This window comes from Barbus barbus, assembly GCF_936440315.1.
Source record: "Barbus barbus genome assembly, chromosome: 39".
Classification (NCBI taxonomy): Eukaryota; Metazoa; Chordata; class Actinopteri; order Cypriniformes; family Cyprinidae; genus Barbus; species Barbus barbus.
Window position 1 is genome coordinate 5,115,667 of NC_136717.1, and position 72,089 is coordinate 5,187,755.

At 40.8% G+C, this 72,089-nt stretch overlaps 2 protein-coding genes across 4 annotated transcripts; both read left to right on the forward strand.

Moving 5' to 3' along the window:
* The first annotated feature begins 29,760 nt into the window (after positions 1-29,760).
* On the forward strand, positions 29,761-41,636 carry LOC306858931 (pancreatic secretory granule membrane major glycoprotein GP2-like). The gene is made up of 10 exons (XM_079399740.1): positions 29,761-29,886; positions 30,022-30,225; positions 33,982-34,113; positions 34,250-34,441; positions 35,385-35,483; positions 39,516-39,700; positions 39,814-39,977; positions 40,181-40,426; positions 40,958-41,120; positions 41,282-41,636. The coding sequence occupies exons 6-10, from the start codon at positions 39,551-39,553 to the stop codon at positions 41,360-41,362; spliced, it is 804 nt and encodes a 267-aa protein (XP_079255866.1). The 5' UTR covers positions 29,761-29,886; positions 30,022-30,225; positions 33,982-34,113; positions 34,250-34,441; positions 35,385-35,483; positions 39,516-39,550; the 3' UTR covers positions 41,363-41,636.
* A 3,446-nt stretch (positions 41,637-45,082) lies between these two features.
* LOC306858938 (uncharacterized protein) lies at positions 45,083-53,858 on the forward strand. Of its 3 annotated transcripts, XM_079399751.1 has the most exons (5): positions 45,092-45,137; positions 48,679-49,393; positions 49,634-49,762; positions 50,161-50,265; positions 53,002-53,858. In XM_079399751.1, exons 4-5 carry the CDS (start codon positions 50,181-50,183, stop codon positions 53,673-53,675), a joined length of 759 nt encoding a protein of 252 aa, XP_079255877.1. In that variant the 5' UTR covers positions 45,092-45,137; positions 48,679-49,393; positions 49,634-49,762; positions 50,161-50,180; the 3' UTR covers positions 53,676-53,858. The 3 variants fall into 3 exon arrangements, with proteins under 3 accessions (XP_079255876.1, XP_079255877.1, XP_079255875.1); XM_079399750.1 differs by having other exon boundaries at positions 45,083-45,137; positions 48,679-49,762; XM_079399749.1 differs by lacking the exon at positions 49,634-49,762 and having other exon boundaries at positions 48,679-48,827.
* Positions 53,859-72,089: the final 18,231 nt, after the last annotated feature.

Genomic DNA, 72,089 nt, shown 5'->3' on the forward strand with positions numbered 1-72,089 from the left:
TGGATTCTACCTCGGTCCTTCGACCCATTTTAAAATAAACAAGCATTTTTAATAAAACATGATGTGAGCTTAACGGGAACAGGGGTGTGCTTAAAGGGTACAAAAATGTACCCATTAAGCACAGCCAGACTTTTTGAATTTAATGATGTACATCTTAATTGAAATGCTTTTGACATTTAGAATAAAATTAAATATTTTTGTGCGAGAGATTCATATTTTATTTTAGCATAACTTTTTGTACTAAAAACAATATCCTGTGCACTAAAAATGTCTCAATGTAGATTTTGGTGAGCTTAATAGGTACGTTTACCCTACTCACTGCTGTGTGTGTGTGTGTGCACTTGGATGGGTGAAATGCAGAGCACAAATTCCGAGTATGGGACACCGTACTCGGCCAGATGCCACATCCTTTCCTTTCCTTCCTTTCCTAAGAGTGGTCAAGACCAACCTTACGCAAGTATGAGTTACATAAGGTTGCTTAAAGCTGCAGTCTGTAACGTTTACCTCTTTGTCTCCATCTATGTTTGAAAACCTGGAATTGCGGTTTCTTGCGGAATTATCTTCCGTGCGTGGGGTTGTGATCCGGTCATATGGCACGGCTCCAGCGCGGATGAATCTAATGTTCTGAGGTGAATGTGTAGTTGTCAGTCACTGCACCTGTGTGGATGTTTACTGTACTTCGCAATCACAGATTCTAGCCCATGTCTTGGAAGATATGACCCAAATCAGAATTTTCACCGTATATTGCCATCTGAACAAGTAAGTAACAAGCCTGCCACGTTTGTTCTGCCCAACTGAGGAAAAAAAGCATTACAATAAATTGCGCTACCAATGGTGATTTAAATCTAAAGATCAGTTATCTCATATCACATCGAACTGTGCAAAGTATTATCATTGCTATACTTTGTTCTCAAATGATTAATGTTAACAACATCAGCATTGCATGACTATGGGTATAATATTAGCGTGTAGATTTCAATCAAAAATGATAAATTTAGTTATTCTAGCTGCTGTGAGAAAAGGCTATAAATGAGCCGCCACCTGCAGGATCCTCACATACGATAGCCTACTAGCCGGGGCAACTTCTTTGTTTACAAACGTGACGTAATGACGCGGTGCCGTGCTCGAATTTCTCGCGGAAACCTACCCGTACCACTCAAATTAGAAAACATTATTATAAGCTAACCGTTGTGAATCGGGCTAAAGAAAGGTGATCGTTTTGAACACTGGCTGGTTATGTGCATTCTCAAATATTGATTTTGGATCATTTTTAACCAAAAAAAAGTTACGGACTGCAGCTTTAACTATTACTTAACTAAGAAAATTTCGGGAAGCACGCATTACCGATAAGGTACAGCTTAAGGTATAATTTAAGAATGACGTAGCGTTAAGAAGTTTTGGGGAAACGCAGCCCTGATCATTTTTAGAGGCGCACGCAACTCACGTTCTTTGTTGATGTCTTGTGTCTTTCAGGCCAGTGTTCAGTACCCACATTGCTCTGCTGTCCTGGACATGATAACGGATGCTCCCGTGGGTGTTATTGTGATGAGGCTTGCCTCACAATCGGTGACTGCTGTCCTGACTACAATCAGACATGCTTTCAGCGTAAGACTACATACTCTCAACTCAAATCCTTCATCCAGGAAATCTAAATAAATTGAAAAAGTGTTAAAAAGCCACAACACTTTAATGTCACAGAAGCTAATTCTATATCATCTTCCTCATCTTTACCATCATCAGCGCATTCACCGCCTTCATCTCCATCCCCACCATCTTCATCAACGACCTTACCACCATCAACATGGAGCGCAGCACACTCACCAACTCTGCCATCCTCATCATCTAGATTGCCAGTTACTCTACCTTCACAAACCTCAGCACCATCATCATCCTCACAGCCACCAACCTCTCCAACACCTTCATCGCCAATCGAATCGCTATCAGGTGACTTGTTAAACTATTTTAATAATTCATTTAATTGGCTCTATCCCACATTGTATATGTACTGTAAGCCTGTCAGCACATGCTTTGTTTATGCGAGACCATATATGTTCTAGGTTAGGGACAAACGGAAACGTCATGCTTTAAAAACAGCCTGGTATAACAATTATCCCATGCTAATCTGTCCAACAACAGTAGTGCTGTTTAACCACTAGAGTGCAGACCATTGTGACAAAATGTACAAAGGCATTGGTGTTTGCATTTTGTAGACATAATAACAAAAAGTCTGCAAGAGTAGTAAGGTTGAGGAATTGAGAAAGAGGAAAGAGAACCATTAAAGTGGCACTGTGTAACTTTTTTGTTCTACGCTCTGAATACACCATCGATCCTTCTTCCAAAAATGTGCTTTTCCTGATTCACTAAGGAAAGCCCGTTATAAGCGTTTCTTTTTTAGACGGAGCGGGATGCTTTTTGTGCAAAATTGTACTTATGTCACTCCTCCGTGCATCTCGTCATAGCAGCAAATAGAGAAAAGTTGCTCCGGCTCCTTTGATGTGTGTTGGAGTGGCGTAGGTCAGTTACAACGAGTGAGAAAGGTTGACACGGAGCAGCTACATCTCCAAACTCTGGAGAATCACCTGTAAAAGAAAAACAAATGTTGAACAGAGTACAATACGCTTGCAAAAAAGAACGCGACAGACGTTGTGATAAAACAAGAATCAACGTCGGCTTGGCTTTTCAGAGATGGAGATAACTGGCGGATTTGAAATGCTGTAAAAACTATGCGGAGAAGGCATTTCTGTTGCTCAGTGTGACGAGGAGCCTTGAGAATTAGGAACCAGTTTATTAGTTGCAGACATCCTAATTACACAGAACATGCAAAGAATGGCAGCAGCGCAGTGAAACGGCATCCCGTTGGGAACACAGCGAGACACTCAATGTAACAGTTCCGAACACACTGCAGAGAGGGGAAGGAGTCCAGGCACGAGACCAGTCATTCACACTAAGCGTAAACGGCATATCGCTAAAAAATACCGCAATTTTTGCTTCGTGAAAATTGTCACATTTATGTTCTGTTTTGCTTTAGTTTTCTGTGTTTCCGTTCTCCTGTCCGGTTTGTTGCCTTGGTTTTTGATTAATTGCTCCAAACCCGTTTCTGTTCTCCCTAATTGCGTTCCCTGTGTTTATAAGCCATGTGTTTTCCTCGGTTCCCTTGTCTTGCGTTAATGTTGTTTGGTGGTAGTTTTCTCCTGTATTCTCCAGTGTTTCCTTGGGAATGACCTATTAATGACTCTATTTTGGATTACCCCTTCACCGTGTGCCTCATCCCTACCTACCCGTGACAAAACGCAAGACCAAGATTAGATTAATTTGCGGCGTTTTTCTTTCCTTTTTGTTTTTTTTCTTCTCAATTTTTTCTCTCCTCCCGGATGGATATCCCCGCTGTCCAGCTCCTCCGCCTAGAGCGAGGACCACACGAGAGACTTTATCGCACTGGCAAATCTCCCCACCTTCCTGGGCCGCTCGCTTTGTATTTTTTATGGAGTCAGCCTCTGCGAGCGGTCCAGAGCAAACCTGCCCGTGTCTGGTCCTCGAGGGAGTTTTGCCGCATTTGTGGAGTGGGTGCTGGAGAATAATGGACCGTATTTCTAGCATCTGCCCCGCTAAGGAGGACATTTCCAGCCCAGAGCCCAGCCAGCCTTCGTCTCGCTGCGCGGAACGGATGTCAGAGCCCACCGCAGACGTAGAGTCAGAGCCCGCCGTGATTAAGGTGCGTGAGCCAGCAACACCGTCTATCGCTGTGGGAGTCCTCGTGGAGATCGAGGGAATGGATTTGAACCCCGTCTCCCGAGTCTCCGCCAGTTCCATCCAGCTCTACTGCGTCTCCTGAGCCCCCTGTTATTCTTCTGTTCCCACCCAGCCTCCCTCTCCCGCCTCCTCTCTTAAGACCAACCAGTTCCTCAGCCCTGTCTCGTCTGGTTCCTGTCAGTCCCTCAACTCACCCTCAGTCGGCGCCATCCGGGAGCTCTGATCCGCCTCGGTCCTTCCTGTCTGTGCCTTGGCGTGAGGATCCCCTGTCCCCGCCTCCAGCTTCCGTGGCCTGGATTCTACCTCGGTCCTTCGACCCATTTTAAAATAAACAAGCATTTTTAATAAAACATGATGTGAGCTTAACGGGAACAGGGGTGTGCTTAAAGGGTACAAAAATGTACCCATTAAGCACAGCCAGACTTTTTGAATTTAATGATGTACATCTTAATTGAAATGCTTTTGACATTTAGAATAAAATTTAATATTTTTGTGCGAGAGATTCATATTTTATTTTAGCATAACTTTTTGTACTAAAAACAATATCCTGTGCACTAAAAATGTCTCAATGTAGATTTTGGTGAGCTTAATAGGTACGTTTACCCTACTCACTGCTGTGTGTGTGTGTGTGCACTTGGATGGGTGAAATGCAGAGCACAAATTCCGAGTATGGGACACCGTACTCGGCCAGATGCCACATCCTTTCCTTTCCTTCCTTTCCTAAGAGTGGTCAAGACCAACCTTACGCAAGTATGAGTTACATAAGGTTGCTTAAAGCTGCAGTCTGTAACGTTTACCTCTTTGTCTCCATCTATGTTTGAAAACCTGGAATTGCGGTTTCTTGCGGAATTATCTTCCGTGCGTGGGGTTGTGATCCGGTCATATGGCACGGCTCCAGCGCGGATGAATCTAATGTTCTGAGGTGAATGTGTAGTTGTCAGTCACTGCACCTGTGTGGATGTTTACTGTACTTCGCAATCACAGATTCTAGCCCATGTCTTGGAAGATATGACCCAAATCAGAATTTTCACCGTATATTGCCATCTGAACAAGTAAGTAACAAGCCTGCCACGTTTGTTCTGCCCAACTGAGGAAAAAAAGCATTACAATAAATTGCGCTACCAATGGTGATTTAAATCTAAAGATCAGTTATCTCATATCACATGGAACTGTGCAAAGTATTATCATTGCTATACTTTGTTCTCAAATGATTAATGTTAACAACATCAGCATTGCATGACTATGGGTATAATATTAGCGTGTAGATTTCAATCAAAAATGATAAATTTAGTTATTCTAGCTGCTGTGAGAAAAGGCTATAAATGAGCCGCCACCTGCAGGATCCTCACATACGATAGCCTACTAGCCGGGGCAACTTCTTTGTTTACAAACGTGACGTAATGACGCGGTGCCGTGCTCGAATTTCTCGCGGAAACCTACCCGTACCACTCAAATTAGAAAACATTATTATAAGCTAACCGTTGTGAATCGGGCTAAAGAAAGGTGATCGTTTTGAACACTGGCTGGTTATGTGCATTCTCAAATCTTGATTTTGGATCATTTTTAACCAAAAAAAAGTTACGGACTGCAGCTTTAACTATTACTTAACTAAGAAAATTTCGGGAAACACGCATTACCGATAAGGTACAGCTTAAGGTATAATTTAAGAATGACGTAGCGTTAAGAAGTTTTGGGGAAACGCAGCCCTGATCATTTTTAGAGGCGCACGCAACTCACGTTCTTTGTTGATGTCTTGTGTCTTTCAGGCCAGTGTTCAGTACCCACATTGCTCTGCTGTCCTGGACATGATAACGGATGCTCCCGTGGGTGTTATTGTGATGAGGCTTGCCTCACAATCGGTGACTGCTGTCCTGACTACAATCAGACATGCTTTCAGCGTAAGACTACATACTCTCAACTCAAATCCTTCATCCAGGAAATCTAAATAAATTGAAAAAGTGTTAAAAAGCCACAACACTTTAATGTCACAGAAGCTAATTCTATATCATCTTCCTCATCTTTACCATCATCAGCGCATTCACCGCCTTCATCTCCATCCCCACCATCTTCATCAACGACCTTACCACCATCAACATGGAGCGCAGCACACTCACCAACTCTGCCATCCTCATCATCTAGATTGCCAGTTACTCTACCTTCACAAACCTCAGCACCATCATCATCCTCACAGCCACCAACCTCTCCAACACCTTCATCGCCAATCGAATCGCTATCAGGTGACTTGTTAAACTATTTTAATAATTCATTTAATTGGCTCTATCCCACATTGTATATGTACTGTAAGCCTGTCAGCACATGCTTTGTTTATGCGAGACCATATATGTTCTAGGTTAGGGACAAACGGAAACGTCATGCTTTAAAAACAGCCTGGTATAACAATTATCCCATGCTAATCTGTCCAACAACAGTAGTGCTGTTTAACCACTAGAGTGCAGACCATTGTGACAAAATGTACAAAGGCATTGGTGTTTGCATTTTGTAGACATAATAACAAAAAGTCTGCAAGAGTAGTAAGGTTGAGGAATTGAGAAAGAGGAAAGAGAACCATTAAAGTGGCACTGTGTAACTTTTTTGTTCTACGCTCTGAATACACCATCGATCCTTCTTCCAAAAATGTGCTTTTCCTGATTCACTAAGGAAAGCCCGTTATAAGCGTTTCTTTTTTAGACGGAGCGGGATGCTTTTTGTGCAAAATTGTACTTATGTCACTCCTCCGTGCATCTCGTCATAGCAGCAAATAGAGAAAAGTTGCTCCGGCTCCTTTGATGTGTGTTGGAGTGGCGTAGGTCAGTTACAACGAGTGAGAAAGGTTGACACGGAGCAGCTACATCTCCAAACTCTGGAGAATCACCTGTAAAAGAAAAACAAATGTTGAACAGAGTACAATACGCTTGCAAAAAAGAACGCGACAGACGTTGTGATAAAACAAGAATCAACGTCGGCTTGGCTTTTCAGAGATGGAGATAACTGGCGGATTTGAAATGCTGTAAAAACTATGCGGAGAAGGCATTTCTGTTGCTCAGTGTGACGAGGAGCCTTGAGAATTAGGAACCAGTTTATTAGTTGCAGACATCCTAATTACACAGAACATGCAAAGAATGGCAGCAGCGCAGTGAAACGGCATCCCGTTGGGAACACAGCGAGACACTCAATGTAACAGTTCCGAACACACTGCAGAGAGGGGAAGGAGTCCAGGCACGAGACCAGTCATTCACACTAAGCGTAAACGGCAAATCGCTAAAAAATACCGCAATTTTTGCTTCGTGAAAATTGTCACATTTATGTTCTGTTTTGCTTTAGTTTTCTGTGTTTCCGTTCTCCTGTCCGGTTTGTTGCCTTGGTTTTTGATTAATTGCTCCAAACCTGTTTCTGTTCTCCCTAATTGCGTTCCCTGTGTTTATAAGCCATGTGTTTTCCTCGGTTCCCTTGTCTTGCGTTAATGTTGTTTGGTGGTAGTTTTCTCCTGTATTCTCCAGTGTTTCCTTGGGAATGACCTATTAATGACTCTATTTTGGATTACCCCGTCACCGTGTGCCTCATCCCTACCTACCCGTGACAAAACGCAAGACCAAGATTAGATTAATTTGCGGCGTTTTTCTTTCCTTTTTGTTTTTTTTCTTCTCAATTTTTTCTCTCCTCCCGGATGGATATCCCCGCTGTCCAGCTCCTCCGCCTAGAGCGAGGACCACACGAGAGACTTTATCGCACTGGCAAATCTCCCCACCTTCCTGGGCCGCTCGCTTTGTATTTTTTATGGAGTCAGCCTCTGCGAGCGGTCCAGAGCAAACCTGCCCGTGTCTGGTCCTCGAGGGAGTTTTGCCGCATTTGTGGAGTGGGTGCTGGAGAATAATGGACCGTATTTCTAGCATCTGCCCCGCTAAGGAGGACATTTCCAGCCCAGAGCCCAGCCAGCCTTCGTCTCGCTGCGCGGAACGGATGTCAGAGCCCACCGCAGACGTAGAGTCAGAGCCCGCCGTGATTAAGGTGCGTGAGCCAGCAACACCGTCTATCGCTGTGGGAGTCCTCGTGGAGATCGAGGGAATGGATTTGAACCCCGTCTCCCGAGTCTCCGCCAGTTCCATCCAGCTCTACTGCGTCTCCTGAGCCCCCTGTTATTCTTCTGTTCCCACCCAGCCTCCCTCTCCCGCCTCCTCTCTTAAGACCAACCAGTTCCTCAGCCCTGTCTCGTCTGGTTCCTGTCAGTCCCTCAACTCACCCTCAGTCGGCGCCATCCGGGAGCTCTGATCCGCCTCGGTCCTTCCTGTCTGTGCCTTGGCGTGAGGATCCCCTGTCCCCGCCTCCAGCTTCCGTGGCCTGAATTCTACCTCGGTCCTTCGACCCATTTTAAAATAAACAAGCATTTTTAATAAAACATGATGTGAGCTTAACGGGAACAGGGGTGTGCTTAAAGGGTACAAAAATGTACCCATTAAGCACAGCCAGACTTTTTGAATTTAATGATGTACATCTTAATTGAAATGCTTTTGACATTTAGAATAAAATTAAATATTTTTGTGCGAGAGATTCATATTTTATTTTAGCATAACTTTTTGTACTAAAAACAATATCCTGTGCACTAAAAATGTCTCAATGTAGATTTTGGTGAGCTTAATAGGTACGTTTACCCTACTCACTGCTGTGTGTGTGTGTGTGCACTTGGATGGGTGAAATGCAGAGCACAAATTCCGAGTATGGGACACCGTACTCGGCCAGATGCCACATCCTTTCCTTTCCTTCCTTTCCTAAGAGTGGTCAAGACCAACCTTACGCAAGTATGAGTTACATAAGGTTGCTTAAAGCTGCAGTCTGTAACGTTTACCTCTTTGTCTCCATCTATGTTTGAAAACCTGGAATTGCGGTTTCTTGCGGAATTATCTTCCGTGCGTGGGGTTGTGATCCGGTCATATGGCACGGCTCCAGCGCGGATGAATCTAATGTTCTGAGGTGAATGTGTAGTTGTCAGTCACTGCACCTGTGTGGATGTTTACTGTACTTCGCAATCACAGATTCTAGCCCATGTCTTGGAAGATATGACCCAAATCAGAATTTTCACCGTATATTGCCATCTGAACAAGTAAGTAACAAGCCTGCCACGTTTGTTCTGCCCAACTGAGGAAAAAAAGCATTACAATAAATTGCGCTACCAATGGTGATTTAAATCTAAAGATCAGTTATCTCATATCACATGGAACTGTGCAAAGTATTATCATTGCTATACTTTGTTCTCAAATGATTAATGTTAACAACATCAGCATTGCATGACTATGGGTATAATATTAGCGTGTAGATTTCAATCAAAAATGATAAATTTAGTTATTCTAGCTGCTGTGAGAAAAGGCTATAAATGAGCCGCCACCTGCAGGATCCTCACATACGATAGCCTACTAGCCGGGGCAACTTCTTTGTTTACAAACGTGACGTAATGACGCGGTGCCGTGCTCGAATTTCTCGCGGAAACCTACCCGTACCACTCAAATTAGAAAACATTATTATAAGCTAACCGTTGTGAATCGGGCTAAAGAAAGGTGATAGTTTTGAACACTGGCTGGTTATGTGCATTCTCAAATCTTGATTTTGGATCATTTTTAACCAAAAAAAAGTTACGGACTGCAGCTTTAACTATTACTTAACTAAGAAAATTTCGGGAAACACGCATTACCGATAAGGTACAGCTTAAGGTATAATTTAAGAATGACGTAGCGTTAAGAAGTTTTGGGGAAACGCAGCCCTGATCATTTTTAGAGGCGCACGCAACTCACGTTCTTTGTTGATGTCTTGTGTCTTTCAGGCCAGTGTTCAGTACCCACATTGCTCTGCTGTCCTGGACATGATAACGGATGCTCCCGTGGGTGTTATTGTGATGAGGCTTGCCTCACAATCGGTGACTGCTGTCCTGACTACAATCAGACATGCTTTCAGCGTAAGACTACATACTCTCAACTCAAATCCTTCATCCAGGAAATCTAAATAAATTGAAAAAGTGTTAAAAAGCCACAACACTTTAATGTCACAGAAGCTAATTCTATATCATCTTCCTCATCTTTACCATCATCAGCGCATTCACCGCCTTCATCTCCATCCCCACCATCTTCATCAACGACCTTACCACCATCAACATGGAGCGCAGCACACTCACCAACTCTGCCATCCTCATCATCTAGATTGCCAGTTACTCTACCTTCACAAACCTCAGCACCATCATCATCCTCACAGCCACCAACCTCTCCAACACCTTCATCGCCAATCGAATCGCTATCAGGTGACTTGTTAAACTATTTTAATAATTCATTTAATTGGCTCTATCCCACATTGTATATGTACTGTAAGCCTGTCAGCACATGCTTTGTTTATGCGAGACCATATATGTTCTAGGTTAGGGACAAACGGAAACGTCATGCTTTAAAAACAGCCTGGTATAACAATTATCCCATGCTAATCTGTCCAACAACAGTAGTGCTGTTTAACCACTAGAGTGCAGACCATTGTGACAAAATGTACAAAGGCATTGGTGTTTGCATTTTGTAGACATAATAACAAAAAGTCTGCAAGAGTAGTAAGGTTGAGGAATTGAGAAAGAGGAAAGAGAACCATTAAAGTGGCACTGTGTAACTTTTTTGTTCTACGCTCTGAATACACCATCGATCCTTCTTCCAAAAATGTGCTTTTCCTGATTCACTAAGGAAAGCCCGTTATAAGCGTTTCTTTTTTAGACGGAGCGGGATGCTTTTTGTGCAAAATTGTACTTATGTCACTCCTCCGTGCATCTCGTCATAGCAGCAAATAGAGAAAAGTTGCTCCGGCTCCTTTGATGTGTGTCGGAGTGGCGTAGGTCAGTTACAACGAGTGAGAAAGGTTGACACGGAGCAGCTACATCTCCAAACTCTGGAGAATCACCTGTAAAAGAAAAACAAATGTTGAACAGAGTACAATACGCTTGCAAAAAAGAACGCGACAGACGTTGTGATAAAACAAGAATCAACGTCGGCTTGGCTTTTCAGAGATGGAGATAACTGGCGGATTTGAAATGCTGTAAAAACTATGCGGAGAAGGCATTTCTGTTGCTCAGTGTGACGAGGAGCCTTGAGAATTAGGAACCAGTTTATTAGTTGCAGACATCCTAATTACACAGAACATGCAAAGAATGGCAGCAGCGCAGTGAAACGGCATCCCGTTGGGAACACAGCGAGACACTCAATGTAACAGTTCCGAACACACTGCAGAGAGGGGAAGGAGTCCAGGCACGAGACCAGTCATTCACACTAAGCGTAAACGGCAAATCGCTAAAAAATACCGCAATTTTTGCTTCGTGAAAATTGTCACATTTATGTTCTGTTTTGCTTTAGTTTTCTGTGTTTCCGTTCTCCTGTCCGGTTTGTTGCCTTGGTTTTTGATTAATTGCTCCAAACCTGTTTCTGTTCTCCCTAATTGCGTTCCCTGTGTTTATAAGCCATGTGTTTTCCTCGGTTCCCTTGTCTTGCGTTAATGTTGTTTGGTGGTAGTTTTCTCCTGTATTCTCCAGTGTTTCCTTGGGAATGACCTATTAATGACTCTATTTTGGATTACCCCGTCACCGTGTGCCTCATCCCTACCTACCCGTGACAAAACGCAAGACCAAGATTAGATTAATTTGCGGCGTTTTTCTTTCCTTTTTGTTTTTTTTCTTCTCAATTTTTTCTCTCCTCCCGGATGGATATCCCCGCTGTCCAGCTCCTCCGCCTAGAGCGAGGACCACACGAGAGACTTTATCGCACTGGCAAATCTCCCCACCTTCCTGGGCCGCTCGCTTTGTATTTTTTATGGAGTCAGCCTCTGCGAGCGGTCCAGAGCAAACCTGCCCGTGTCTGGTCCTCGAGGGAGTTTTGCCGCATTTGTGGAGTGGGTGCTGGAGAATAATGGACCGTATTTCTAGCATCTGCCCCGCTAAGGAGGACATTTCCAGCCCAGAGCCCAGCCAGCCTTCGTCTCGCTGCGCGGAACGGATGTCAGAGCCCACCGCAGACGTAGAGTCAGAGCCCGCCGTGATTAAGGTGCGTGAGCCAGCAACACCGTCTATCGCTGTGGGAGTCCTCGTGGAGATCGAGGGAATGGATTTGAACCCCGTCTCCCGAGTCTCCGCCAGTTCCATCCAGCTCTACTGCGTCTCCTGAGCCCCCTGTTATTCTTCTGTTCCCACCCAGCCTCCCTCTCCCGCCTCCTCTCTTAAGACCAACCAGTTCCTCAGCCCTGTCTCGTCTGGTTCCTGTCAGTCCCTCAACTCACCCTCAGTCGGCGCCATCCGGGAGCTCTGATCCGCCTCGGTCCTTCCTGTCTGTGCCTTGGCGTGAGGATCCCCTGTCCCCGCCTCCAGCTTCCGTGGCCTGAATTCTACCTCGGTCCTTCGACCCATTTTAAAATAAACAAGCATTTTTAATAAAACATGATGTGAGTTTAACGGGAACAGGGGTGTGCTTAAAGGGTACAAAAATGTACCCATTAAGCACAGCCAGACTTTTTGAATTTAATGATGTACATCTTAATTGAAATGCTTTTGACATTTAGAATAAAATTTAATATTTTTGTGCGAGAGATTCATATTTTATTTTAGCATAACTTTTTGTACTAAAAACAATATCCTGTGCACTAAAAATGTCTCAATGTAGATTTTGGTGAGCTTAATAGGTACGTTTACCCTACTCACTGCTGTGTGTGTGTGTGTGCACTTGGATGGGTGAAATGCAGAGCACAAATTCCGAGTATGGGACACCGTACTCGGCCAGATGCCACATCCTTTCCTTTCCTTCCTTTCCTAAGAGTGGTCAAGACCAACCTTACGCAAGTATGAGTTACATAAGGTTGCTTAAAGCTGCAGTCTGTAACGTTTACCTCTTTGTCTCCATCTATGTTTGAAAACCTGGAATTGCGGTTTCTTGCGGAATTATCTTCCGTGCGTGGGGTTGTGATCCGGTCATATGGCACGGCTCCAGCGCGGATGAATCTAATGTTCTGAGGTGAATGTGTAGTTGTCAGTCACTGCACCTGTGTGGATGTTTACTGTACTTCGCAATCACAGATTCTAGCCCATGTCTTGGAAGATATGACCCAAATCAGAATTTTCACCGTATATTGCCATCTGAACAAGTAAGTAACAAGCCTGCCACGTTTGTTCTGCCCAACTGAGGAAAAAAAGCATTACAATAAATTGCGCTACCAATGGTGATTTAAATCTAAAGATCAGTTATCTCATATCACATGGAACTGTGCAAAGTATTATCATTGCTATACTTTGTTCTCAAATGATTAATGTTAACAACATCAGCATTGCATGACTATGGGTATAATATTAGCGTGTAGATTTCAATCAAAAATGATAAATTTAGTTATTCTAGCTGCTGTGAGAAAAGGCTATAAATGAGCCGCCACCTGCAGGATCCTCACATACGATAGCCTACTAGCCGGGGCAACTTCTTTGTTTACAAACGTGACGTAATGACGCGGTGCCGTGCTCGAATTTCTCGCGGAAACCTACCCGTACCACTCAAATTAGAAAACATTATTATAAGCTAACCGTTGTGAATCGGGCTAAAGAAAGGTGATAGTTTTGAACACTGGCTGGTTATGTGCATTCTCAAATCTTGATTTTGGATCATTTTTAACCAAAAAAAAGTTACGGACTGCAGCTTTAACTATTACTTAACTAAGAAAATTTCGGGAAACACGCATTACCGATAAGGTACAGCTTAAGGTATAATTTAAGAATGACGTAGCGTTAAGACGTTTTGGGGAAACGCAGCCCTGATCATTTTTAGAGGCGCACGCAACTCACGTTCTTTGTTGATGTCTTGTGTCTTTCAGGCCAGTGTTCAGTACCCACATTGCTCTGCTGTCCTGGACATGATAACGGATGCTCCCGTGGGTGTTATTGTGATGAGGCTTGCCTCACAATCGGTGACTGCTGTCCTGACTACAATCAGACATGCTTTCAGCGTAAGACTACATACTCTCAACTCAAATCCTTCATCCAGGAAATCTAAATAAATTGAAAAAGTGTTAAAAAGCCACAACACTTTAATGTCACAGAAGCTAATTCTATATCATCTTCCTCATCTTTACCATCATCAGCGCATTCACCGCCTTCATCTCCATCCCCACCATCTTCATCAACGACCTTACCACCATCAACATGGAGCGCAGCACACTCACCAACTCTGCCATCCTCATCATCTAGATTGCCAGTTACTCTACCTTCACAAACCTCAGCACCATCATCATCCTCACAGCCACCAACCTCTCCAACACCTTCATCGCCAATCGAATCGCTATCAGGTGACTTGTTAAACTATTTTAATAATTCATTTAATTGGCTCTATCCCACATTGTATATGTACTGTAAGCCTGTCAGCACATGCTTTGTTTATGCGAGACCATATATGTTCTAGGTTAGGGACAAACGGAAACGTCATGCTTTAAAAACAGCCTGGTATAACAATTATCCCATGCTAATCTGTCCAACAACAGTAGTGCTGTTTAACCACTAGAGTGCAGACCATTGTGACAAAATGTACAAAGGCATTGGTGTTTGCATTTTGTAGACATAATAACAAAAAGTCTGCAAGAGTAGTAAGGTTGAGGAATTGAGAAAGAGGAAAGAGAACCATTAAAGTGGCACTGTGTAACTTTTTTGTTCTACGCTCTGAATACACCATCGATCCTTCTTCCAAAAATGTGCTTTTCCTGATTCACTAAGGAAAGCCCGTTATAAGCGTTTCTTTTTTAGACGGAGCGGGATGCTTTTTGTGCAAAATTGTACTTATGTCACTCCTCCGTGCATCTCGTCATAGCAGCAAATAGAGAAAAGTTGCTCCGGCTCCTTTGATGTGTGTCGGAGTGGCGTAGGTCAGTTACAACGAGTGAGAAAGGTTGACACGGAGCAGCTACATCTCCAAACTCTGGAGAATCACCTGTAAAAGAAAAACAAATGTTGAACAGAGTACAATACGCTTGCAAAAAAGAACGCGACAGACGTTGTGATAAAACAAGAATCAACGTCGGCTTGGCTTTTCAGAGATGGAGATAACTGGCGGATTTGAAATGCTGTAAAAACTATGCGGAGAAGGCATTTCTGTTGCTCAGTGTGACGAGGAGCCTTGAGAATTAGGAACCAGTTTATTAGTTGCAGACATCCTAATTACACAGAACATGCAAAGAATGGCAGCAGCGCAGTGAAACGGCATCCCGTTGGGAACACAGCGAGACACTCAATGTAACAGTTCCGAACACACTGCAGAGAGGGGAAGGAGTCCAGGCACGAGACCAGTCATTCACACTAAGCGTAAACGGCATATCGCTAAAAAATACCGCAATTTTTGCTTCGTGAAAATTGTCACATTTATGTTCTGTTTTGCTTTAGTTTTCTGTGTTTCCGTTCTCCTGTCCGGTTTGTTGCCTTGGTTTTTGATTAATTGCTCCAAACCCGTTTCTGTTCTCCCTAATTGCGTTCCCTGTGTTTATAAGCCATGTGTTTTCCTCGGTTCCCTTGTCTTGCGTTAATGTTGTTTGGTGGTAGTTTTCTCCTGTATTCTCCAGTGTTTCCTTGGGAATGACCTATTAATGACTCTATTTTGGATTACCCCTTCACCGTGTGCCTCATCCCTACCTACCCGTGACAAAACGCAAGACCAAGATTAGATTAATTTGCGGCGTTTTTCTTTCCTTTTTGTTTTTTTTCTTCTCAATTTTTTCTCTCCTCCCGGATGGATATCCCCGCTGTCCAGCTCCTCCGCCTAGAGCGAGGACCACACGAGAGACTTTATCGCACTGGCAAATCTCCCCACCTTCCTGGGCCGCTCGCTTTGTATTTTTTATGGAGTCAGCCTCTGCGAGCGGTCCAGAGCAAACCTGCCCGTGTCTGGTCCTCGAGGGAGTTTTGCCGCATTTGTGGAGTGGGTGCTGGAGAATAATGGACCGTATTTCTAGCATCTGCCCCGCTAAGGAGGACATTTCCAGCCCAGAGCCCAGCCAGCCTTCGTCTCGCTGCGCGGAACGGATGTCAGAGCCCACCGCAGACGTAGAGTCAGAGCCCGCCGTGATTAAGGTGCGTGAGCCAGCAACACCGTCTATCGCTGTGGGAGTCCTCGTGGAGATCGAGGGAATGGATTTGAACCCCGTCTCCCGAGTCTCCGCCAGTTCCATCCAGCTCTACTGCGTCTCCTGAGCCCCCTGTTATTCTTCTGTTCCCACCCAGCCTCCCTCTCCCGCCTCCTCTCTTAAGACCAACCAGTTCCTCAGCCCTGTCTCGTCTGGTTCCTGTCAGTCCCTCAACTCACCCTCAGTCGGCGCCATCCGGGAGCTCTGATCCGCCTCGGTCCTTCCTGTCTGTGCCTTGGCGTGAGGATCCCCTGTCCCCGCCTCCAGCTTCCGTGGCCTGGATTCTACCTCGGTCCTTCGACCCATTTTAAAATAAACAAGCATTTTTAATAAAACATGATGTGAGCTTAACGGGAACAGGGGTGTGCTTAAAGGGTACAAAAATGTACCCATTAAGCACAGCCAGACTTTTTGAATTTAATGATGTACATCTTAATTGAAATGCTTTTGACATTTAGAATAAAATTTAATATTTTTGTGCGAGAGATTCATATTTTATTTTAGCATAACTTTTTGTACTAAAAACAATATCCTGTGCACTAAAAATGTCTCAATGTAGATTTTGGTGAGCTTAATAGGTACGTTTACCCTACTCACTGCTGTGTGTGTGTGTGTGCACTTGGATGGGTGAAATGCAGAGCACAAATTCCGAGTATGGGACACCGTACTCGGCCAGATGCCACATCCTTTCCTTTCCTTCCTTTCCTAAGAGTGGTCAAGACCAACCTTACGCAAGTATGAGTTACATAAGGTTGCTTAAAGCTGCAGTCTGTAACGTTTACCTCTTTGTCTCCATCTATGTTTGAAAACCTGGAATTGCGGTTTCTTGCGGAATTATCTTCCGTGCGTGGGGTTGTGATCCGGTCATATGGCACGGCTCCAGCGCGGATGAATCTAATGTTCTGAGGTGAATGTGTAGTTGTCAGTCACTGCACCTGTGTGGATGTTTACTGTACTTCGCAATCACAGATTCTAGCCCATGTCTTGGAAGATATGACCCAAATCAGAATTTTCACCGTATATTGCCATCTGAACAAGTAAGTAACAAGCCTGCCACGTTTGTTCTGCCCAACTGAGGAAAAAAAGCATTACAATAAATTGCGCTACCAATGGTGATTTAAATCTAAAGATCAGTTATCTCATATCACATGGAACTGTGCAAAGTATTATCATTGCTATACTTTGTTCTCAAATGATTAATGTTAACAACATCAGCATTGCATGACTATGGGTATAATATTAGCGTGTAGATTTCAATCAAAAATGATAAATTTAGTTATTCTAGCTGCTGTGAGAAAAGGCTATAAATGAGCCGCCACCTGCAGGATCCTCACATACGATAGCCTACTAGCCGGGGCAACTTCTTTGTTTACAAACGTGACGTAATGACGCGGTGCCGTGCTCGAATTTCTCGCGGAAACCTACCCGTACCACTCAAATTAGAAAACATTATTATAAGCTAACCGTTGTGAATCGGGCTAAAGAAAGGTGATCGTTTTGAACACTGGCTGGTTATGTGCATTCTCAAATCTTGATTTTGGATCATTTTTAACCAAAAAAAAGTTACGGACTGCAGCTTTAACTATTACTTAACTAAGAAAATTTCGGGAAACACGCATTACCGATAAGGTACAGCTTAAGGTATAATTTAAGAATGACGTAGCGTTAAGAAGTTTTGGGGAAACGCAGCCCTGATCATTTTTAGAGGCGCACGCAACTCACGTTCTTTGTTGATGTCTTGTGTCTTTCAGGCCAGTGTTCAGTACCCACATTGCTCTGCTGTCCTGGACATGATAACGGATGCTCCCGTGGGTGTTATTGTGATGAGGCTTGCCTCACAATCGGTGACTGCTGTCCTGACTACAATCAGACATGCTTTCAGCGTAAGACTACATACTCTCAACTCAAATCCTTCATCCAGGAAATCTAAATAAATTGAAAAAGTGTTAAAAAGCCACAACACTTTAATGTCACAGAAGCTAATTCTATATCATCTTCCTCATCTTTACCATCATCAGCGCATTCACCGCCTTCATCTCCATCCCCACCATCTTCATCAACGACCTTACCACCATCAACATGGAGCGCAGCACACTCACCAACTCTGCCATCCTCATCATCTAGATTGCCAGTTACTCTACCTTCACAAACCTCAGCACCATCATCATCCTCACAGCCACCAACCTCTCCAACACCTTCATCGCCAATCGAATCGCTATCAGGTGACTTGTTAAACTATTTTAATAATTCATTTAATTGGCTCTATCCCACATTGTATATGTACTGTAAGCCTGTCAGCACATGCTTTGTTTATGCGAGACCATATATGTTCTAGGTTAGGGACAAACGGAAACGTCATGCTTTAAAAACAGCCTGGTATAACAATTATCCCATGCTAATCTGTCCAACAACAGTAGTGCTGTTTAACCACTAGAGTGCAGACCATTGTGACAAAATGTACAAAGGCATTGGTGTTTGCATTTTGTAGACATAATAACAAAAAGTCTGCAAGAGTAGTAAGGTTGAGGAATTGAGAAAGAGGAAAGAGAACCATTAAAGTGGCACTGTGTAACTTTTTTGTTCTACGCTCTGAATACACCATCGATCCTTCTTCCAAAAATGTGCTTTTCCTGATTCACTAAGGAAAGCCCGTTATAAGCGTTTCTTTTTTAGACGGAGCGGGATGCTTTTTGTGCAAAATTGTACTTATGTCACTCCTCCGTGCATCTCGTCATAGCAGCAAATAGAGAAAAGTTGCTCCGGCTCCTTTGATGTGTGTCGGAGTGGCGTAGGTCAGTTACAACGAGTGAGAAAGGTTGACACGGAGCAGCTACATCTCCAAACTCTGGAGAATCACCTGTAAAAGAAAAACAAATGTTGAACAGAGTACAATACGCTTGCAAAAAAGAACGCGACAGACGTTGTGATAAAACAAGAATCAACGTCGGCTTGGCTTTTCAGAGATGGAGATAACTGGCGGATTTGAAATGCTGTAAAAACTATGCGGAGAAGGCATTTCTGTTGCTCAGTGTGACGAGGAGCCTTGAGAATTAGGAACCAGTTTATTAGTTGCAGACATCCTAATTACACAGAACATGCAAAGAATGGCAGCAGCGCAGTGAAACGGCATCCCGTTGGGAACACAGCGAGACACTCAATGTAACAGTTCCGAACACACTGCAGAGAGGGGAAGGAGTCCAGGCACGAGACCAGTCATTCACACTAAGCGTAAACGGCATATCGCTAAAAAATACCGCAATTTTTGCTTCGTGAAAATTGTCACATTTATGTTCTGTTTTGCTTTAGTTTTCTGTGTTTCCGTTCTCCTGTCCGGTTTGTTGCCTTGGTTTTTGATTAATTGCTCCAAACCCGTTTCTGTTCTCCCTAATTGCGTTCCCTGTGTTTATAAGCCATGTGTTTTCCTCGGTTCCCTTGTCTTGCGTTAATGTTGTTTGGTGGTAGTTTTCTCCTGTATTCTCCAGTGTTTCCTTGGGAATGACCTATTAATGACTCTATTTTGGATTACCCCTTCACCGTGTGCCTCATCCCTACCTACCCGTGACAAAACGCAAGACCAAGATTAGATTAATTTGCGGCGTTTTTCTTTCCTTTTTGTTTTTTTTCTTCTCAATTTTTTCTCTCCTCCCGGATGGATATCCCCGCTGTCCAGCTCCTCCGCCTAGAGCGAGGACCACACGAGAGACTTTATCGCACTGGCAAATCTCCCCACCTTCCTGGGCCGCTCGCTTTGTATTTTTTATGGAGTCAGCCTCTGCGAGCGGTCCAGAGCAAACCTGCCCGTGTCTGGTCCTCGAGGGAGTTTTGCCGCATTTGTGGAGTGGGTGCTGGAGAATAATGGACCGTATTTCTAGCATCTGCCCCGCTAAGGAGGACATTTCCAGCCCAGAGCCCAGCCAGCCTTCGTCTCGCTGCGCGGAACGGATGTCAGAGCCCACCGCAGACGTAGAGTCAGAGCCCGCCGTGATTAAGGTGCGTGAGCCAGCAACACCGTCTATCGCTGTGGGAGTCCTCGTGGAGATCGAGGGAATGGATTTGAACCCCGTCTCCCGAGTCTCCGCCAGTTCCATCCAGCTCTACTGCGTCTCCTGAGCCCCCTGTTATTCTTCTGTTCCCACCCAGCCTCCCTCTCCCGCCTCCTCTCTTAAGACCAACCAGTTCCTCAGCCCTGTCTCGTCTGGTTCCTGTCAGTCCCTCAACTCACCCTCAGTCGGCGCCATCCGGGAGCTCTGATCCGCCTCGGTCCTTCCTGTCTGTGCCTTGGCGTGAGGATCCCCTGTCCCCGCCTCCAGCTTCCGTGGCCTGGATTCTACCTCGGTCCTTCGACCCATTTTAAAATAAACAAGCATTTTTAATAAAACATGATGTGAGCTTAACGGGAACAGGGGTGTGCTTAAAGGGTACAAAAATGTACCCATTAAGCACAGCCAGACTTTTTGAATTTAATGATGTACATCTTAATTGAAATGCTTTTGACATTTAGAATAAAATTTAATATTTTTGTGCGAGAGATTCATATTTTATTTTAGCATAACTTTTTGTACTAAAAACAATATCCTGTGCACTAAAAATGTCTCAATGTAGATTTTGGTGAGCTTAATAGGTACGTTTACCCTACTCACTGCTGTGTGTGTGTGTGTGCACTTGGATGGGTGAAATGCAGAGCACAAATTCCGAGTATGGGACACCGTACTCGGCCAGATGCCACATCCTTTCCTTTCCTTCCTTTCCTAAGAGTGGTCAAGACCAACCTTACGCAAGTATGAGTTACATAAGGTTGCTTAAAGCTGCAGTCTGTAACGTTTACCTCTTTGTCTCCATCTATGTTTGAAAACCTGGAATTGCGGTTTCTTGCGGAATTATCTTCCGTGCGTGGGGTTGTGATCCGGTCATATGGCACGGCTCCAGCGCGGATGAATCTAATGTTCTGAGGTGAATGTGTAGTTGTCAGTCACTGCACCTGTGTGGATGTTTACTGTACTTCGCAATCACAGATTCTAGCCCATGTCTTGGAAGATATGACCCAAATCAGAATTTTCACCGTATATTGCCATCTGAACAAGTAAGTAACAAGCCTGCCACGTTTGTTCTGCCCAACTGAGGAAAAAAAGCATTACAATAAATTGCGCTACCAATGGTGATTTAAATCTAAAGATCAGTTATCTCATATCACATGGAACTGTGCAAAGTATTATCATTGCTATACTTTGTTCTCAAATGATTAATGTTAACAACATCAGCATTGCATGACTATGGGTATAATATTAGCGTGTAGATTTCAATCAAAAATGATAAATTTAGTTATTCTAGCTGCTGTGAGAAAAGGCTATAAATGAGCCGCCACCTGCAGGATCCTCACATACGATAGCCTACTAGCCGGGGCAACTTCTTTGTTTACAAACGTGACGTAATGACGCGGTGCCGTGCTCGAATTTCTCGCGGAAACCTACCCGTACCACTCAAATTAGAAAACATTATTATAAGCTAACCGTTGTGAATCGGGCTAAAGAAAGGTGATCGTTTTGAACACTGGCTGGTTATGTGCATTCTCAAATCTTGATTTTGGATCATTTTTAACCAAAAAAAAGTTACGGACTGCAGCTTTAACTATTACTTAACTAAGAAAATTTCGGGAAACACGCATTACCGATAAGGTACAGCTTAAGGTATAATTTAAGAATGACGTAGCGTTAAGACGTTTTGGGGAAACGCAGCCCTGATCATTTTTAGAGGCGCACGCAACTCACGTTCTTTGTTGATGTCTTGTGTCTTTCAGGCCAGTGTTCAGTACCCACATTGCTCTGCTGTCCTGGACATGATAACGGATGCTCCCGTGGGTGTTATTGTGATGAGGCTTGCCTCACAATCGGTGACTGCTGTCCTGACTACAATCAGACATGCTTTCAGCGTAAGACTACATACTCTCAACTCAAATCCTTCATCCAGGAAATCTAAATAAATTGAAAAAGTGTTAAAAAGCCACAACACTTTAATGTCACAGAAGCTAATTCTATATCATCTTCCTCATCTTTACCATCATCAGCGCATTCACCGCCTTCATCTCCATCCCCACCATCTTCATCAACGACCTTACCACCATCAACATGGAGCGCAGCACACTCACCAACTCTGCCATCCTCATCATCTAGATTGCCAGTTACTCTACCTTCACAAACCTCAGCACCATCATCATCCTCACAGCCACCAACCTCTCCAACACCTTCATCGCCAATCGAATCGCTATCAGGTGACTTGTTAAACTATTTTAATAATTCATTTAATTGGCTCTATCCCACATTGTATATGTACTGTAAGCCTGTCAGCACATGCTTTGTTTATGCGAGACCATATATGTTCTAGGTTAGGGACAAACGGAAACGTCATGCTTTAAAAACAGCCTGGTATAACAATTATCCCATGCTAATCTGTCCAACAACAGTAGTGCTGTTTAACCACTAGAGTGCAGACCATTGTGACAAAATGTACAAAGGCATTGGTGTTTGCATTTTGTAGACATAATAACAAAAAGTCTGCAAGAGTAGTAAGGTTGAGGAATTGAGAAAGAGGAAAGAGAACCATTAAAGTGGCACTGTGTAACTTTTTTGTTCTACGCTCTGAATACACCATCGATCCTTCTTCCAAAAATGTGCTTTTCCTGATTCACTAAGGAAAGCCCGTTATAAGCGTTTATTTTTTAGACGGAGCGGGATGCTTTTTGTGCAAAATTGTACTTATGTCACTCCTCCGTGCATCTCGTCATAGCAGCAAATAGAGAAAAGTTGCTCCGGCTCCTTTGATGTGTGTCGGAGTGGCGTAGGTCAGTTACAACGAGTGAGAAAGGTTGACACGGAGCAGCTACATCTCCAAACTCTGGAGAATCACCTGTAAAAGAAAAACAAATGTTGAACAGAGTACAATACGCTTGCAAAAAAGAACGCGACAGACGTTGTGATAAAACAAGAATCAACGTCGGCTTGGCTTTTCAGAGATGGAGATAACTGGCGGATTTGAAATGCTGTAAAAACTATGCGGAGAAGGCATTTCTGTTGCTCAGTGTGACGAGGAGCCTTGAGAATTAGGAACCAGTTTATTAGTTGCAGACATCCTAATTACACAGAACATGCAAAGAATGGCAGCAGCGCAGTGAAACGGCATCCCGTTGGGAACACAGCGAGACACTCAATGTAACAGTTCCGAACACACTGCAGAGAGGGGAAGGAGTCCAGGCACGAGACCAGTCATTCACACTAAGCGTAAACGGCATATCGCTAAAAAATACCGCAATTTTTGCTTCGTGAAAATTGTCACATTTATGTTCTGTTTTGCTTTAGTTTTCTGTGTTTCCGTTCTCCTGTCCGGTTTGTTGCCTTGGTTTTTGATTAATTGCTCCAAACCCGTTTCTGTTCTCCCTAATTGCGTTCCCTGTGTTTATAAGCCATGTGTTTTCCTCGGTTCCCTTGTCTTGCGTTAATGTTGTTTGGTGGTAGTTTTCTCCTGTATTCTCCAGTGTTTCCTTGGGAATGACCTATTAATGACTCTATTTTGGATTACCCCTTCACCGTGTGCCTCATCCCTACCTACCCGTGACAAAACGCAAGACCAAGATTAGATTAATTTGCGGCGTTTTTCTTTCCTTTTTGTTTTTTTTCTTCTCAATTTTTTCTCTCCTCCCGGATGGATATCCCCGCTGTCCAGCTCCTCCGCCTAGAGCGAGGACCACACGAGAGACTTTATCGCACTGGCAAATCTCCCCACCTTCCTGGGCCGCTCGCTTTGTATTTTTTATGGAGTCAGCCTCTGCGAGCGGTCCAGAGCAAACCTGCCCGTGTCTGGTCCTCGAGGGAGTTTTGCCGCATTTGTGGAGTGGGTGCTGGAGAATAATGGACCGTATTTCTAGCATCTGCCCCGCTAAGGAGGACATTTCCAGCCCAGAGCCCAGCCAGCCTTCGTCTCGCTGCGCGGAACGGATGTCAGAGCCCACCGCAGACGTAGAGTCAGAGCCCGCCGTGATTAAGGTGCGTGAGCCAGCAACACCGTCTATCGCTGTGGGAGTCCTCGTGGAGATCGAGGGAATGGATTTGAACCCCGTCTCCCGAGTCTCCGCCAGTTCCATCCAGCTCTACTGCGTCTCCTGAGCCCCCTGTTATTCTTCTGTTCCCACCCAGCCTCCCTCTCCCGCCTCCTCTCTTAAGACCAACCAGTTCCTCAGCCCTGTCTCGTCTGGTTCCTGTCAGTCCCTCAACTCACCCTCAGTCGGCGCCATCCGGGAGCTCTGATCCGCCTCGGTCCTTCCTGTCTGTGCCTTGGCGTGAGGATCCCCTGTCCCCGCCTCCAGCTTCCGTGGCCTGGATTCTACCTCGGTCCTTCGACCCATTTTAAAATAAACAAGCATTTTTAATAAAACATGATGTGAGCTTAACGGGAACAGGGGTGTGCTTAAAGGGTACAAAAATGTACCCATTAAGCACAGCCAGACTTTTTGAATTTAATGATGTACATCTTAATTGAAATGCTTTTGACATTTAGAATAAAATTTAATATTTTTGTGCGAGAGATTCATATTTTATTTTAGCATAACTTTTTGTACTAAAAACAATATCCTGTGCACTAAAAATGTCTCAATGTAGATTTTGGTGAGCTTAATAGGTACGTTTACCCTACTCACTGCTGTGTGTGTGTGTGTGCACTTGGATGGGTGAAATGCAGAGCACAAATTCCGAGTATGGGACACCGTACTCGGCCAGATGCCACATCCTTTCCTTTCCTTCCTTTCCTAAGAGTGGTCAAGACCAACCTTACGCAAGTATGAGTTACATAAGGTTGCTTAAAGCTGCAGTCTGTAACGTTTACCTCTTTGTCTCCATCTATGTTTGAAAACCTGGAATTGCGGTTTCTTGCGGAATTATCTTCCGTGCGTGGGGTTGTGATCCGGTCATATGGCACGGCTCCAGCGCGGATGAATCTAATGTTCTGAGGTGAATGTGTAGTTGTCAGTCACTGCACCTGTGTGGATGTTTACTGTACTTCGCAATCACAGATTCTAGCCCATGTCTTGGAAGATATGACCCAAATCAGAATTTTCACCGTATATTGCCATCTGAACAAGTAAGTAACAAGCCTGCCACGTTTGTTCTGCCCAACTGAGGAAAAAAAGCATTACAATAAATTGCGCTACCAATGGTGATTTAAATCTAAAGATCAGTTATCTCATATCACATCGAACTGTGCAAAGTATTATCATTGCTATACTTTGTTCTCAAATGATTAATGTTAACAACATCAGCATTGCATGACTATGGGTATAATATTAGCGTGTAGATTTCAATCAAAAATGATAAATTTAGTTATTCTAGCTGCTGTGAGAAAAGGCTATAAATGAGCCGCCACCTGCAGGATCCTCACATACGATAGCCTACTAGCCGGGGCAACTTCTTTGTTTACAAACGTGACGTAATGACGCGGTGCCGTGCTCGAATTTCTCGCGGAAACCTACCCGTACCACTCAAATTAGAAAACATTATTATAAGCTAACCGTTGTGAATCGGGCTAAAGAAAGGTGATCGTTTTGAACACTGGCTGGTTATGTGCATTCTCAAATCTTGATTTTGGATCATTTTTAACCAAAAAAAAGTTACGGACTGCAGCTTTAACTATTACTTAACTAAGAAAATTTCGGGAAACACGCATTACCGATAAGGTACAGCTTAAGGTATAATTTAAGAATGACGTAGCGTTAAGAAGTTTTGGGGAAACGCAGCCCTGATCATTTTTAGAGGCGCACGCAACTCACGTTCTTTGTTGATGTCTTGTGTCTTTCAGGCCAGTGTTCAGTACCCACATTGCTCTGCTGTCCTGGACATGATAACGGATGCTCCCGTGGGTGTTATTGTGATGAGGCTTGCCTCACAATCGGTGACTGCTGTCCTGACTACAATCAGACATGCTTTCAGCGTAAGACTACATACTCTCAACTCAAATCCTTCATCCAGGAAATCTAAATAAATTGAAAAAGTGTTAAAAAGCCACAACACTTTAATGTCACAGAAGCTAATTCTATATCATCTTCCTCATCTTTACCATCATCAGCGCATTCACCGCCTTCATCTCCATCCCCACCATCTTCATCAACGACCTTACCACCATCAACATGGAGCGCAGCACACTCACCAACTCTGCCATCCTCATCATCTAGATTGCCAGTTACTCTACCTTCACAAACCTCAGCACCATCATCATCCTCACAGCCACCAACCTCTCCAACACCTTCATCGCCAATCGAATCGCTATCAGGTGACTTGTTAAACTATTTTAATAATTCATTTAATTGGCTCTATCCCACATTGTATATGTACTGTAAGCCTGTCAGCACATGCTTTGTTTATGCGAGACCATATATGTTCTAGGTTAGGGACAAACGGAAACGTCATGCTTTAAAAACAGCCTGGTATAACAATTATCCCATGCTAATCTGTCCAACAACAGTAGTGCTGTTTAACCACTAGAGTGCAGACCATTGTGACAAAATGTACAAAGGCATTGGTGTTTGCATTTTGTAGACATAATAACAAAAAGTCTGCAAGAGTAGTAAGGTTGAGGAATTGAGAAAGAGGAAAGAGAACCATTAAAGTGGCACTGTGTAACTTTTTTGTTCTACGCTCTGAATACACCATCGATCCTTCTTCCAAAAATGTGCTTTTCCTGATTCACTAAGGAAAGCCCGTTATAAGCGTTTCTTTTTTAGACGGAGCGGGATGCTTTTTGTGCAAAATTGTACTTATGTCACTCCTCCGTGCATCTCGTCATAGCAGCAAATAGAGAAAAGTTGCTCCGGCTCCTTTGATGTGTGTCGGAGTGGCGTAGGTCAGTTACAACGAGTGAGAAAGGTTGACACGGAGCAGCTACATCTCCAAACTCTGGAGAATCACCTGTAAAAGAAAAACAAATGTTGAACAGAGTACAATACGCTTGCAAAAAAGAACGCGACAGACGTTGTGATAAAACAAGAATCAACGTCGGCTTGGCTTTTCAGAGATGGAGATAACTGGCGGATTTGAAATGCTGTAAAAACTATGCGGAGAAGGCATTTCTGTTGCTCAGTGTGACGAGGAGCCTTGAGAATTAGGAACCAGTTTATTAGTTGCAGACATCCTAATTACACAGAACATGCAAAGAATGGCAGCAGCGCAGTGAAACGGCATCCCGTTGGGAACACAGCGAGACACTCAATGTAACAGTTCCGAACACACTGCAGAGAGGGGAAGGAGTCCAGGCACGAGACCAGTCATTCACACTAAGCGTAAACGGCATATCGCTAAAAAATACCGCAATTTTTGCTTCGTGAAAATTGTCACATTTATGTTCTGTTTTGCTTTAGTTTTCTGTGTTTCCGTTCTCCTGTCCGGTTTGTTGCCTTGGTTTTTGATTAATTGCTCCTAATTGCGTTCCCTGTGTTTATAAGCCATGTGTTTTCCTCGGTTCCCTTGTCTTGCGTTAATGTTGTTTGGTGGTAGTTTTCTCCTGTATTCTCCAGTGTTTCCTTGGGAATGACCTATTAATGACTCTATTTTGGATTACCCCTTCACCGTGTGCCTCATCCCTACCTACCCGTGACAAAACGCAAGACCAAGATTAGATTAATTTGCGGCGTTTTTCTTTCCTTTTTGTTTTTTTTCTTCTCAATTTTTTCTCTCCTCCCGGATGGATATCCCCGCTGTCCAGCTCCTCCGCCTAGAGCGAGGACCACACGAGAGACTTTATCGCACTGGCAAATCTCCCCACCTTCCTGGGCCGCTCGCTTTGTATTTTTTATGGAGTCAGCCTCTGCGAGCGGTCCAGAGCAAACCTGCCCGTGTCTGGTCCTCGAGGGAGTTTTGCCGCATTTGTGGAGTGGGTGCTGGAGAATAATGGACCGTATTTCTAGCATCTGCCCCGCTAAGGAGGACATTTCCAGCCCAGAGCCCAGCCAGCCTTCGTCTCGCTGCGCGGAACGGATGTCAGAGCCCACCGCAGACGTAGAGTCAGAGCCCGCCGTGATTAAGGTGCGTGAGCCAGCAACACCGTCTATCGCTGTGGGAGTCCTCGTGGAGATCGAGGGAATGGATTTGAACCCCGTCTCCCGAGTCTCCGCCAGTTCCATCCAGCTCTACTGCGTCTCCTGAGCCCCCTGTTATTCTTCTGTTCCCACCCAGCCTCCCTCTCCCGCCTCCTCTCTTAAGACCAACCAGTTCCTCAGCCCTGTCTCGTCTGGTTCCTGTCAGTCCCTCAACTCACCCTCAGTCGGCGCCATCCGGGAGCTCTGATCCGCCTCGGTCCTTCCTGTCTGTGCCTTGGCGTGAGGATCCCCTGTCCCCGCCTCCAGCTTCCGTGGCCTGGATTCTACCTCGGTCCTTCGACCCATTTTAAAATAAACAAGCATTTTTAATAAAACATGATGTGAGCTTAACGGGAACAGGGGTGTGCTTAAAGGGTACAAAAATGTACCCATTAAGCACAGCCAGACTTTTTGAATTTAATGATGTACATCTTAATTGAAATGCTTTTGACATTTAGAATAAAATTTAATATTTTTGTGCGAGAGATTCATATTTTATTTTAGCATAACTTTTTGTACTAAAAACAATATCCTGTGCACTAAAAATGTCTCAATGTAGATTTTGGTGAGCTTAATAGGTACGTTTACCCTACTCACTGCTGTGTGTGTGTGTGTGCACTTGGATGGGTGAAATGCAGAGCACAAATTCCGAGTATGGGACACCGTACTCGGCCAGATGCCACATCCTTTCCTTTCCTTCCTTTCCTAAGAGTGGTCAAGACCAACCTTACGCAAGTATGAGTTACATAAGGTTGCTTAAAGCTGCAGTCTGTAACGTTTACCTCTTTGTCTCCATCTATGTTTGAAAACCTGGAATTGCGGTTTCTTGCGGAATTATCTTCCGTGCGTGGGGTTGTGATCCGGTCATATGGCACGGCTCCAGCGCGGATGAATCTAATGTTCTGAGGTGAATGTGTAGTTGTCAGTCACTGCACCTGTGTGGATGTTTACTGTACTTCGCAATCACAGATTCTAGCCCATGTCTTGGAAGATATGACCCAAATCAGAATTTTCACCGTATATTGCCATCTGAACAAGTAAGTAACAAGCCTGCCACGTTTGTTCTGCCCAACTGAGGAAAAAAAGCATTACAATAAATTGCGCTACCAATGGTGATTTAAATCTAAAGATCAGTTATCTCATATCACATCGAACTGTGCAAAGTATTATCATTGCTATACTTTGTTCTCAAATGATTAATGTTAACAACATCAGCATTGCATGACTATGGGTATAATATTAGCGTGTAGATTTCAATCAAAAATGATAAATTTAGTTATTCTAGCTGCTGTGAGAAAAGGCTATAAATGAGCCGCCACCTGCAGGATCCTCACATACGATAGCCTACTAGCCGGGGCAACTTCTTTGTTTACAAACGTGACGTAATGACGCGGTGCCGTGCTCGAATTTCTCGCGGAAACCTACCCGTACCACTCAAATTAGAAAACATTATTATAAGCTAACCGTTGTGAATCGGGCTAAAGAAAGGTGATCGTTTTGAACACTGGCTGGTTATGTGCATTCTCAAATCTTGATTTTGGATCATTTTTAACCAAAAAAAAGTTACGGACTGCAGCTTTAACTATTACTTAACTAAGAAAATTTCGGGAAACACGCATTACCGATAAGGTACAGCTTAAGGTATAATTTAAGAATGACGTAGCGTTAAGAAGTTTTGGGGAAACGCAGCCCTGATCATTTTTAGAGGCGCACGCAACTCACGTTCTTTGTTGATGTCTTGTGTCTTTCAGGCCAGTGTTCAGTACCCACATTGCTCTGCTGTCCTGGACATGATAACGGATGCTCCCGTGGGTGTTATTGTGATGAGGCTTGCCTCACAATCGGTGACTGCTGTCCTGACTACAATCAGACATGCTTTCAGCGTAAGACTACATACTCTCAACTCAAATCCTTCATCCAGGAAATCTAAATAAATTGAAAAAGTGTTAAAAAGCCACAACACTTTAATGTCACAGAAGCTAATTCTATATCATCTTCCTCATCTTTACCATCATCAGCGCATTCACCGCCTTCATCTCCATCCCCACCATCTTCATCAACGACCTTACCACCATCAACATGGAGCGCAGCACACTCACCAACTCTGCCATCCTCATCATCTAGATTGCCAGTTACTCTACCTTCACAAACCTCAGCACCATCATCATCCTCACAGCCACCAACCTCTCCAACACCTTCATCGCCAATCGAATCGCTATCAGGTGACTTGTTAAACTATTTTAATAATTCATTTAATTGGCTCTATCCCACATTGTATATGTACTGTAAGCCTGTCAGCACATGCTTTGTTTATGCGAGACCATATATGTTCTAGGTTAGGGACAAACGGAAACGTCATGCTTTAAAAACAGCCTGGTATAACAATTATCCCATGCTAATCTGTCCAACAACAGTAGTGCTGTTTAACCACTAGAGTGCAGACCATTGTGACAAAATGTACAAAGGCATTGGTGTTTGCATTTTGTAGACATAATAACAAAAAGTCTGCAAGAGTAGTAAGGTTGAGGAATTGAGAAAGAGGAAAGAGAACCATTAAAGTGGCACTGTGTAACTTTTTTGTTCTACGCTCTGAATACACCATCGATCCTTCTTCCAAAAATGTGCTTTTCCTGATTCACTAAGGAAAGCCCGTTATAAGCGTTTCTTTTTTAGACGGAGCGGGATGCTTTTTGTGCAAAATTGTACTTATGTCACTCCTCCGTGCATCTCGTCATAGCAGCAAATAGAGAAAAGTTGCTCCGGCTCCTTTGATGTGTGTCGGAGTGGCGTAGGTCAGTTACAACGAGTGAGAAAGGTTGACACGGAGCAGCTACATCTCCAAACTCTGGAGAATCACCTGTAAAAGAAAAACAAATGTTGAACAGAGTACAATACGCTTGCAAAAAAGAACGCGACAGACGTTGTGATAAAACAAGAATCAACGTCGGCTTGGCTTTTCAGAGATGGAGATAACTGGCGGATTTGAAATGCTGTAAAAACTATGCGGAGAAGGCATTTCTGTTGCTCAGTGTGACGAGGAGCCTTGAGAATTAGGAACCAGTTTATTAGTTGCAGACATCCTAATTACACAGAACATGCAAAGAATGGCAGCAGCGCAGTGAAACGGCATCCCGTTGGGAACACAGCGAGACACTCAATGTAACAGTTCCGAACACACTGCAGAGAGGGGAAGGAGTCCAGGCACGAGACCAGTCATTCACACTAAGCGTAAACGGCATATCGCTAAAAAATACCGCAATTTTTGCTTCGTGAAAATTGTCACATTTATGTTCTGTTTTGCTTTAGTTTTCTGTGTTTCCGTTCTCCTGTCCGGTTTGTTGCCTTGGTTTTTGATTAATTGCTCCAAACCCGTTTCTGTTCTCCCTAATTGCGTTCCCTGTGTTTATAAGCCATGTGTTTTCCTCGGTTCCCTTGTCTTGCGTTAATGTTGTTTGGTGGTAGTTTTCTCCTGTATTCTCCAGTGTTTCCTTGGGAATGACCTATTAATGACTCTATTTTGGATTACCCCTTCACCGTGTGCCTCATCCCTACCTACCCGTGACAAAACGCAAGACCAAGATTAGATTAATTTGCGGCGTTTTTCTTTCCTTTTTGTTTTTTTTCTTCTCAATTTTTTCTCTCCTCCCGGATGGATATCCCCGCTGTCCAGCTCCTCCGCCTAGAGCGAGGACCACACGAGAGACTTTATCGCACTGGCAAATCTCCCCACCTTCCTGGGCCGCTCGCTTTGTATTTTTTATGGAGTCAGCCTCTGCGAGCGGTCCAGAGCAAACCTGCCCGTGTCTGGTCCTCGAGGGAGTTTTGCCGCATTTGTGGAGTGGGTGCTGGAGAATAATGGACCGTATTTCTAGCATCTGCCCCGCTAAGGAGGACATTTCCAGCCCAGAGCCCAGCCAGCCTTCGTCTCGCTGCGCGGAACGGATGTCAGAGCCCACCGCAGACGTAGAGTCAGAGCCCGCCGTGATTAAGGTGCGTGAGCCAGCAACACCGTCTATCGCTGTGGGAGTCCTCGTGGAGATCGAGGGAATGGATTTGAACCCCGTCTCCCGAGTCTCCGCCAGTTCCATCCAGCTCTACTGCGTCTCCTGAGCCCCCTGTTATTCTTCTGTTCCCACCCAGCCTCCCTCTCCCGCCTCCTCTCTTAAGACCAACCAGTTCCTCAGCCCTGTCTCGTCTGGTTCCTGTCAGTCCCTCAACTCACCCTCAGTCGGCGCCATCCGGGAGCTCTGATCCGCCTCGGTCCTTCCTGTCTGTGCCTTGGCGTGAGGATCCCCTGTCCCCGCCTCCAGCTTCCGTGGCCTGGATTCTACCTCGGTCCTTCGACCCATTTTAAAATAAACAAGCATTTTTAATAAAACATGATGTGAGCTTAACGGGAACAGGGGTGTGCTTAAAGGGTACAAAAATGTACCCATTAAGCACAGCCAGACTTTTTGAATTTAATGATGTACATCTTAATTGAAATGCTTTTGACATTTAGAATAAAATTTAATATTTTTGTGCGAGAGATTCATATTTTATTTTAGCATAACTTTTTGTACTAAAAACAATATCCTGTGCACTAAAAATGTCTCAATGTAGATTTTGGTGAGCTTAATAGGTACGTTTACCCTACTCACTGCTGTGTGTGTGTGTGTGCACTTGGATGGGTGAAATGCAGAGCACAAATTCCGAGTATGGGACACCGTACTCGGCCAGATGCCACATCCTTTCCTTTCCTTCCTTTCCTAAGAGTGGTCAAGACCAACCTTACGCAAGTATGAGTTACATAAGGTTGCTTAAAGCTGCAGTCTGTAACGTTTACCTCTTTGTCTCCATCTATGTTTGAAAACCTGGAATTGCGGTTTCTTGCGGAATTATCTTCCGTGCGTGGGGTTGTGATCCGGTCATATGGCACGGCTCCAGCGCGGATGAATCTAATGTTCTGAGGTGAATGTGTAGTTGTCAGTCACTGCACCTGTGTGGATGTTTACTGTACTTCGCAATCACAGATTCTAGCCCATGTCTTGGAAGATATGACCCAAATCAGAATTTTCACCGTATATTGCCATCTGAACAAGTAAGTAACAAGCCTGCCACGTTTGTTCTGCCCAACTGAGGAAAAAAAGCATTACAATAAATTGCGCTACCAATGGTGATTTAAATCTAAAGATCAGTTATCTCATATCACATCGAACTGTGCAAAGTATTATCATTGCTATACTTTGTTCTCAAATGATTAATGTTAACAACATCAGCATTGCATGACTATGGGTATAATATTAGCGTGTAGATTTCAATCAAAAATGATAAATTTAGTTATTCTAGCTGCTGTGAGAAAAGGCTATAAATGAGCCGCCACCTGCAGGATCCTCACATACGATAGCCTACTAGCCGGGGCAACTTCTTTGTTTACAAACGTGACGTAATGACGCGGTGCCGTGCTCGAATTTCCCGCGGAAACCTACCCGTACCACTCAAATTAGAAAACATTATTATAAGCTAACCGTTGTGAATCGGGCTAAAGAAAGGTGATAGTTTTGAACACTGGCTGGTTATGTGCATTCTCAAATCTTGATTTTGGATCATTTTTAACCAAAAAAAAGTTACGGACTGCAGCTTTAACTATTACTTAACTAAGAAAATTTCGGGAAACACGTATTACCGGGCGAATTTCCCCATGCGCCGCAGCATAAATGGCTGCCCACTGCTCCGGGTGTGTGTTCACTGCTGTGTGTGTGCACGTTGGATGGGTTAAATGCAGAGCACGAATTCCGAGTATGGGTCACCATACTTGGCCGTATGTCACTTCACTATCACTATCACTGTCACCATTACCGATAAGGTACAGCTTAAGGTATAATTTAAGAATGATGTAGCGCTAAGACGTTTTCGGGAAACGCAGCCCTGATCATTTTGACCCTGATTTTAGAGGCGCACGCAACTCACGTTCTTTGTTGATGTCTTGTGTCTTTCAGGCCAGTGTTCAGTACCCACATTGCTCTGCTGTCCTGGACATAATAACGGATGCTCCCGTGGGTGTTATTGTGATGAGGCTTGCCTCACAATCGGTGACTGCTGTCCTGACTACAATCAGACATGCTTTCAGCGTAAGACTACATACTCTCAACTCAAATCCTTCATCCAGGAAATCGAAATAAATTTAAAAAAGTGTTAAAAAGCCACAACACTTTAATGTCACAGAAGCTAATTCTATATCATCTTCCTCATCTTTACCATCATCAGCACATTCACAGCCTTCATCTCCATCCCCACCATCTTCATCAACGACCTTACCACCATCAACATGGAGCGCACCAACTCTGCCATCCTCATCTAGATTGCCAGTTACTCTACCTTCACAAACCTCAGCACCATCATCATCCTCACAGCCACCAACCTCTCCAACACCTTCATCAACATTAGAATTGCCATCAGGTGACTGTCTAAACTATTTTAATAATTCATTTAATTGGCTATATCCCACATTGTATATGTTCTGTGAGCCTGGCAGCACATGATTTTTATGTGAGATAACATGTTGTCAGCCTGGTATAACAATTATCCCCTGCTTATCTGTCCAACAAAAGTAGTGCTGTTTAACCAATAAAGAGCAAAACATCATGACAAAATATACAACGGCATTGTCGTTTGCATTTTGTAGGCATAATAACAAAAATTATGCAAGAGTATTAGAGTTGAGGAATTGAGAAAGAGCAAAGCCTAAACCCAAGAAAACCATTAAACTTACTTTTTTGAAATTACATTTTTTGTTCTACACTGTCTATACACCATCAATCCATCTTCCAAAATGTCCTTTTCCTGATTCACTATGGAAAGCGCCTTATAAGTGTTTATATTTTAGACAGAATTGGATGCTTTTTGTGGAAAATTGTGCTTAGGTCACTCGTCCGTGCATCTCATCATGGCAGTAAATAGAGAAAATGTTCTCTGGCTCCTTTGGCATGTATGGGAATGGCATAGGTCAGTTACAGCGAGTGAGAAAGTTTGACATGGAGCAGCTAAATCACCAAACTCTGGAGAATCACCTGTTAAAAAAAATAAATGTTTAACAGAGTACAATATGCTTTCCAAAAATATAATACGATAGATTTTGTTATAAAACAAGAATCAACGTCAGCTTGGCTTTTCAGAGATGGCCCCTGTTGAAAAAAACAGCATATGCTGGTTAGGTATGTTTTGAAGCATGGCAGCTGGTTTGAGCTTGTTTAAGCTGGTCCTGAGCTGGTTATAAGCAGGAGCTAGATGCTTAGGACCAGCACATGACCAGCTTAAACCAGCTCATGGTAGTTGGATTTTTCCAGCTGATGGTGGTCATGATGGTAATGTTATTATTGTTTTTAATTCTTTTCTGTACTAGTTTGTAATACTTGCACTGAAAATGAAACTTGTCAGAAGAGAGGTGGTGTCTATGGCTGTGGTTGCTTGCAAGGACAAAGACCAAATCCTGAAATCTTTGGTAAGTGCTCTCACACTTGGTGTGCATTCATACATTTATCTAAAAAAACTATTTTTTAATAAAGTTATCTGAGTGTATGTATATAACAGTTAGATATGGTTCATGAGTGTGATTGCTAAACACCTTTTTCAGCTATGCCATATTCTACTAATATCACATGGAGACGTTTCTGCCCAATCTATACTGGCAGCATTTCTCACAGCGTTGGTGTCGATTGAGTGAACACACAATATTTTTTACATATACTACTGTTATTGTGTCACAAAATGTAGTTTTAAGAATCGTTTTAGGCAAGACTGTCTTTAAACCTCAATTTGGCAATTTATGTATTAACAGCACCTTTTTGAATGCCAGCTCTTATGACGGGCGGACTTAACCAATAAGCGGGAATCAGGGGGCCCCATCTGATATCGCAGAAACATATTTGCAGCGTTGAACAATGTAGCCAATCTGTTAATTTCTTGAACGCAGTGACCAGAAGTGTTTAAATTAGAATCCACTCATCGCTCAAAATGCAGAGTTTGCGGAGTTCTGCAAGCTCGGGAATCCTCTCATTATAACAAAGTGGAGATACGATGTACAGATGTGGCCATCATGTGTGTTTTTTCCCACAGCATGCCGCTATTCCTCCTGCAGAATTCCACTGAATCCCATGAGCACAATGTGTTGTGCTTCACAGAATATCCACCTATTAGGGATGCTCAGCATTAGGCCTGATACTGAGCTCCTGTACTCATACTCGTACTCGTTAAAATGCCCCAATACCAAACGCTGATACCACACAGTATGTGATAAGTGCCATATTCAGACAAAGAAACACTGACAACAGAACAACAGGCAGCAGAATAGAGTTATTAGAGATTAAGGATGTCTACGAAGCAGATGTATGCAATGAATAATATTAAACATTCAGTATTAATGCCTGTATAGCTGATGTACGTGAGCTGATAAGCAAAGCACGCTGAGTGGATTGAGCACGCGGCAGCTCAGATGCGTGAGCTTGTCGAGCGAATATCCCTTTCTCACAGACATCACTGGAAAGTTTGTAGTTCGTTGTCAAAAACAAGTAGGTAAATCAAGTTACTTAAAAGGTAGGGAGGGAGAGCGAGAGCGCGCACTTCTGTTGTGTGATCTTTGTTCGCTCACTTAGCACGCATTATTTGGATTCAAACTAAATCGTAAATATAAGACTTTATAGGGACATTCACTATAAACATTATTTATTTTCAACCTTAAGCTTACACGACTTCCTGCCGAAAGTAAAAAAAAATTAAGTTTTGCTTGCTTCTTGAGTGTTTCTGCATTATATAATGAGTGGCTATGGAATATAAATCGCAGCATGCTTCAGATTGAAAAAAAAACGCGATTTCTATTTCTGAAAATATCACAGTTAGGCGATTTATAATGAGGGGTTCCCTGCATTATTACAGCAAAACACGTGATTACAGTACTAAGCCACTGCAAAGGCGCAGCTCTAACGCTATTAAATTAAAGATGTACCATAGAGCCCCAAAAAAAAAAAGAACAGTGAAAGTAACAGACACTTATCAAATATATTTTAATGTGCATAATTAAGTGTGAAACTAACCAAAGGATATACAGTCAAACCCAAAATCATTCAGAGACCAAATGTAATTTTTAGATATGTTTTACTAGTGGGTGCAGGACACTATAGTTCATTTATGTAAGTGAGGATAGTAAGTGATATTATACCCAAAAATTCTTCATACAGTGGACTACCAATAAAATGTATACAAATTTGGAACCAAACATTATTCAGACCGAGTCTGGGAAAAAAAAATTGAAGTTCAGGTTTGAATGAACCAGGTTGACAGCATGCCCAGGATACTACAGGCTTTCATTAAAGGAACACTCCAATTTTTTTACAACTCCCCAAGAATTAAACAGTTGAGTTTTACCATTTTTGAATCAATCATTATCAATCTGAATTTGTTCTGACACAGTTTAACTGAGTTCTTGTCATATTTTATTACCATAAACTATAGCGAATAAACTGTGTTTTAAATATTCACCAAAGAAAGTATTGTGTTTCAAGTCATAATTTTATTCTTAATTCTTAATGTCTCAAAATGACTTTCTTGTGTGCTTTTCCTTGGCCGACGCAAAATGCCACGCACTTGTATTAATGCACAAATGCGATGACTGGAGATTTTTGCTTAATAATAGATAAAATTTTTTGGTCACACTTTATATTAGGTGGCCTTAACTATGTACTTGCATCAAAAAATAAGTACAAAGTATTTATTGTGGTCATATTGTATTGTAAGGTTAGGGGCAGGTTTGGTGGTATGGGTAGGTTTAAGCTTGGGTTAAGGAGTAAGGGATGGGTCAACAGTGTAATTATAAATGTTATTACAGAAATTAATTACAGATGTACTTACATAAAGGTATTTTTAAAAATATAAGTACAATGTAAAAACATGTATGTACACAGTAAGTGCATTGTACCAAATGATTAATTTAAGGCCACCTAATATAAAGTGGGACCAATTTTTTTGTTTGTTTCTCGAAACCCTACCGTATGCCTTCAGAACACTTGGACTATGGAATGAGTTGCATAGGATAATTTCATGTTTGTAAAAAGACTGAAAAAGTTTGCAATTTATGAAATGGACAAGTGCAAGCATTTTTTTTGTTTTTTTTGTTTTGTTTTTTATCCAAAAGAAAAGTAGCCTAATATGGCTTTAGAACAGGATCAGGTTGACTAATTACTGGTTGTGAAGGTATAAATAAACTGCGAGCAAGCAAAATAAGGGTTAGGCATAAATGAGCACCTACCTGAAATTTGCTTAGGGCCCCCAAATCACTAAGTCCGCCCCTGTATGAAGATAGTGGTTAAACAATTTGTTTCAATATCAAACAGGCCATCTTTTGTCATATTAATGTATTACTTGTTCCAATACTATTATAGTGGCTAAAAATTGTTCATTAAATATTATTATTCAGTAAATAATATTTTATTTTATTTGGTATTGAGATGTTAGTGATTTTGGTTTTGACCAGTAAAAATTACATCAGGACATTAGACAATGGAAAAGTCTGTAGCAAAGAATTATATATTGAAAGGGACTGAAACATGGTTGTAAATGAGGACATTCTTTTTCCATAAAATAACACCTCATAAGACACAACCAACATACATTGACTATCGCTGTCATGGGATTTCCCTGTATTACTTTCCTCAGCAGACAAATAATCGACTAAAAATACAATAAAACAAAAGAACTAAAAATAACAAAATACCGAACTATATAATACTATTATTGTTAGAAATTGCAACAATATAAAAATAAAAATATAATATATTTATATATTAAAATTTTTAATTAAACAATAATATCCTGGCCAGAGGAGAACTGGCCCCCCGACTGAGCCTGGTTTCTCCCAAGGTTTTTTTCTCCATTCTGTCACAGAGGGAGTTTTGGTTCCTTGCCGCTGTCGCCTCTGGCTTGCTCAGTTGGGGACACTTAATTTCTAGTGATTATCGTCAATTTGATTTCACAGATACTATTTAAACTAAACTGAGCTAGACAATGACATCACTGAATTCAATAATGAAATGCCTTTAACTAAAAATTGAGTGTTTAATCTTATTTCTATACATTACTGACACACTATCCTCCAATTTGATACTGTTAAGTGCTTTGACACAATCTGTATTGTTAAAAGCGCTACATAAATAAAGTTGACTTGACATAAAAAATTATTCTTTTATTATAAATATAGGATTGACCTGAAGAATTAATGCTATTCCAGATGCAGTTAATACACTCGCTTACTTGATCTCTCTCTCATAATACTCCTTATAAATAAAATAAGCTTCAATGAAGCAAAGGGTTTCTTCGTTACTAGTTCTACAGGGACATTTTAGAACTAGTAACAAAGGCTTGGGCCTTTAGTAACTCGTAGTCATGAGCTATGAATCTATATTAGCATGGCTGTATGGCCGAATCACACTCTTACTCGTGTGATATTACTTATTTATATCTTTGAAATCCTTTGTCTGCTCAGATGCTGTGGAGTCTTGTGCCAGCAGCACTGGCTCCATGTCTCTGTCCCGCTGCCAGCTCTTTGAATCAGGTTTTCATCCGGAGACCCTGCACCTAAATGACTTAAACTGCAAAGGAACCCTTGAGAATGGCAGACTTCTGTTTTATTTTGACAATGAAGGTCACAAATGTGGCACCACTCTGACAGTAATGATCCTTCTATTTCTGTTTCAACAATAGAACTACTAATGAGATACCAAATATATGTGTAATGATTAGTAAGTTGTCCTATAGCTTGACATCTGTTTACCTCCTCATAGAGCAACAGGACTCACTTCATCTACCAAAACTCCATTCAGTCTAACCCAAGGGACACTGACCAGAGAATCATTACAAGAGAGAGATGGATGAACATGACATTTTCTTGTGTGTACCCTCTGATCCAGACCCTATCTATGCCAATGGGTGTCCAAGTTGAAGGCGGGTAAGGGTACCCAGTAACTTCTAAAGTGTGTAGTATTAAGACAATCTATAGTTTTTTTTCAGGTATTAACATTTCTGTTGGTTTAAATGGTCGGCCATTGGGGGCCCCCTTAAAATGCGGAGCACCAGGCGCCATTGCTACACCTCTGATAAGGCATGAGCTACTACCATTAAAGTTTACTCATGATATTTGTCTGCCCACAGTTTGATAAGTGAGGAACTTCCTGCTGGCCAGGGCACATACCAGGTCCGCATGATTCCCTACTATGACGCACAGTTTACTAGCCCATATGACGGAGAGGTGCAAGTGGAGGTGAACCAGCAGATGTATGTGGCTGTGGAAGTGGAAGGAGTGGATAAAAATCAAATTGCAACAGTTCTGGACAACTGCTGGGCCACACCTGTTAATGATTTTGACTATCATATTCGCTGGAGTCTAATTATTAGAGAGTGAGTGACAATGTTTAAATGGTTAAATTATTATAGTGAATACTACAAAACTGGGTCACACTTTAGAACAGTTTGTCATTACAAGGTAACTATGCAGGAAGTAATACAGTACACACAGACACATTAATGTTGTGATCAGTAATCAATTGGTAATTCTTTATAATGCTTCATAATCAGTCAAAGTTAGATAATTACTTGATGAGATTAGCCTCATTAAGAACTATTATTGATTACATAGTAAGGAACTATCTCAGTCTTAAATGCGCTATCATTTAATGATTAGTTCATTCTGTTTCCAAAGAAGTTAAGTGCAGTCTTTATGTAGACTCATGGTCTGTCGTTAATAGGTAACTATGCAGGAAGGAATGCAGTAAAAATTATTCTAAACTGTTACCAAAAAAAATAAATAAATGTGATGCCTAGTTCGACTATACCTAAAAATGGCCCTGCTGACCATAAGACATTCAAGTCTTCCTATGCTCAAATTTTCCTTTCACTGCCTTCCTTTCTAAACCTATCTTCCCTTCCTAGATGCCCCAATCCTGATGATGGCACAGTGGAAGTTCTTCAGAATGGCAATGACACAACAAGCCATTTCTCCTTCAGAATGTTCACCTTCTCAGGAATTTCTGACCGCATCTTCCTGCACTGTCAAGTTCATCTTTGCCTTGTACAGAATGGCAGATGTGCACTGGTAAGTTTGGACAGTAGAACTGGATTGCTTTTGCAGCAATCTCCAAGCAAATTATAAATGTTTTACAGCAAGTGTTTCTAAAAGAAAACACATTTAACAGCCTTTGCAATGTAGAAAACATATTTAATGATACGTTTTATTGTCTTGTCTGTCATCTTCAGTCATGCAACTCTGGATATAGACGTAGAAGGCGCAGATCTTTGGACTTCCTCCACTCTGCAGCAATAACCATGGGTTTTTAAGAGAGCTCAGTAATTCTGATCAATGAAATATCATGCATTTATAATTCAAATTAAGAAATGCACAAAAAATCTCTCTAATCATTCCCTGTATACATGCATTGATTTATTGTTATAGACATGTTATTCAAAGTAGTACATACAAAACTTAATTCTTGGTGTTGGGTGGATTTGACTAACATTTACTATCAATGGAAGCTGTTCTTTCTCTTTTTTCAAGGATTAATCTTGAAGCACAATATAACAGACTACCCTTGAATAAACCTGCTTGGCAATGAAGAATACCCTGTGACTTTTTTCCTTGAGTTTTAATTTCATGCATTTAAGATTTAATAAAAGTGCCTACATAGTATTGCAGAGAGTAAACATATAATTCTGAGGTAACATGTCTACTCATAAAATGTAACACTGGGAGTTCAGACACTGTAAGAACAATAGTCTTACTGTACTAGTGTGCTTATTAAATAAAAGTTACACCAATCCAGAAACAGATACGAGGTGTTACACTTAATTATGCATTAGTTTGTCAAGTGTATTTGAAGGATAACGCAAAGACTCTGATTAATAACGAGTTAACAACTGGGAAGAGCAAGACAGACAGAAGAGTACATGGCACATATAAACAAACATCACAGAAACTTCACACCCAACATGACATTACAAGAACACATGGGAAATGAACATACACTCACCGGCCACTTTATTAGGTACACCTGTTCAATTGCTTGGTAACACAAATAGCTAATCAGCCAATCGCATGGCAGCAACTCAATGCATTTAGGCATCTAGATGTGGTGAAGACGACTTGCTGAAGTTCAAACCGAGCATCAGATTGGGGAAGAAAGGGGATTTAAGTGACTTTGAACGTGGAATGTTTGTTGGTGCTAGACGGGATGGTCTGAGTATTTCAAAAACTGCTGATCTACTGGGATTTTCACGCACAACCATCTCTAGGGTTTACAGAGAATGGTCCGAAAAAGAGAAAATATCCAATGAGCGGCAGTTGTGTGGACGAAAATGCCTCGTTGATGTCAGAGGAGAATGGTTAGAGATGATAGAAAGGCAACAGTAACTCAAAATATGAGTGTAATTCTTCATAAAGAACATTATATATCTTAAATATTACAATAATCACTAAAAAAAACAGGCACTTTTTGAAATTTTTTCCATATATTTTTTTGAAAGTCTGTTATTCAGCTCTCTGCAACTTATATTGTTTGACTCCACTAGGTGTGAAAAATAATCTTTCAAATAAACAGGAGTTATTGCATTATAACTGAAGGGAGTAAAATTGTCATTTTTTTGCATCTACAAATATCATTTTGAGTTTCCTTTGCGAAAAAAAACAGGCTTTATAAAACATTACACCCATAATCCTATTTTACTATGTGCCATAAGAACTTTTCTTGATTTGATTGAATTATGTTTCATTTTAATGTTTTCTAAGTAGTAATATACAAAATGGCATAAACGAATTGGACCAAATATCGCTCTCGGTTACTCATGTAACCTCGGTTCCCTGAAATGAGGGAACGAGATATTGCTGTGGGAAATAAATTTTTCTCGAATACTACTGAAGCCTTATTGAATCACGCCAGTGAAACTGGCCAATGGTGTCCAAGCGCGCGAAATATGAGCGGGAATCCCACTCTATATAAGCAGTGCTTGTACGTCATCCATTCAGAATCTTTGACTGAAGCAACTTGGCATTCTAAGATCCTGAACTCGGTGACACGGCAACAAGAGCAATGTCTCGTTCCCTCATTTCGGGGAACCGATCTCCAAAAGTGCTTTTTGCATTTTACCATTTCATTTGAGTAAAACTAGATATCTTCTTCTTCTTCGTTGGAGTTTTACGGCAGTTGGCATCCATAGTGTTGCATTACTGCCATATACTGTCTTACTTTGACTTACTATAGCTTAATTAAATTTATTAAATTCATCCTTCCAGTCCAGTCCTCCTTAAAAAAACTAAACAAATATCTCCGTCTGTGGTCATTATTTCCACACGTTACTATATTTTTAACATTATACTCTACTATACCTATTTCCCGTAGCTGATTCTTGAACTCTTGCCTTTCTTGTATATGTTTCCTACATGATATAAAAATGTGCTTAATTGTTTCCTCCTCCTGACATTCAGCATCTCATCATATACACACAGAACTTTAAAGGTATTCACAGCAACCCGTCAAAATAAAAGTTTGGTTTAACTTATTAAAGACATTGTGCTAGAAATAGGCTGTATTACTATTATTTAATGTACGTAATACTACTACTACTACTACTGTTGAAAAATAATACAATTTTATTTTTTAAGAATAAAAAAAAAAAAAAAAGAATTGTTTGTATGCATCACATCTCTTCATCTTGCAGGAGTTTGGAGAGCAAAGTGGGGAGGGAATGCTAGCAGCTTTGGAAAGGCAGGTAATGACACCTGCGGCAAGCTTAAAATGTCCTCAGCAGGACGCCATCTGTAGCCAACAGAGTAATTATAAATACATAAATTAATACTAAACACCTTAAATATAATGTGTACCAAAATTCTTGTCATATCTTTGTTAAAATGCTTTATTAACCTTTTGTTTAGAGCGTTGATTCAGCCATCATCATCTCATGGTGCAAACAGGAAATACACTGATCTGGTTATGTGACAATTTGCACTAACCATGTGACACCTCACATATTTATTTGAGACTAGGGTTGCAAAAAGGAGAACATTTCCAGTCAATTTCAGAAACTTCCCGAGATTCCCTGGGATTTTTGGAAAGTGTCTGGAAATTTTCCACTCCTTTGCATCCCTAATTGAGACCCTTTATTTTTTCCAGATTTGCAGGAATACACTAATACATCAGTCAGTGACATTTCTAGAGCTTTATAAATGAAAATATTCTTTATGGTCACTATTGTTGCCGATGGGATTAAATGGGTTAAGCTGAGTAAATGATGACAGATGTTTTTTTTTATTTTATTTTTATTTTACACAAATGTTGGAATATTCTGCTATTAGGTATTTTTGCTTTAACGTAAATATATTACAGTTATAATAATGGCTTTTTTTTTTATATTTTGTATTTTGAGGGGATCTGCTTCTAAACAATATTCTGTGAAAAAAAAACTATTTGAAAACATTTTATTTTATTATTATTTTAAAACAGTGTAAAAAGTGCTGTGACAATCTTGGTTAGCCTAATGTAGTATACTTAGCAAGTGTTTTGTTTTTAAATATAAGAATAATAATGCTAGTGTTAGAGGCTATTTTTATATGATTGACTTTTTTTTGCATTTAACTTCTGCTTTTTACTGTTGTGACTGATTAGCAGATTGGACTCCTCAGAAAATGTTCTGTATTTTTCCATTTTCTATTTGTTTCCTTCATTTTAGACCCCTAAGAATACACATATGCCTATATTTTAAGATCATTTAGCCTTTATCTAAGTGCTACCAAAATCACCAATTACTTATAATAAGTAAACAGATATCAAACAAACAAAAAAAAACGTAAAATTGACAACCACTGAGACTACAATCATCACTGACTGCAGCTGTATTCAGCTGTTTATGTGGATAGACATTTGTCACATAGTTTAGTCTAAATCGACGACCTCCAGTTTTGTTTCCTGATCCAAGTGTTTATTTAATTGTTAAATCAATTTTATTTTAATTGTTTTCATTGTTTCTCCAGACACGTGAGTCACAGCTGCGGGGCGGGGTTTTCTCCTAAGGGGCGTAGTCGATGTTACATCATAAGGCTGCGCCGCGCTTCGGCTGAAGAAAGGTGAGTGCTTTCAACCATTAAAGTTGTTAAATCAATACAACTCGTTTGGAGAATTGTATATATAACTGTGAAATTAATTCTTACCTAATATAACACTTTGATGCGTTATCAGATATTAATGAAGGATATTTTGTAAAAGCGCTCCCGCACAACGTGCGTCTTATTTCGCATCCCATTTGGTGAATCAGTTTATGTTCAGTCACTGGACAATAGTGATGGGGAAACGGACCTTTTTACTGAATCTATTGCCTTTCAAAATGATTCAGTGATTCGAATCGTCAAAACTAAAAACAAAACAACAAATTTCTCAGATTTGAATGCCATCTACGTTATTCGTCACAATGTAGCTTACATAATATAGCAGTTTACAGCAGACATGAGATACGAGTTAAAGTTTATCTCTATATAGGCGTTCTTCCGTGATTTCACGTGTCTAAATCTATAAAAACCATACTCAGTCTTACTCTAGAACATTGTAAATCAAGACTTTTGCTTGTGATCAATTATTAATAATGGTTCTCAGTTAAAGAACAGTATTTATTTGAAATATAAGTACTTTGTAATAACTATAAATATCTTTATACTGTCACTTAAATCAATTTAATGCAACCTTGTTGAAGAAAAATATATATTTATGTATATTTAATCTTACCCGAGACTGAATGGTATCACATTTTCCACAAAAATGTCGCAGCACAATAGTTTTTAACATTCATAATTATCATAAATGTTTCTTGAGCAGCAAATTATTATATTAGATAGATTTCTGAAGGATCATGTGACACTGAAGACTGGAGGAATGATGCTGAAAATACAGCTTTGATCACAGAAATAAATGATTTGATTATATATTCACATAAAAGACAGCTCTTTTAAATTGTAACGTATATTTCACAGTACTGTTTACTGTATTTTTTTGTAGTTTTTATACTCTTTTCCACAACTGGAGCTCTATTCCTTAAAACGATAGATGTCAAGCTCCTGCAAAAGGACAAACACTGTATAAGCACCATAAAAACTATTCAAGTCTTAGACGATCCAGAGCATTGTGTCATATGGACTGATAATATAGGTATTTAACTTAAGTGATATTAAATTGTTCCTCGTAAAAATTTACTATTTGCCATATACACCAAGACAAATTATAATGTAAAGAAGTATGCCGGTCATTTATGGTGTGTTGCGGACCGGGTTTGGTGGGCCACTCTGTGCCAAAAATTCCAGGGCCACTTTTTGGCCCCAGTCCGCCCCTGCTTATCAGGTCATTTAAAGTGTCATGAAAGCCCCACACCTTAAAGGAACACTCCACTTTTTTTGAAAATCGGCTAAACGGAGTTAAACAGTTGATTTGTTACCATTTTGGAATCCATTCAGCCGATCTCCGGTGTTCTGGATCAACTGGGATCGTGTTAACTGGGGATGTGCGCGTGCACGCTAATAGATTTACCTGTGTTTCCAGCAGATGTTGGACCTCCACAGATTCGTACCAGGGAATTTCCAATGGAACAGCTTTCCACATTATTTGTGAACGTTTGTACAATTATTGGACTCTGTTGTTTCCCCTGTCGATGTTCCAATGTCTCTGACACAGTTTAAGGGAAGTTTTAATGCATTTTCATGTCTCGTCTCAGACCACACCCAGTTTAATTTGTTTAGGCTACATTCGTTTCAATAGATTTTTTTTTCTAATGACAATTGTAAATGCATTAAATAAGGTGTTTACTTTGCAAAGCGGGTGTAGGCAGTTGTTCAAAAATATTACTATATATAATTTGTATAAATGAATTTGAGCAGCAATATTGCTGTGGTTAAATTGGTCAACCATTTCATTTTCTTTCTTTTTTTTTATATTGCTAAAGAATGAGTGATAAACAAGCTATAGTTTTGCATTATGCATATAATTTTGAATTAGTGACACATATAAGATGCAGTGAATTATCCTGAATCGGGATGGCACCTAAATTTTCTGTCTAAAAATCTCACCAAAAGAAAAGTGGCCTTTTATTGTGGCCAGCCTAAGGCACACCTGTGCAATAATCATGCTGTCTAATCAGCATCTTGATATGCCACACCTGTGAGGTGGATGGATTATCTCGGCAAAGGAGTGCTCACTAACACCGATTTAGACATTTTCTGTACACAAAAGGCAAGGTAACTAGTTATGATATAGCTGGTGACTACTTTCAGGTGCTGCGTAATATCATTGCACCCAGAGATTGGCTAAATGAATTCAAAATTGGTAAAACTCAACTGTTTTTAACTCTAGGGGAGTTGTAAAATGAGTGTTCCTTTAACTGTTAGATCTGAAAAAGACTCCAGAAATGGGTGTGTAAAACTGTGGAAGTGGTAGTGTAGAGGGTAGGAAGAGGGGAGAAAACATATGTGTTCAAACACTGCTGGTTCATGTTTGGAGCACGAGAGAATATGAAATAGGCCAGGGTTCCTCAAGTAGTTTTCACCGAGGGCCAAATTCCGCCAACAATACCGAGCCCAGGGCCACCGACTACACACTCGACTGAAGCACGCACGACACTCTAAATGAGGACATAAACACATGAACAACATCTCCAGAACTGCTCTGAGAGTCACTTCATTTGCATTTTACAGTTTGATTTGAGTAAAACTAGCGTCACATCATATACGCACAGAACTGTAAAGGTATTCATGGCAACCCGTCAAAATAAAACTGGTTTAACTTGGAAGACACTGCGGCAGAAATATATTACAATTGTTCAGCAGAGTGTACATACTGCTACTATAAAAAAAAAAGTTTTAATAATTTTAAAAGTAATGATCACACATTTCTTCCATGTTTTAATTTTAATAGTAAAATTTTGTTTGCCAAAATAAAGTTTGATTTTCAATAATTTAAAAGATAAATGAAATGAATGTTTTATGCCTTCATTTGAAAACCAGATACAGAACCCAGAATTTCTGAGGAAAAATAAAACATTTCATAAGGCTGTTTTAAGAATAAATTTGAATAAACTAAGTAGTTTTTATGCATTCAAATAATTAGACCTACTACAACACAGAATTTAATAACAATAAAACATGGTGAAAGAAAATAAAACACCCACTTATGAAAGAGAATACAGATTTTCAGTTTCTTGAAGTCTTTAACAACATAGAATAAATGAATAGAAATGATGATTCTGTCTGAGCTATGCGTTTTAAAACGAGCACGCACTAGTGTAAACTGAAAACTATTTGAGCTTTATTAAAATTATTTGCACTGATTTATTGTGTTGGCTATATTTTGTTCCTTTGTGCAGTGGCTCAGGAGATGAGTCTTTGAGTCTGTATACATGTCAACAAGCTGAAAAAAATAAAACCAAAGTTTTTTGAGATTATGTAATCTTGTTTAAACTGATTTCACAAAATTGGTATCGAAAAAAGTATCGTTCAGGAACCGATATCGAACATTTTTGAACGATACCCAGCCCTAGCTCTCTCTCAGTGCACAGACTACTGAACTAAGGAGCTGATTTAGTTTGGATTCATATTTCTTTTTGTTCATTTGTTTTTTTATCTTAAACAGGACAAAGTGTCCCAACACAGAAAAACTCCTGGTGACTCAACTGAGATCCATGTGACACATTATTATAAAGATGGTGTTTATTAAAGAGGAGAGTGAAGACATGAGGATTGAAGAAGCATTCAAACATGAAGATACTGAGGAACAAACAGGTTGGTTTTCATTCTCAAAGCTGAACTCACTCATTTGATCCTAATTCAAATGTCCAGCTCTACAGAAATAATTGATATTGTTGAAGAAACTTGTATGACTGTTATATTTTAAAGTGTTGTGAAACCCCAACACATTTTTTGAGATGTTAACATATATGAACAGGTTGCACATCAGTGAAAACAACAATAGCACTCATTGGGCCTCATTTATCAATCTAACGTACAAACGAACGCAGATCCGAGCGCACAAATCAATTTACGACAGCGTTCATGTGTGATTCATGAAACATACGTATGCTGCCAATCCCATCGGGTGAACTATCCCTTTAAGGGCAGAATTTATTATATTAAATAGAACTTGCGGCTTACCAGTATTTTGTAATAATTTCTCTTAGCCATCATTACAGCATTCTGATAGTTGGCTAGAGACTCCTGTAACATTTCAAAAGATATCTGTAACCTGTCTTTATTCCATTTTCCTCAACCCCGAGTCACATCATTCAGCCAGGGCTCAGGTCTGGATCTACCTTTTTTAACCTGCAGTGGAACGACCAAGTCCAAAAAAGGCAAGCAAATGGAATACAATGCATCGAGTGAGGAATCCAAATCCATATTATGAAAAAAAAAAGTTCATTAAATAACAAGGATCGATTTCATACAATACATTTTTTACCTGTTCTACAGCATCCAACATTTAAAACCCGTCGTGGTCGACTTTGATTTCTGGGTTTCACTATTTTATGTGATATCAATATCTTAAAAATAATAAGTAAAAACTTGATCTGATGTTTCAACATCCTCAATAGATAGACTAAAATACAAAAGTCTTGATGACTGCAGCGTGAAGCAGTACAGTCTCAATCAAGAACCTGCTGAAGATTCACTCAGTCTCCTGATCTTCACTTCTGAGTTTACTACAGCCATTTTTGGATATTGTAGGTATTTTGTCTCTCAAATAAAACTACACTAATATAATCATATTTATGTGTACTTTGTAATACCCTGTGAGGGGATATACTTCTACAGTTTAAGTGTTTCTAATAAACTGCTTAATGCATCTTATATTTAGAAAATGAACATTCACTCCTAACAATGATAGATGAGGAGTAACACCTGAGTATGTTTTCATTTTTGCTGGTTGATGAAACCGAACATGTACAGCTTTAATCAGTGAACCATATTTCTTTCTTTCTCATACAAAGATACTTGGGCTAATATTTAACTGGAAATATCTCAAATGCTCTAGTAAATTGAGAGTACTACACACTTGCTTATATAAGAAGATCTGTGTTATTGATAACGTCTAAATCTGTGACTGATTCATCTCTTACAGATCCATGTGACACTATAAAGATGGAGTTTATTAAAGAGGAGAGTGAAGAGATGAAGATTGAAGAAACATTCAGAGTCAAACATGAAGATATTGAGGAACAAACAGGTTTGTTTTCATTCTGAAAGCTGAACTCACTCATGAGATCCTTATTAAAATGCCCAACTCTACAGAAAGGAATTATATTTTTTAAGACTGTCATATGAGTTTTGTAATAAAAAATGATTTATTTGACATGGAGTGGGTCACCTCATGTGAACAGACACGAAAATGAGCATTGAGTATAAGATCTACATGTTGTTGGTTTTGATGTTTGTTCTTTGTGCCATTAAAAATAGTGTTAATTTTTAATGGCACAAAAAAATTAACACAGACTGGAGTGAGTTCGCTGTCCAGGCCACCACAAACTCTCAGATTAACATTGACATTTATACCAACTCTGTCATGGAGCACATCAACAGCTGTGTGAGCAGAGTGACCACAAACAAAAAAATAAAAATTTTCCCCAATCAGAAGCCCTGGATGAACAGAGAGGTTCGCCTCCTGCTCAAAGCAAGAGATGCAGCCTTCAGATCTGGAGACCAGGAGGCTTACAGCTCAGCCAGAGCCAACCTGAGGAAGGGTATCTGCCAGGCCAAACTCACACACAAACAGAAGATTGAAGATCACTTCAATTCTTCAGACCCCCGGCGTATGTGGCAAGGCATACAATCTATCACAGATTACAAACCACCTAACTCTGTGCCCCCCTCCAGCTCTGCCTCCCTCCCAGACGAGCTCAACCATTTTTATGCTCGTTTTGATCAAAATAATAAGGCGATCTCACTCAAAGCTGAGCATCAACCCAGTGAACTGTCTCTCACACTCTCCACATCAGATGTCTACTCCACTCTGCGTAAGGTGAATGCACGGAAGGCAGCTGGCCCTGACGGAATACCTGGTCGTGTGCTTAAAGCCTGTGCGGAGCAGCTAGCTGAGGTCTTCACGGACATTTTCAATCTGTCCCTGGCCCAAACATCTGTCCCCACTATCTTCAAAACCTCCACCATCGTACCAGTACCGAAACACTCCACTGCCTCGGTCCCTAACGACTTCCGTCCTGTTGCACTCACCCCCATCATTGCCAAGTGTTTTGAGAAACTGGTTGCATCCCACTTAAAATCCTGTCTCCCTGCTACACTAGACCCATTCCAATTTGCCTATCGCCACAATAGGTCAACAGAGGACGCCATCTCAACAGCACTTCACTCTGCCCTCACCCACCTGGACAGTCAAAACACACATGTGAGAATGCTGTTCATAGACTTCAGTTCTGCATTTAATACAGTAATCCCCTCCAAGCTGATCTCCAAGCTCAGCCAGCTTGGAATCAGCACACCCATCTGCAATTGGATTCTAGATTTTCTGACTAACAGACCTCAGTCCGTTAAGTTAGATAACCTCTCCTCCTCCATCATCACCCTGAACACCGGCGTGCCACAGGGCTGCGTACTGAGCCCTCTCCTGTACTCCCTCTTCACCCATGACTGTGTTCCTGTTTATGGCTCCAACACCATAATCAAATTTGCAGATGACACCACGGTGGTAGGTCTGATCAAGGATGACGATGAGTCAGCCTACAGGGATGAGGTGCAGCACCTGGCTGTGTGGTGTGCCACCAACAATCTAGAACTAAACACCCAGAAGACAAAGGAGATCATTGTGGACTTCAGGCGGACTAGGAGTCATGCACACACACCCATCTACATCAACGGAGCTGTAGTGGAGCGTGTGTCGAGTTTCAAGTTCCTTGGCATCCACATCTCTGATGACCTCACCTGGTCCCATAACACCTCCACTCTGGTCAAAAAGGCACAGCAGCGCCTTTACTTCTTAAGGAGCCTTAAGAAAGTTCACCTGAATCCCAGGATCCTTGTGGAATTCTACCGCTGTACCATTGAGAGCATACTCACGAACTGCATCTCAGTATGGTACAGCAATTGCTCCGCATCTGACCGCAAAGCACTCCAGCGGGTGGTGAAAACTGCTCAACGGATCACCGGCACCCAGTTAACTTCCACTGAGAACATTTATTATAAGCGCTGTCTGGGCAGGGCAAGAAACATCATCAAGGATGCCTCTCACCCTAACCATGGACTTTTCACCCTCCTTCCATCCGGCAGGCGTTACAGGTGCCTACGCTCTCGCACTAGTAGGCTCAGGAAGAGCGTCTTCCCCGAGGCTGTGACACTTCTGAACGCCACACCACTAATCTAACTCCTGCACCTGCTTATTACTGCACTGGTCACAGTACTTTACACACATGCATTTGCACTATTCATATTTTGCACAGACTGCACATTGTCAAAGTTATTACAATATAAACTGTCTAAAGTTGTTACTGTACAAAGCACAGTAAACTATTTCTATAAAATATTGCACTACTGTTATTTTGCATAGAATACATTGTTCTATCAATACTTGCACACACTCATCCAGCTGTATTTATTACCACTGTTCTCACATCTCTGCTGTTCATAATGTGTATATATAATCCCACATTGCTCTGTTCATAATGTGTATATATAATCCCACATTGCTCTGTTCATAATGTACATACAATCCCTACATTGCATTCCTATTTATATTCTGTATATACTCTGCTCAATACTGTATATAGCAATTCCACTGTACATTCTGTAAAGCATATCTTCATTTACTCTGCACTTATATGTATATAAAACACTATATTCTTGCACTTCTGGTTAGATGCTAACTGCATTTCATTAGCTCTGTACTTGTACTCTGCATAAATGACAATAAAGTTGAATCTAATCTAATCTAATTTGTCTTTTTTTGCTTTAGACCTGAAGACACTGAAAGAGGAGAGTCAAGAACTCAATAAAAAGGAAGATAATGTTCAGAATGAGAAATATGGTTTCATGACTGGAGAAAAATCATTTAGTTGCTCACGCACTGAAAAGACTTCACGAAAAAGTACTCAAAAGACAGCAAATAGAAGTTACTTCACCTGCCAGCAGTGTGGGAAAAGTTTTACTGAAAAAGGAAACCGTAATGTCCACATGAGAATTCACACCGGAGAGAAACCTTACACATGTTATCAATGTGGAAAACGGTTTACATGTAAACAACACCTCGATGACCACTTGAGAATTCACACTGGAGAGAAACCTTTCACCTGTCCTCAGTGTGGAAAGAGTTTCACTCAAAAAGGAAACCTTAAAGACCACATGAGAATTCACACTGGAGAAAAGCCTTACACCTGCAAACTGTGCGGAAAGAGCTTCATTCGAAAATCAAACCTTAGCAAGCACATCAGAATTCACAGTGGAGAGAAGCCTTACACATGTTCTCAGTGTGGAAGAAGTTTTACACAAAAACAAAGCCTCGATGACCACATGATGATTCATACTGGAGAGAAACCTTTCACCTGCCAACAATGCGGAAGGCGTTTCGCTCAAAAAGGAAACCTTAAGAAACACATGAAGATTCACACTAGAGGGAAGCCGTTTACATGATGTAAAGTTGCCCGATCACAACAGTGTGATTCGTGTCCAGTGTGTCATGTGATTGAATTCAAATACGCTTTCATTCAGATATATGTGGTTGGTGCGGAGCCAGAGATGGACGAGCTTTGCGCTTGTCATATCCCTTACAAACATTAACCATGGTTTTCCTATAGTAAAACTGTAATAACCATGACTGTAGTAAGTGTTTTTTCTATGCATGATGAGTATATTGAAAAGTGTATAAGTGAAGTGACATACTGCCAAGTATGGTGACCCATACTCGGAATTCGTGCTCTGCATTTAACCCATCCAACGTGCACACACACAGCAGTGAACATACACCCGGAGCAGTGGGCAGCCAATGCTGCGGCGCCCGGGGAGCAGTTGGGGGTTCAGTGCCTTGCTCAAGGGTCTCACCTCAGTCGTGGTATTGAGGGTGGAGAGAGTGTTGGTTATTCACTCCCCCCACCTACAATCCCTGCCGGACCTGAGACTCGAACCCACGACCTTCTGGTTACAAGTCTAACTCTCTATCCATTAGGCCACGACTGCTACAAGGGTGTGTTCACACTTGTAGTTCGGTTCGTTTGGTCCGAACCGAGAAGGAAAATAATAAATTTGGTCCTGGTCCGCTTAGCGTTCACATTGGCATTTTTGACAGCGAACCTAAAGATTCCGAAACTAAAGGCATGGTGATACATTCACAACCTGATTGGTCGGCTTGAATGACGTATATATATCGTGATGGAACTTACAGAACACCCCAAACAAAAGGTGCGTTAGACTTAAAGCGGCGCTGCGGGTGTATGATATCAAAGCACCCATTAACCGTTCGGTCGAACACACTTAATGCTGCCTGCTGGACTAAGTGCGCTCGTTGCGTGTACATATTTTATTTTCACCACCTGTAAACTCACAAGGAGCGCATAAAAGGCACTTTACCTCATCGTTGCTCCACATTTGCCCTCTGCTCATTTTGTTTTGGTTATATCGCTCGTTCCGTGTCGTCTAATCATGTCGCACAGCGTCACATCTTTTGGTTTAAATATTTTTATTATTAGACATTTTAGCAGGCAGTCACTTGTAATTACACTTTTTTTTTTTTTTTTTATGTATAAACGTATAAAACATACCAAAAAAAGAGAAAATGAAAAAACAAACAATAGTCATGAAACTGATCATTCTCCCCACCCAAAATCTAGACCCATAAGTGCTTTCCAGTGGTAAAAGTAGGTACTGAAGGTATAAGCATATTAATCATAAGTTTGTAGAAGGGAAATAAAAGGGGACCAAATTTTTTCAAATAACACAATCTTGTCTATTGCTTGCTTGTAAAGCAAGGAGATGGTATTTCTGTGTCTTTAACTGTTTACAAATACACAGGCTTATGATTATAAAGTGAACTTGATATACCTTTAGGTGATAAAAGTATTGCATTAATAGAAAATGGGAGACATTCCTCCTGTTCCAACACCAACCAATTCTCCCTTTCCGGAGTAAAATCTATCCATGAATTCAAGGCCTTCAGGTTTGCAGCCCAATAATAGTAAAGAAAATTAGAATGACACCATTCATCGATATCTACACAAGATTTGGGCGAGGGGGGTTAGGAGGTGGTAGCAACAATGGCTAATATCAAACCAAATTAAGTTTAAAATATTAACTTTTTTTTTTACCCTATCCTTTTTTTTTTTTTTTTTGTCTCTTTCTGTTCTCCCCACTTTAATCGTTCTCTCTTTTTTTATTATTTGATTGTTTTTCCTTTCCCTGGGCTGGTTCCATGCTGCACGTCACCCTTTTTTAATGCATCATACACTCGTTGACACACATACATACATGCATAGGAAGAGAAAAAGGGGAGAAGAAGGGGAAGAGGAAGAAGGGAAAAAAAAGTATGTGTATGTATATACAGGGCTTGAATTGAGGAGGGGTGGCATCCCCCTGGTTGAAAAAAATGACAAAAAGCATCCCCTCTGTAAAACCACCATCCCCTTTGGATTATTAATTTTGTGTATTATGTAAAACTTATCATGCACATGAAGTGTTACAATTCCCTACTTGGGATCATTTACGAACTAAATAACGGCGATTGGCCAATCAGAACTTGGTACTGTAACAACCTGCGCACAAGCAGAAGCAATTTCGTCATTGCTGGTGGTGGTTGAGGAGAGACCCCCCCCCCCCCATGATTGTAAAGCGCTTTGGTTGTACAGCAATACACAATAAAGCACTATATAAATGCATCATTCATTCATTAATTTTTCACGCAAAATGGTTCGAGCATCTTTTGAAGTTCTTTAAATTCTAATCAAGGAAAACTCATAGCTTCCGTTGTCGTCTTTTTAAAGACATTCTCCGGACATAATGTGTGACTGTGAGGGACTGAGAGACAATAGGAGAGCTGGCATTTTCCAACTTTCAAAAAAAAGGGGAAAAAAACATGTCTTGACAGTCCAAAAGCATTCACTGCACGATGAAGCCCATTATAATACAGTTAGAATGCCCTTATAATTCCAGCAATGAAACAAAAAATACCAATGTATGAGTTTTTATGTTTTTATATTCATTGCACAAATGTGCTTTTCTGTATATCAGCACATGTGCGCGAGGAGGCCGCAAGCACTAATGTGCTATTAGTTTTATACAACAGCGCAGAGCAACACGGTGTTGCATTCCGTGAATGAATCAGTTTTTGAATGAATCGAGTGAGTCAGGTTATCCAGACCAGTTTTGAATCACAAGAGGAACATGGACTATTTTACTGATGGCCTTGCTATGTTTCTGGACCTGGTTGCTGTCTACGGAGGATCAGAGAGCTCTCAGATAAAAAAAACAAATACCTTAATTTGTGTTCTGAAGATGAACGAAGGTCTTACGGGTTTGGAACAACATGAAGGTGAGTAATTAATGACAGAATTTTCATTTTTGGGTGAACTATCTCTTTAATGTTTTTGCAAACCTAGTCCCGACATGCCCACCTGGTGTCACTGAGCCTTTGTAGATCTCTTGGGGCACCTTGATATGCTTCCTTTTACACACAGAGCCATTTCTGGTGCACATAGGAGCCAGACATGTACACATACAATTTCTGTAGCAAAGAAAAGAAGGTTTCGGATTCAGGCACAGGCAGTGATTTTGTTGAGTCAACTAGAACAAGGTTAAGACAATGTATGTTATAGTGCACATAAAAGAGTGATTTGTTTTAGCTTTAATCCTTGCTGCAACTCCAGAGTGTCTCCCTGACATGACTAACCTTGCCCCACTAGATTTGACCTGTACTCAAGTCCATACCTCTCCAGGCATTGTATTATTTTTTGAGCAAGTTCCTCTGCATTGAGCTCAGTAGCTTGCTTGAAATCAAGGAAGCTTTCATGGACTGCACCATTATAATAGTACTAATGACGTTTGCCTTTTTTAATATAATTTGTTTCATCTACAATGATGGAAAAAAAATATTTTCTTTGACTTCACTGATAATGCTTTCCTGTACCATATCTGACAGACATTCAAGAATTTCATTTTTTTATAGTATTACTTGCAGGGCCGTGCATAGACCTTTCATGTGCTGAAACTGAAAAAGGGCACCCATTGTTTTTTGGGCACATCTTAATAACAAATTAAATAACACAAAATAATAGTCTCAAAAGCTTTAGATTCATTCACTATTAATAATAATAATATAGTTTGAATAATTTTTTAGCTAATTTGTATTATTTGGTTAACTTGTTTATGTAGCCTGTCATTGAGAAAAGGGGAAGATAATTAAGCAATGAGTCAAGTATTTTTGAAATATAATTTAAGTAATTATGTCCAACACAATTCCAGTCAAAATAGGAGATTATAAGAAACTATAGACATACCGTCACTATAGCATATGCAACATGTATCTGCATACCTGGCAAAAACTTGATACTGTTGAGGACCAGGGATGTTGGTCTCATAAAGGTTTCAAAAAAGCCAGCAATGAAATATATATATATATATATATATATATATATATATACGGTATGTTGTGAAAAGTACAGTTGCATTGAAAAGTTTGAATTGTACCAGAGCTCTCTCCTACTAATCCTATTTATACTTACATACATACAGAATATATAGGCCTACAGAATATTACATTCTGCATGATCATTCTGAAAATATAAAGATTTCACCATTATCTGATTCTGTAATGGTTTTCATGGTCACCATGTGACGCACAGTAGCCAAAATAGCACTTATGTTTTATTTATTTTTCCTTTTTATTCGAAACATTCCCAAATGCATTAACTATATCACAAAATATCTTGATTCTCACCTTTATAGATTATTTTAGTTGATCTAGTGGGCGACGGTCAAAGTAACCTAATAATGTAGTCTATTAACTATGCATAAAAACCTGTCTGTTTACTTTAGTATTTAATATATGTTATGGCATGACACCCATATTTGATACTTCTGACTTTTTATTTCATGTGAATTTAACATTGAAATTTAATGTGAATAAAAACAAAGTTAGGCTACTATCATAACACTTTCATTGTACAGAAAGAGAGCAAAGAATATTTTCACAGACAGTCTAGAGTTCAAGCACTCTCAAAAACTCCCATTAAAATCACTGAAGCTGTTTACACTGAGAAATTAATATCTTACTTACAGACTCATACACACATCTGCACTTTGTTGTTTCTGACGAGAGAATTCGCTAGAAAGAGGTATTCAGTCAGCGAGCGAGTGAAGAAAACACCGGCATTTTTTTAGCGATGACTCGTTGGTCTCGATGCCTCTACCTCAAATGCATAAAATATGAGCCTTTATAGACATGTTGTTTGAATAAGTAAAGCCTTTTCTTTATGCAAAAAACAAGACTTTGTTCAGCTGCTGTGGAACTTCAGTTCATTCAGTCCAGATAGAGTTATGAGATTCTACTGACAGTTTGAGCGGATCCAACAAGATTTAGTCACACACTCTTTTTAATACCTCTCACTGGCTAAATATTTGTAAAATAGGCAGACAAACGTAAAGGGTGACCAATAGCATAGATTTATGGAAGAAGAAAAAAAACACCGCCTCTGTCATGAAACAGAAACTCAAGATCCAATTGCGAGTGAAATAGATAGTCTTTATTAGACAACTCCAAAACACAGCCACAGTAGAAGTACAGATAATACGGCAGTGCAGAGTGTCCAGCTCAGGCAGAGAAATCACTCCGACCAGTCCTCACCCTCCAGGGAATCGAGAACAGCAAGCAGGCGAAAACAGACTCAGGAACTAGAAGGACTGACAAGAGAGCAAGACAGGACATGAGTAACAATGATCTGACAACACAGAAACGCCAGCCAGATATAGGCAGTGCAGATGAGCTACACCTGTGACCGCTCTGATCACCTTGCGCGATAATTAGGCAACGCTGACAAGCCCAACGAGCGGAACCACTGTCAAACAGTGTTGGGCAAGTTACTCTGAAAATATAATTAAATTATTGATTACTCCTTTTAAAAGTAATCGTTACTTTCCTGATTACTTTCAAAAGTAATTAGTTACGTTACTTTTTTCTGTGACTACATCCATGAAATTTACATGAAATCCCAGCATAAACGATCCCAATAAATACTTGTTGTTGAAGCATCAACATTCACAAAACACTGTTATTTTTAACTAAAGCAAGCATATGATGTTGCGTATGGTTTGGCATGGCAGAATGCCAGCAAATAGCGCTGCATTTATAATCTCTAAAAATATGACATTTCAGTTCATCGCAATCTTACAAAGCTCTATTATAACACAATGAATATAGCCAACATGTCCATGTGGGCTCCACATGGGATTTATCTGGGCTACAGTATTTGGGCATCAACTGGGCATGGGCTCAGAGTGTGCACTTTGATGGGCTGAATGTGGGCCCCAGCTCAGATAAAGTTGTGGGCTCCAGTTAGGTTGCCCATTATTGTTTATTTGTGAGTCCCATTGAAGTTTATCTGAAAGTGAAAGTTATATGCCTTCCACAGACGATATAAATAAATTTAGACCACTTAACTCGAGAAAAGGTCGAGAAAAAATAACAACAAAGTCACGTCATGACGTAGACCGAGATGTGAGGATATAAACCACAGCACCTTTATACCCAGCCTCGAATGCTTTCTCGTGCATTCCAAATGACGAGGAACTCTGGCAGTCATCTGGAATTCACAGAACCACAGTTGCATACGTAACTAGCGTTCTGTTTCATTCCTCCTGACCGCCAGAGGCGGTGCTAAGCACTAGTGGATGACACATACCAACAGAGTCATGAGGAATGCCACCCACCTGCAACATCAGGGATCTTCCAGAAGGACTGCAGAACTCACATCATGGGAAGCAGCCACGTTCACCTAATGCTCAATTGGGTTTAAGTCAGGGCTCTGGCTGGGCCATTCAAGAACAGTCACGGAGTTGTTGTGAAGCCACTCCTTCGTTATTTTAGCTGTGTGCTTAGGCTCGTTGTCTTGTTGGAAGGTAAACCTTCGGCCCAGTCTAAGGTCCTGAGCACTCTGGAGAAGGTTTTCGTCCAGGATATCCCTGTACTTGGCCGCATTCATCTTTCCCTCGATTGCAACCAGTCGTCCTGTCCCTGCAGCTGAAAAACACCCCCACAGCATGATGCTGCCACCACCATGCTTCACGGTTGGGACTGTATTGGACAGGTGATGAGCAGTGCCTGGTTTTCTCCACACATACCGCTTAGAATTAAGGCCAAAAAGTTCTATCTTGGTCTCATCAGACCAGAGAATCTTATTTCTCACCATCTTGTGGTCCTTCAGGTGTTTTTTGTGTCTTGCACTGAGGAGAGGCTTCCGTCGGGCCACTCTGCCATAAAGCCCCGACTGGTGGAGGGCTGCAGTGATGGTTGACTTTCTACAACTTTCTCCCATCTCCCGACTGCATCTCTGGAGGTCAGCCACAGTGATCTTTGGGTTCTTCTTTACCTCTCCCACCAAGGCTCTTCTCCCCCGATAGCTCAGTTTGGCCGGACGGCCAGCTCTAAGAAGAGTTCTGGTTGTCCCAAACATCTTCCATTTAAGGATTATGGTTCCTAAGAGGCCACTGTGCTCTTAGGAACCTTAAGTACAGCAGAATTTGTTTTGTAACCTTGGCCAGATCTGTGCCTTGACACAATTCTGTCTCTGAGCTCTTCAGGCAGTTCCTTTGACCTCATGATTCTCATTTGCTCTGACATGCACTGTGAGCTGTAAGGTCTTATATAGACAGGTGTGTGGCTTTCCTAATCAAGTCCAGTCAGTATAATCAAACACAACTGGACTCAAATGAAGGTGTAGAACCATCTCAAGGATGATCAGAAGAAATGGACAGCACCTGAGTTAAATATATGAGTGTCACAGCAAAGCATAGCTGTCAACATTGAATATTGAAAATAAGGGAGATTTCCCGGAATCCATCCCCAAAATAAGGTTTTTTGTTTTTTTTACACGATTCTTACCCACAAACTTAAAAAAAAAAAAAGCACTAGCCTTCGTTTTCCCCAGTGTATTTCTTGGCAATCGCTGAATCCGGGAACATGTCAGCCACACTACGGTTGAAGTCGATGTTATTTTTGGCAATTAGCATCGACATTTTCACCTCAGCTTTCAATATTTCGTTAGCTTCAGACGAGGCACGGTTCACCACGAATGATGCTAAAGATGTTGTGTGCCTAGCTGACTCACTTGCGCGCTTGTGTTTCAGTGATTTGTCGTGCTGCGAAACGTCGTTTTTCCCTCCATGACCAACACTGAAATTACAACGACAAATTTTGCAGTGGGCATAATTTGGACCTACATGTCTGCTTGTCAGGTAGTGGAAGGTGGTCTCCCATTTACTCAAATATCGGCATAATGTCCTCGGTTTTGGTTGGTTAATTCGGTGATTTTGGCCGTCGGCGTCCTCCTGATCCATCATCGCACATCACACTCATCTACTCTAACGTTACTCTCCTTGAAGTTCCCGCTACTTTTTCCCTCTTCCTCCCGCCCGCCGCTGCAACTGTCTTCTTCTTCGATAGTAGCCTAAGCTACTGTCTGTATACTGCCACCTGCTTTACTGGAGGTCTGGTCTAGCAACCCAAGTGCAAGCCACTTCACAGACACAGATAGTTGCGTGTTCTGAGTTAACACAATCAGAGTGTAAAAATACGGGATATTTTACAGGAAAATACTAAAACGGGAAGACAGCGGGAAAAGAACTAAAATACGCGAGAAACCCGGAAAAAACGGGAGGGTTGACAGCTATGCAGCAAAGGGTCTGAATACTTAGGACCATGTGATATTTCAGTTTTTCTTTTTTAATAAATCTGCAAAAATGTCAACAATTCTGTGTTTTCTGTCAATATGGGGTGCTGTGTGTACATTAATGAGGAAAAAAAATTAACTTAAATGATTTTAGCAAATGGCTGCAATATAACAGTGAAAAATTTAAGGGGGTCTGAATACTTTCCGTACCCACTGTACATCTTTCCCTGTATGTTTCTGTCTTTTATAACCTAAAGAGAACCTTCCCAGATCATTCCTCGCAGGTTATTTTTAGCTTTATTTTCATAACCATTGTAAACTAAATAAATGTTGCAGATGTTTCTGAGTGATGCCCAGCAGAGAGATTATTCTAATGCTGGAGTGTGTATTTTTCATAAACAAACAATTTCATATCTGAAATAAGATTTTAATAAACTGTGATTATTAAAGCAGTCAAAACGCATTATAATGATCAGATAAATCCAGGTTTATAGCTAAAACATTAACCGTAGTGTGAAACGTGCATCATAAACACAGGAGTTAGCGTCCCTTATTTCCCTTTCCTGAAGCTGGCAACCCTATGTTGTCGTTATTATGAGTGAACTCGTCTTCACTATAAACTGGGTCACTACATAGGGAGCGAAACGAGACGCAGCTTCTCTGTTATTCATGTAAGAGTGCTGTTTACTCATAAAAATAATGTTTATTGATGTTAGATAAAGTATCACTACGTTTACTTCATCCATAATTAAACCATTTTACGTTGCTTGTAAAAACTATTACATTTCCTGAATGTTTTTTTTTTTGCATCGATTTAAACACTTTAAATGCTTAAAAACACACAAACCTTTCTTCAGCCGAACCACAACAGAAGCCGGAGAGCGGCGCAGTCTTATGACGTCACACCACAAAATAAAAGTCCTGTCTAAAATACACAAATGCACATTTAAATGCCTGAGGAATTCAGAATTGATTTATTGGTGAAATACATATTTAAGCAAATGTTGTCCAATGGTGTGTTGAAAATATTAAGAACTACAAATTAAAGAATAATATGAGATTCTGTCTGAAAGACAGAACTTTAATATTTCCCACGTAGAATCAGATGGAAGGCATTGGACGGCTATAAATAAACATATCCCACTCGTCGGGCAACAAAGCCAAATTGGAAGGGAAGCAGATAAAGAACGGTGCTGGATCACTCACAACCGATGCTAACAAAACTAGCCAAGAAAGATGGGGACAGAGTCCGGAAGTGTCGCACATAGACGCCTCATTGGCTGCTTTGAGCCGTTGTTGCGATACGTCAACCGTCCGCCATTTTTGTCCGGGGCTCCGAGCAAGACTGCTTTAAAAACAGTTTTTTTTCGGGATAAAATCACGATAACCTTTACATTTATCAACCGATTTCAGTGGTTAAAAGTAACTAAGCCTCCAGTTATTTAGTTAGGCTTGGAAAATTATTAATTTTCTTAAGAAATTGTGAAAACTCAAACTCGTGTTGATTTGGTTGATTTTTTTCGGTTAACAATTCTAATATCAATGTAGTATAACTGTGACATATACATGTTATGTAATTTTAATGTACATAAATGAAATTAATTTTTTTCATTGCTTTCTCTGCAAATGTAACTGATAATCCTTTATGGATCCAGTAAAACTTACAGTTACAGTGATAAAATATTATGCACTGATACAGTGCGCAGTAAAAATATAGTAAAATTGATATGTAATATTAAAAAGTATATGTAGTACAAGTTGTAGTAAAGTGAATAATATAAAAAGTGGTAACATAAGTGGTATAATAGATTTATAAGAGCACAAATTATATGTGTAATCCCATAATAAATAAATGAATAACAATAGATGAATAATAGCAAGTAGGATGTGTAATATCAAGGGTGGAATAATACAGAATAGACAACAATGAAGAATAAATTATAAAGTAAATTAAATAATCATGAAAAGGACTGTTTTATTTTGGTATTTGTGTAATAATTATTAAACAAAGACAACTAATGACAAGCCAAAAATGTTGGTCATGAATTCATTCCAAATTGTGTTTAATTAATGAGCTCCTTGAGTATTATATATATATATATATATTAGTTGTGACGTCAAAACCTGACTAATAAAGACTAATTCTCCACTGCTTCACTTTCCCCCTCCCTTCTTTCCTCTGTTGTATCCTCCTCTCTTCCCTCGCCTACCCATTTCTCAACAAGTCCTCCAATGTATTCGGCCGTATAGGTCGTTTGCAACTTTCCTCAAATACGACCCAGTGGAGCGTTCCTGATAGCGTATGGACTTATTTTTGTGTCAATAAAAATGAACATAACTTTATAAAAATGAACGTAACTTTATAAAAACGAACGTAACTTTTCCAGAAACTATCAAAAATATGCCATTACAAAAGAAGAAAAACACAATGAAAATGAAATAAATTAATGCAGTCGCACAAATGTAACATGCTCTTTAAATAGGCTTAATTCTTTGTTAATGATTTTCATAGATTCGAATGCGTTGCTACAGATTTCGCTTACGCTTTGCAAATTTTCGTTTGCTGTTTTGGCACAAACCTCTCGTGGGGGCGGGCTTAACAGCGATCCACTCTGATTGGCTAGTGAGCTTTTGATGGACAGCTGCTCTCTGAGCTGGAAGTACAGACGTCAGTGGCGCGCATATTGGAAAGCTGCCGCAGTGATTTGTGTGCAATACGTCGTGCTTGGTTTATATTATTATTAAGATGAGCTCTCAGGAGAGACACGGAGCGGCATCATCGTCCTCCTCAGCTTGTCCCTCAAGGCAGCTTGAAGTAAGTTCGTGTTACTAAAGTAACGTTAATCAATAACATCGATAAAAGTTTTATTCATGTACAGTGTGCAACAGTTCTGGCTTTATTTGACACATTTATTGTTTAAAAACTTGATAAAGTTTTATTTATTGTTTAAAAACTTTTTATGTATATCAAGAGACAGTGTATAGATATCAGTGATGGGGACTCGAGTTTGAGACTCGGACTCGAGTGCGACACACAGTCGCACACACAGTGACTTCAGACTCGACTTGAGGCTCGTCCTCGAAAGACTTCAGACTCGACTTGAGACTCGTCCTCGAAAGACTTCAGACTCGACTCGGACTCGAGCTGCGGGACTCGTGAACAATGTTTATTTTTAGGAAACAACTGATGAGCTCGCTGTTATTCCCCTCCCTCCGTTACCTATAACCTGCCCATGTAACACGTGACGTATCCGCTGCGCGCGGGCGCGGCCACACATTTTTTATTTTTTTTTATTTTAGGCGTGGCCGCCACACATGAGAGGACAACGAACAAACATGTCGACTGCTGTGCCATTCATCGTTAGCTTTGGATTTAAAAACTTCAAACAAGACGGCCCAAACAGAAGAAGTGCTCAATGCAAAATATGTGATATGAGGATAAAAGATTCAGGCTCAACCACATCGAATTTTATCAGGCATCTGAAAACGCATCCTGATAGGTCAGTAACGTTAAACATGTTTAGCTCAGCATTGACCATCTACCGTTAGCTTGCTTCTTGCTTTAGCTATGACCTAACATTACAGGAGGTTAACTGTCTGTCTTCCTTATGAAATATAAATGAGCGTTTGTTTAACCCTTGTATTGTGTTCTGTAGGACCCAGCAGCGGCTTGCCCATAGAGGGCGCTGGGGCGCCGACCTCCCTGCCAGTTTTTTATTTTTATTTATTTTTTGATTTAATAATAAGAAGTTTTTAATAATCTCTCATTTTGAAAAATGATCTGTGTTAATGACATGCTATTAATGGTTTTACTTTAGAATGTGTTTAGAACTCTCCAGAATGATATTTGCATTCACTTCATGTTGGTGTAGTAGTAGCCAATAAGCTGTCTTCCCTGGGCTCCAGTTCGCTCAGCCCTACAGTGCTGGAATTTAAGCCAATGGTTCCCCTGTTGCTACGCAAAAAAGTTAATATTTTGCCAATCATCGTCGTCAAATTTTATGGTTTGGGGGCTCTGAAAATATCGCCCGTAGTACTAAGATTAGAGCAGTGCACCTGCTGCGCGGGACATTTACCTCAGAGGAGTGCGAGTGCAGTATGGCAGCGCCGGCGACGTTGAGTAGCATTAATGTAGTCGTGGGAGTTGAGCTAGCCCCAAATTCAGTTAAATCTCTACACCTGTATCCCTTCGAAAGAAGAACATTAGTGGAAAAACTAATTGTAAAAGAACTCGGACCAGACAAGCCAGAGGTGAATATAACCCAACAGGCACGAGAAAAGGAGAAAACCTACAAGAGAACCTTTTCCCGAGGTTGGTTCGATCGAAAGGTTTATTATTTGACTTGGACTCTAGCTCAGAGACTTGAGACTTGACTTGGACTCTAGCTCAGAGACTTGTGAGCATCTCTGATAGATATACATATAAAATAGAAGTAATATGTTTGCCTAATCTTCTTTTCTTTTAATGCTACTTGTCAGGACCAAAGACAAATGTCACTTTTCAGAATTATTGGGGGTAACACACCAGAGCTAGGGAACCACTTTATACTCTGGGTAATGTCTGCAAGAAACTGGTTATAGTGCTGTAACACTGTCTTGATATGCTGACTGTAACTTTTCATATGATCATTTCACAGGTCTTTGATGCCCCTGAAAAACAAGTGCGTATTTATGATTCAATGGGGATCTATAATTCTATAAAAACGAATGACATGGAGATTCTGAGGTAATAAATTTCTAATTTTTACCAAGGTTTTTATAAAAACATTAATTATTCTAAAAACAGTATATAAATAATACATAGAAAAGGTGAAAGATGCATGACGTGTGAGCTCTGTTTTAATCTAAAATCTGTAAAGAGAGGCTTTCCGAAAACATTGGTCACTGGATGGCTGGAGTGTTTGCAATCCAGAACAGTGGCTGCAGCAAGACTGTGTGAACTGTGGTGTATTTGTGTGCACTGTAAGTTTTCTTTCCCACTTCGCTGTAAAAATGTTTTCAATGTAAATGTGTTGTTTTGGCCTGTGAACAACAATGCTTTTTTGTGTTAAAGGCAGCAGAAATGGAAGCAAAAAACATGAAAATGTCATCTGAAGTGCTTCAAACATGTCAGCTAGTACACCTACGTGTTTACCATGTCACAAGCATGCTGAAATATGTGACAACTGATGTAAGAGAAATAGGAATTAAGAGTTTCAATCAAATTTGACAAAATGAGAATATTAAAATATATATGTACTGCTGGATAGGACTTTCCGACTGCAATTGGAGAAACAGAGGAAAGTGAAATAGAGACCAACATCTGCATGGCCCAGGACATAAAAGCCTGCATTTATCAAAACACAGGAGATAAGTAAGTACTAGGGCATATGCAAGTTTTGGTGTAAATGAATTTTGCTGCTTTAAAAAATTACAATAATGTTTATGGTTTTTAGAACTCTGCATCCACACATCAAACGTACAAAGTGGATTCAGTGTGACGTGCAACAAATGGTTACACACACATTGCTCTGGCATAGACCCTAAAACTATAACTAAAGACACACCCTTCAGCTGTGGATGTGATCAAGAACAGCCATATTCTTTCCATATTCTGGCAGCTGCCAGTGGGTACTGGCGGGTCACATGACCTGTCAGTGGCGGCCCCTGCCAGCCAGTTGAAGATCGAACCCCCTCTCCATCTGGCGCAACCCTCTTTATTAGTGCCTGCAGCCCGTTTCTTGACCCTGCCATGGTCTGTGCGCTATGAGAGCAAAAGCCCACACAGTTTTCCCATTTAAGGCCGTGTTCTTTGAGGTAACTGTCCATGATCTTAAACAGCTCATCAGCTGTGGCTCTATTTTTTATGTATTTGCAAAACAGCAAATCCTTGCACAGTGACTCGCCATTCACAAAGCGGACGTACGAGATGAACAAGCAGTCTTTATTGCTGTCAGTAGCTTCATCCACTTGTAATGCAAAACGACTGTCTTAATTTCTCTATGAGTTGTTCCTCAAGATCACTTGACATGTTGCATATACGTCTTTCAACTGTGTCGTTTGACAGGGGAATAGCTTTTAATTTTGCTGCGCTTGTCTCGTCAAGCATAATTGACACCATGTCTAGCGCAGCGGGGAGAATGAGCTGCTCTGCAATTGTGTGTGGTTTTTTGGATTGTGCAATTCTGTATGCCACTCTATATGACGCCATCTGTGCTTTACTGTTTACTGATGCAGCTTTTACCATGCGAGTCTCCTGTTGACGGTATTCTGCAAGTTTTCTTTGAAAGAAATCAAGTGGCTTATTGACGTGACTGGGGTGTGTGGTCTCTAGGTGTCGTCTTAATTTGTTGGGTCTCATACTATCTGCTGCTAGCGGTTTAAGACACAGAACACACATCGGTCTCTCCTCTGCCCCCACCACCGCTGCCGTGAATCCAAGAGCAAGATACCCATCATCATATTTTCTTTTCGGTTGGCTTTTTGGTTGATTAGGTCCGTCTGGCTTGTGTCTCTCTGCTGGCGCTGGCTCGACAACCTTTGAGGTCCGTGTCACAAATTTATCCATGTTTTGTTATTGTTTTTTTCAAGGCGACTGTTATTTTATAACATTCCCGCTTAATGTTTCCATGGCGACGCTTCATATTTGTCACGTGACACACCGCAGCCACAATAACACTGTATGACAGATCGCCTTAATTTCTTTTTTTATTTAAAAATATTCACAAACTTGCTTACCATGTCATCAACTATCTGATATTCCGATTCTCAAAAATGTGTAAGTGAGTGTGTTTGGTCGTTTAAAAACCTTTATAAATAATCTTGATCTATAACGTGAGATGGGCGCCACCATGTTTCTTTGCGACTCAGTCAAAGACTATAGAATACCTAAGACATGTCACTCGTATTGTTTTGTATGGGGAAAAATGCAACGCTCAATATGGCCGCTCAATCGCAGGAAGCCCCGCCTTCTGAATGAAAGAACCAATCGCTAATCAGTAAAGTCAGCGCGTCACTGCAGCTGCCGTTAGAAGTCCCGGTTGCTATAGAAACAGTCAGCGCTCTGAGACGCGCGCTCAGGACTGCGCATGCACACTGGCTGATCTAGCCTGAGAAATAAGCTTTTTATAATGCTATTTGAGCAGAAGAAACAACATTTATGACATAGTTGTTGTCCGATTTCATTGGTGATTTCAAATATTAAATTTAATCGTAAGCTTAGTGAACCGTTTTGGAGAATTTGATGGATCCCCATACAAAGAGATAGGAGCTGCACTTGGATGCCCGAGAGGCGTTTCAAAGATGGCCGCCGAGTGACAGGAATTGTCTTAAAGAGACTTTGACTCAGTTCAGAGAGTCCTGTCTGTCATCAGTTTCTCCCGAAATACATGCAAGAAAGTGGCCGGTGAACTCCGAGAAGAATAGAGTAAACTTTATAGTTACATCCACTAGGTTTGTCTGATGTGAATAACACACGTCGTCAAATTATATTTGAATAGATAGTTATTGCTGCTTCCACAGACATCAGTGTGTATTTTACAAACTCCAAATGTATTGTTTTACTAGTGTTTATGTGTATTTAAATGTCTGAAACCTAAAATAAACATTATTAGGTTGAAAACAATGCATAGTTGTGATATACAGTTGGGCAAAAAAGTATTTAGTCAGCCACCAATTGTGCAAGTTCTCCCACTTAAAAAGATGAGAGAGGCCTGTAATTTTCATCATAGGTACACTTCAACTATGAGAGACAGAATGGGGGGGAAATAATCCAGGAAATCACATTGGAGGATTTTTAATGAATTAATTGGTAAATTCCTCAGTAAAATAAGTATTTGTTCACCTACAAACAAGCAAGATTTCTGGCTCTCACAGACCTGTAGCTTCTTCTTTAAGAGGCTTCTTCTTCTTCTACACAAAACAATTATGATCACAAAAGTTTATTTTTCAGAGATATATAGTATGCATTACAAATATTTGATTTCAGTTCAGCATCATTAAGGGTTGAGAATCAAAAATTCAGTTCAGTTTTTTTTTTTTTTAGCTCAGTCTCGTGATAATCTGAGGCAATTTTGATGACGTTCGGATAAAATTTGAAGGAGTTCAGTACATTTCAATATGGTAACAACTGTAATGGGAAGAGATATATAAACTAAAAATGTAGTCTCTTGGACAAAAGTTCAAAAGTTATCAAAAGAAAAGTTAATTTTTTAACTAGTGGTGGCATTATAGAGTTGGTACTTGAGACCCTAGAGGTGGTCAGATTACTGTTCAGGATTAGGGATGGGAGAAAAAAAATAAAATAAATTGATTCTCCGATGCATCGCGATTCTCTCTTCAACAATTCTGAATCTTTCGGATACTTATAGAACACTTATTTTAAATAAGTAATTGTTTAAAAAAAAAATAGCAGCCTGCTTATATAATTTAATTAAAAAGCGAGTAAAATAAATTTGATATAAATTGTATATGAAAATGTAGCCATGTGCAGTAATATTGAAAACTGAGAATGTGACGCATCATGATATTGAGTTGATAATGAGAATCCTAATTGAATTGAAACCAGTGAAGATTAACACCCCTATTTTTAAGGCAGTACTGACATACAGAGATTCCAACTATAAACAAAAAGCATAGAAACTGCAGTTTTGGTTAAAATATAAAGATGTATTTACACAGCAGAAGAATTAATTAGGAAGAAATGTAGATCGAGAATCATTTTTTCGGATCATGAAAAGACTGAAGATTCCCACCCCTATTCAGGACCACACCTATCAGTATGCCATATTTGATCATTTTGGAAAGTGTAGTTCTTACAGTTTCCGTAAACTCCCATTGGATAGGAACAAAAGGAAAAATAAACCAAATAGATACAAAAGGGATTAAAGCAAGTCTGTGCTTGGCCCCTGATAAACGCAAAATAATATTCAATATTAATATTCAGGGAAAACAGTCAGACTACATTCTATTTAATGGGGTAGTAAGGGGTCTGGATAATGGGAAGAGGGGGGTGCTGGCCCCAAAAACTTTAAGAATAACTAAATGTTTTCATGTCTGCCACTTTGTGCCATTAAACTGGGGTTAAATTTGAATTATTTTTTTTACCTTAGACCTGATGCTGCTGAAAGAGGAGAGTCAAGAACTGCATGATGTAAAGGAAGACAAACATCTGTATGAGAAACAACATGATTTCAAAACAGCAAACAATATTTTAGTTGCTCAGACAAAAAAACGCTTCCTCATGAAAAAGAGCACAAACGACTAGATCTAGAAGTTATTTCACCTGCCAACAGTGTGGAAAGAGTTTAGCCAGAAAAGGAGGACTTCAAGTCCACACAAGAATTCACACTGGAGAGAAACCGTTCACCTGCCAACACTGTGGAAAAGGTTTTATTGAAAATGGAAACCTTACAAAACAAATGAGTGTTCCCACTGGAGAGAAGCCTTACTTGTGCCCTGAGTGTGGAAAGTGTTTTAAACATCAAGCAACCCTTAATGCCCACATGAGAACTCACACTGGAGAAAAGCCGTTCACATGTGATCAGTGTGGAAAGAGTTTCACAGTTAGAGCAAGCCCAAGGACTCACATGAGGATTCACACTGGAGAGAAGCCTTTCACGTGTGGTCAGTGCGAAATAAGTTTCACATATATCAGAAACGTCATATGCAATCTCATTCTAGGAAGAAACTGCAGTGTTCCTCAGTGTGACAAGGTTTACAACACTGAGCAATTTCAAAAATCACCTGTGCATTAACTCTGGGTGGAGAAAATCTTTTGTCATCACTTAAAAAAAAAAAAAAAAACCCACCTGACAAGTCATGCAGATGCGAGACCCTGTTTTTGTTCTTTGAAAAGAGTTTTACAGTTTAGCTGGCTCAGCGAATTATAATGGCACCAGAAAATATGTATCTGTGAAATTAATTTTGACTGAATAGAAGCATCACTCATATTTCGTTCAGATTAATACTCATATTACATAAAGTTCCATCTTGCTGTGAATGGCACAATGTAAATAAAAATTATAAATAAGAGGACATACTGAATGAAACCGAACATTGCACTGCATTATTTGATTAATCTTTAGTGAGAGAATGCACAGGTAAACGTTTTCAATCTGGTTATGATTAGGGCTACAGTTGAGACATCTGGAATCTGGTTCAAGCTGTGGTTCACATAATAGCTAATCGCTGTCTAAAT

Coding starts and splice junctions, on each gene's coding strand:
- LOC306858938 (XM_079399749.1), top strand. CDS start 48,749: ATGGTGTTTATTAAAGAGGAGAGTGAAGACATGAGGATTGAAGAAGCA. Junction 48,828..50,160: donor AGATACTGAGGAACAAACAG/GTTGGTTTTCAT, acceptor CATCTCTTACAG/ATCCATGTGACACTATAAAG. Junction 50,266..53,001: donor AGATATTGAGGAACAAACAG/GTTTGTTTTCAT, acceptor TTTTTGCTTTAG/ACCTGAAGACACTGAAAGAG.
- LOC306858931 (XM_079399740.1), top strand. CDS start 39,551: ATGTCTCTGTCCCGCTGCCAGCTCTTTGAATCAGGTTTTCATCCGGAG. Junction 39,701..39,813: donor AATGTGGCACCACTCTGACA/GTAATGATCCTT, acceptor ACCTCCTCATAG/AGCAACAGGACTCACTTCAT. Junction 40,427..40,957: donor TGGAGTCTAATTATTAGAGA/GTGAGTGACAAT, acceptor TTCCCTTCCTAG/ATGCCCCAATCCTGATGATG.